At 34.5% G+C, this 72,089-nt stretch overlaps 1 protein-coding gene and 1 pseudogene across 1 annotated transcript; one reads left to right on the top strand and one right to left on the bottom strand.

Moving 5' to 3' along the window:
* Nucleotides 1-32,023: 32,023 nt before the first annotated feature.
* On the top strand, nucleotides 32,024-33,113 carry LOC120165028 (transcription factor TCP5-like). Its single transcript, XM_039174625.1, has 2 exons — nucleotides 32,024-32,926; nucleotides 33,026-33,113. The coding sequence occupies exons 1-2, from the start codon at nucleotides 32,080-32,082 to the stop codon at nucleotides 33,085-33,087; spliced, it is 909 nt and encodes a 302-aa protein (XP_039030556.1). The 5' UTR covers nucleotides 32,024-32,079; the 3' UTR covers nucleotides 33,088-33,113.
* Nucleotides 33,114-36,803: 3,690 nt separating this feature from the next.
* LOC120165041 lies at nucleotides 36,804-58,181 on the bottom strand (annotated as a pseudogene).
* Nucleotides 58,182-72,089: the final 13,908 nt, after the last annotated feature.

Genomic DNA, 72,089 nt, shown 5'->3' with positions numbered 1-72,089 from the left:
CACTTCCATAAAGCCTTTAAACTCAACTATACACTCCTAGACTAACTTACTTCACTTTAACACACTTTAACATCTCATATACTCATAGAACACTTGGAACCAAAAATCATATCCATTAATGAACATGTTTTTAATCCACTTTTAATACTTCTATTATCTTAATTATACCCTTGACAAGTAAATATGACTTCAGAATCGATTTACAAACTCTCTCCTAACAATTCACTTAAAAACTCTTAATATTTAATCCCTCATAACTTCTTCATCTTGGAGTTTCAACACACCTTAATCTCTCATTAAGCTTTCTTAATACTCCAAGAATCAAAACTAAGCTTAAAACTCAAGAAATGATCAACTTACCAAGACTCACCTTTGTAATGGAGCTCAAGACCACGATAGAGAAGAAGAGAACCCAATCTCCAAACCTTTCTTTCCTTTTTCCTCTATTTCCACGTTTTTATATCCTTCATAAAGGGATAATAAAAATATTTCCTATGAAAATACCATTTTTCCCCTTACTCCATCAAATATTTACTAAACAATCCTTTACAAATTATTTTCAATCAAGTTCCTAAACTTTTAAATTATTTTGAAATTAAACCTCAAAGTTTTAAAACTTCAATTTTAGTCACTAGCATTGATTTTGGGATGTTACATTACATCATTTTCATATTGGGAGAGAGTTTCTATTTTTTGGTTTATTTTATGATATTTTGTTATGAGTTGCTATGTTAGTGTTTTGACATTGTTTGATGTTGCAGTTGTTGATGTATGCTGATACGAAGCAGGATTGTTGAGTCAAATCTGTAGTATTTGATGACTCACCATCCAGTTAGGGAGAATCTTCTAGAATGGTCAATTGCTTTATTTGGATAATATCAAGGCTAATAAAATGATGGAATTTAAAAAAGGAATTTTCGGAAAAAGAGATTTTCTTATTAGTGGAAAGTTTGACTTTGGAAGGCTATAAATATAGTATTTTCTATGTAGTATATCATCCTTGGAAACCCTAATTTTCATAGCTGCCTTTTTTTCTTTGTTGCCGACTATGGAGGCCTATACTCCTTACGAAAAACAACACTTGGATGTGAAACATGTTGAAGCGTGAGAGTGGTGGCTGACGATCTATTGGGCATCATCTTAGCGATTTGTATAAAACTTGATAAAGAAGGATTTATTTTGTTTAAGATGATTTATTTTTGTTTTCTATTGAGATGTTAAACTTGGATCTTTATTTTAAATATATTCGATGAATTTTATGCTTATTTGATTTGTCTTAGTATCATTGATTGGTGCTACTTGTTTTTTTGGTTGTTTTTAGAGATATAAAGTACCTAGTAATGCTTCGAGAGAGGGTTACATCATGAGTAGAATCAACGTCTGTGAGAGCAACATTAAGCACAAAATAGATTTTTATTGACTATTTTGTTGTAACATTCTTAGTACGCTTATCTGGATTGCTATAAAGATATAGTCTTTCTTTGTAGGTTGATGTGAATATTTTTTAGAGAAGAACAACCTGCTAGGTTAATGCTAGACACATAAATCGTGTTGCTACAAAATTTTCAATTGCATAATTTTGTTTGACATTTCAAAATATTTTACCTAAATCGATCATTGCTTCATTTACTTGTGCTTTAATCCCTTTTATTCTATTCTTTTTTCAATTACATTGCTAGAACAATTCTCCCTACATTAACTATACATAATTTATGTTTTGTCACACAAAAATTCTATGAAGTATTATTAATCCATGTGGATGCAATACGAAGCACTAGTTGTATCCACTTTTACTACTTAATAAATGATAATTTATGATTTCACTGATTGTTGTTACATTATTCGAAGCATCAACAACTCATCTCAATGGCAATCCAAACATAAAAATCAACTTCAAACTGCTATCTACTTGTTGTTGATAATTGATGCAGTGATTTTACTTCATCAATGACTCAAAGAACAACTTAGAAAATATATTAACATGTCACCAAAGCGGCCAAATTAGAGCAGAAAATTCTGATACCAAAATAGAGTGAAAATCGAACCAATAACCGAAATTCTTACCACACAAGCGATCTAATACATCTAACGCTTTGGTACTTTCTTTCTCACACTAGAGTTGATCGAGAATGATCACAATCAACACCTAAAAACATTCAAAACACCCAAGAAAAATAGATTAGATCAATCATCGAATTTATGAAATATAGCGAAATCATGTTTATTTCCAAGAAAATGATATCTAAATAAACTCTAATTAAAAAATTGTTTTAGCATGATAATAATCATCATGTAAAAATAATAATCAAGCTAATAAAACCTTGAAAACATTTCAGAAAAATAGGCTCGTTAGTTAACTCCGAAATCACTTTAATTGAGAAAACACACAATTGAAAGTCATTGTCTATCAAGATCATATTCTTTATGGATCTTTAATTGTTGAAGCATTAAAAGAAACCAATATTTAGGAATTACCTTACTAGAAATGGAATAAAAGATAAAGAATGAAATTGAAGAAGAAACAACTCCACCAATAGTGGCAATGAGAGATTACGACAATGATGATTAAGAATGAAGGAAAATGAAATGAAGAAATAAATGAAGGATAGATCAACAATCAAAAAAGGAATGATGGCAATGGTGATGGACAAAAAATCAACCATGGAGGATAAGTGAAGAGAATTTGGCAAAGCTTCAATGGAATTTTGATGAAATGGATAAAAGGAATGAACCAAAGAAAATGATAGTGAATTTAAGCAAAACGAATTATGAATGAATCAAGATTGATGTCTAGGGGGAAAAAACCAATTCACGGTCGAGAATGGAGGGAAAAAGATTGACTTTTCCAACTTGATAGCTTCATAGATTTTGATATTTGATCCTTTGCAATTTAGTCACTAAAATTGAAAGTTTCAATTCCTTCAATTTAGTCACCTTATAAAATCATTTATAAAATAAAAAAAATACAATTAATATTTTAAAAATCATTTAAACCATTTTAGAAAATATTCATCAAACAAAATTCCTAAATTTAATATTTTTATTGAAAATTTGGAAAACTGACCCAATTATCGGCTTGAACTGTTGACCATACTTTGGGACGTTACTAGGCTTCCACTTCTAAGAAACGAAAGATGGATGGTGAGGAGAGAAAGCAACAAGTTGCTTCCAAGGAGTGGTTGTTTTAAAGCAAAGTTTGAAGAGTAAAAAGTGAAATAAAATGGAGAAACGAGTGGATAAGAGGAAGCAAAGGTCTTAAGGAGGGGCCGACATCTTCATCTCCTTGAAATTTATCTTGGAATAATAGTTTTAATAATTCCTTAAAGTAGAGTAGTTTAGTTTCTAGAATCAAGTTGTTGAATATTGATTATATTTGTCTTCTTGAGAATAGAGTATATGAAGGGAATATGGTTAGTATTTGGAATATGCATTTTACTTATTGGCAGTGTGTGCATAATTATGGTGAAGCTATCATTCGGAGGATTTGGATTCTCTAGAGGGGCTCTATCTAGTTTACTATGATTGCTTCTATTTATGGATGTGTTATTGGGTTGTGTAGTTGACAACACGTACCTTTAGTTGTCAAATAATATAGCTTTAATCTCAAAATAAAATCAAATAAAAAATAATATAGAGAGAGTAAAGGTCAATCCGTCATTTAACTTGCACGGAAATGAGGACTGGATCTTCTAGAAGACGCTAACTTGTATCCACGTCAGTAGTACTAGTACTGATGAGTTTATTCTGTCTGTAGTTTATGTTTGTAATCTGGGGGTTGATAGGAGGAGGTTCTGGAACCATCTACTTGATTTATAGTCCCAAATAAAGGACAAAGCTTAGATTGTCATGGGGTATTTTAATGTGATTCTTCACCTTGAAGAGTCTTTTGATTTTGTGGGATAGTCTTTCTAGTAGGGATAGAGTTTAAAGATTGTGTTGATTCTCTAAGAGTTATGGACCATGTTTTCTCTCTCTCTCCTTTTGGTCCAATCATCAGGATGTAAACCTCTTAAGAGAAAGCTATATTTCAGCCATAGTGTCGTAACCGTCTTTCGGTTGGTACCCGAGATTGGGCTTCGACTTGAAAAATGTGGATTGGAGTCGCCACCGACCACTTTAAAATGAATTTAGGTGGGTCGGACACCATCTTACCTGATCTGCGTTGTACCAGAAACGTGTCGGGTTCGGGAGTCGTTTACAGTCAAGGAAGGGTTAGCACCCTTGAACTGCCCTTTCGGTACCAATTAATTTGTCGATTGTCTTAATTGCGAAAATTAAAAAGTTTAAATTTAAATTTAAAAACCCGATTCAAATTACTTACCTTTGATCGATTGAGATTATTACTGAAAATGGGTCAAAAACGTTAGATAAAAAATAAATAAATAAGTCTACAGAGTAAAAAGTAAAAATAAAAATGAATCAAAGGAGAAGAAAAAAATATTTAATAAATTAAGAATAAAAAATAAAATAAAGGAAAAGGCCCAAAATAAAATAAATGTAACCTGCAAGGTAAAAAAAATAAGTTTAGAATTATAATAAATGGATAAAATAAATCAAATAAATAATAAAAAATTTAAAATAAACGAAATAAAAGGAAGGAAACCAAAATAATTGAGGGACTAAAGGGAGAGTTTGGCCAAAGTTCTAAACCATGTGGGGTTTTGCTTAATTTCATGCGTACAGGAGTTTTTTCATGCATTTGCAATTCAATTTAAAAACCAACTTCTCCTGTCAGTGCTCTTTTCTTGTTCAGTAACGTGGTTGGCAACTGCTCCATAGATCTCATCACCATACTCAAAGTAACGTGTACAACCAAGATGTATCTAATTTCCCCTTCTGGAAAGTCACGGTCCATCTGCCTCCATTAGCACAGACAAAGTCTTCCCACTTAGGCTCGATCTTATGTTTGAAACAATGAAAGTCTGCTCCCACAACCAACTTGCTCGGATGATGCATGTTATTGTAAAGGCTCCAGAGTTGTTCGATGGTTGGGAAAGTGTAATTTGGCTTGTGGGTTATCGAACCAGAAGGTCCATGAATGCTCAAGCGGGTGAGGTTGTTCGATTACATCTTCCTTCAACGACGTCGCATCATCTTCTTCTCCGGCGATCTCTTGCTCATCGGGAGGAATTGAAGTGAGGGAGAAGTGCTGGAACTGAAACACTTCAAAACCGTCGTCGGTGTCATAATCGACGCTAAATGTTGAGTCACCTCCTGATTTTCTAATCATTTTTTTATGGTTTTCTAATCATTTGTTCTTCCCTCGTTTTCCTTTTTGTCTGTGCCTCCTCCTGATTTTCGTTTCACATTTTTCTCCCCCAAAATTCTCTCCCCTTTTCCTCTGATTTTTTCCGTATATAAGGTAATGGGTGGTTGATTTAAGTTAGGTAAATCCCCAATTTTTTGGGATTTAGGCTTTGGTGATAGGTTGTTTGTAGGTGACGAAAACCACGTTCGTTGGTGCCGAGAATCACGGCCGTGGGTTGCTGTTGTGGCGAGGAGTCTGGTTCGGGTCTGTTCCAGCGAACCAGTTTAGGTCTCATCCGGGTCAGACAAAATTTCGTGTCTACAGCTGCCCCTTTTTGTACATTTTTGTGTAACAAAAATAGGGCAAAGATTAAAAGACACAAATTTCGTATGCCATGAATGTCTCATAGAGTTGAAATCTGATGCTATAACTTGTTTGTCAATTCGGTCTTAATGACTCTCTTGCCGTGAGGTTGAGTCGAACTGAAAAATTTTGAGTACGATATCCTTCATCGTGAAGTTGAAATCGAGCTCAAAGCATTGGGAAGTAGCTCCTAGATTGTCTTCTAGCCCAATATACTTTGTTGTTAAGCTGAAATTTAACCTGAATGAAACAGGTTTTTCATCGTTGTGTCACATATAACTCATTCGTCATGAAGTTGACTTCGTATTTTGGGTACGATATCATTCGTTATGAAGTTGAAATCGTAGGTGAATCGGAAAATGGCTCTTTGTTGCCAATCATAGTTAACTTCGGTCTTCTTCTCTGGCTAAAGACCTTTGTTTAAAATTCGACTGGAAAATAATTCTTTGATTCCACCTTATGGTTGATAGGCCCTCGAGCTGAATGAAATTGAACTCGAAAGGTCTTCGTTGACATATAGCTTTTCTTGACTTAAGCTATGCTGCTTGAAAATGGTTGCTTGTCACTAAGGTACGGCTAACCCAGATCTTCTTCTCGATTTGAAAACCTCGATTGCAGCCGGACAGTAGTGTGATTGAGGCGTCATCGAGCTGATTGGAATCGAACTCGACAATTTTATTGACAGATAGCCCTTTTTCCTTGAGCTATTTTGTAAGCTTGATTTGCCTCTAAGTTGAATATAATCGAACTCGAAGGTCTTTAGCAGATAGCCCTTCTCGGCTTAAGCTATGCTGCAAATGATGTGCATGGGAGCTGAGCGTAGTCGAACTCGAAGGTCTTTTGTTGGCAGACACTCCTTCTTTGAGTTGGATATCCCTCGTCGTGAAGTTGAAATCCAATCTAGAGATTGATGCTTCTTGTGTGAACGATTCCCTTCGTCATGAAGTTGAAACTGCGGGTGGCCCCTTCGTCGTTAAGCTGAGCTTGGAATTGGATATCCTTCGTCGTGAAGTTGAAATCCAAGTAAGTTGAATTGTTCCAAGTCCAATATATTCCGCCGTGAAGTTGAAATTGGCTCTGGAACTGGAAAATTGTTTATTGACAACCAGCGGTCCCTTCGTTGTGAAGTTGAACTTGTGTTGCCTGGAGTCCAATATCCTTCGTTGTGAAGTTGAAATTGGGAAATTGACAACCAGCGGTCCCTTCGTCGTGAAGTTGAACTTGCGTTGTCTGGAGTCCAATGTCCTTCGTTGTGAAGTTAAAATTGGGAAATTGTTTGTTGACAACCAGCGATCCCTTCGTCGTGAAGTTGAACTTGCGTTGTCTGGAGTCCAATGTCCTTCGTTGTGAAGTTGAAATTGGGAAATTGTTTGTTGACAACCAGCGGTCCCTTCGTCATGAAGTTGAACTTGCGCTGTCTGGAGTCCAATATCCTTCGTTATGAAGTTGAAATTGGGAAATTGTTTGTTGACAACCAGCGGTCCCTTCGTCGTGAAGTTGAACTTGCGTTGTCTGGAGTCCAATATCCTTCGTTGTGAAGTTGAAATTGGGAAATTGTTTGTTGACAACCAGCGGTCCCTTCGTCGTGAAGTTAAACTTGCGTTGTCTGGAGTCCAATATCCTTCGCTGTGAAGTTGAAATTGGGAAATTGTTTGTTGACAACCAGTGGTCCCTTCGTCGTGAAGTTGAACTTGCATTGTCTGGAGTCCAATGTCCTTCGTTGTGAAGTTGAAATTGGGAAATTCTTTGTTGACAACCAGCGGTCCCTTCATCATGAAGTTGAACTTGCGTTGTCTGGCGTCCAATATCCTTCGCTGTGAAGTTGAAATTGGGAAATTGTTTATTGACAACCAGCGGTCCCTTCGTTGTGAAGTTGAACTTACGTTGTCTGGAGTCCAATATCCTTCGTTGTGAAGTTGAAATTGGCTCTGAAATTGAGAAGTTGTTTATTGACAACCAGCGGTCCCTTCGTCGTGAAGTTGAACTTACGTTGTCTGGAGTCCAATATCCTTCGTTGTGAAGTTGAAATTGGCTCTGAAATTGAGAAGTTGTTTATTGACAACCAGCGGTCCCTTCGTCGTGAAGTTGAACTTGCATTGTCTGGAGTCCAATTTTCTTCGCTGCGAAGTTGAAATAGACTCTGAATAAAGTTGGAAAGTTGTTTGTTGACATACAACTTTTCTTGACTTAAGTTGTGCAGTAAATTTCCTTTAAATGAATGATGGCCCCTTTCGCCAAATTTTGTGAGCCAGATATCTTTCGTCGTGGAATTGAAATCTGTATTGAAACAGGAAACATACTACTCATGGTTGAGTTTGTGTCGAACTGGATTTGTTTTGATCTGGTTCTGATATCTGTAAATATGCCAAGTTGGTTGAGGTGTAGCTAAGCAACCACCATCGTTCTTTAAAGGCGCATGCAAATCGAGTATCCTTCAACCTGAAGTCGAAACTTGACTCTAAAAGCTGCAAAAAATCATATATGCTAAAATGATGAATGTGATGCACCTAAGTATGTCTAAGATGCATGCAACATGAATGAATTATGTGTTATTTCTTGGATGGAGTCTCGTGTTTTGTCTGCTAATCTGGTCCCTGGAATCGATCGTGCCCCCATTCTCTTTTCGAGCTTTGGTTTTACAGACCTTTCAAATCTGAGACTGTTCTGTTTGGAAATGTTTTATCATTTTTCTTGTTTTAGGAGGGAAAAAGATGAAAATTCTGTAAAATATTGTTCGCAATTGAATCAAAATATAAACATGAGTTCAAAGATTATCAAAGGAACAATAGCTTTTTTAATGCTTTCAGAGTTACAGCTCTTTGACAAACGTTCAAAGGGATGAGTTGGCTTTAGGTTGACCTAAGGTTTCGGCCATAAAAAAAAGTCATTTTTGTGTTATTGCAACATGCTTTGGTATTTCAATTGGGTGCGGACAAAATGACGCAACTAGCATGATCAATTACTAGACCTTTTATTTCGGTCCAATGAAATCTTCCATTTTTTCAAGCTTTGTAGGCTCCTTTAACGAAGGCAGTGCAAAAATATCGGTCTAAAAATGAAATTCTTGAGTGCTCGTGTGAAATTGACTATAACATGTGTTCTTTAATTCCCTTAGTCCATTTTACCGAAACTTTACGCTTAGATAAATTCGATTTAATTTACCATTATCTGGCTAGCTGAATCCATAAAGCCGGGGTGTTTAACCAATTGCTTTAGAGGGACAACTTATCATTATAATCATTTTTATCAAGTTAACTGAAGGGTTCATCTCATCACAAAGTCTTCGGCCTGACAAAAGCAGTGGAGCAAACACCGAATTGCCAAGTGTCCGAGCAATGTCATGGTTTGAATACAATCTATTCATAAAGCTAGGGCTTTCGAGTTTCCTCTGTAACCAATTGCCTTAGTGGAATAGCTCAGTTTTACGGATTTAATTTCTTAAGATTGTCAAGAAGAACCTGTTATAGTCTAGGTGTTTGTTGAAAGTAAAAAATTTCATCTTTAGAGTTCAATTTTCAAGCAACTGACCTAAACTAGATTCACTTACTCGACTATTCCATCTGTGAAGATCATTATCATCACTGAACGTCTTAAATAAAAAGTATAATAATGTCATATGCAAAAGGATGCCCCATGTTGTCCGCACCTTATGAAAGGAAAATGTTATATTGGTTAATTACAAGAGCAGGGTACGGTGTTTGAGTGTATATTCTGGGTAAAGTCAAATTCATTGTTTTAAATCATGTTACTTCATCAAAGATATGTAACTTTGAACCATTTCAGAGTTTCTTAATTCAGATGATATTCAAAGAATTGCAAGTTTGCAAATGTGATTCATTGTTTAACATCTTTAAAGTAACATAAATTTATTTAAAAGTCCTTACAAAAAAAATGAAAAAACAAATTCAAACAAAATGTCTCAAATGATGAAATGGTCTTCCTAACTTGGATGCCCCCAAGTTGTTGAAGTCGATCCGATTCTTGTTACGTATTTTATGTATGATTCTCTTGATTGTGGAGTAATTCTCGATAGTGCGCCCTGGGACTCCGCTATGATTTTCGCAATGAGCGTTCTCATCATACTACCTACGGTACAGGGCTACATGGATTTCTCTGGATATGGTGACACCACGTGTGCGTCAAACAACTGTTGGTAAAGCTCCTTATATATCATAGGATCAAAATGTTCTCATTTTTGATGAGACATGCGAATGTAATAAAAAAGGGGAAAATAATGCGAATTTAAAGAAAAAAATAACAAAATGCACAATATGTTTAAATGCATGATGCATGAAATGTTTGAGGCATTGATCCAAAAACATGTCTGTTATTATAAATAATCCTTATTGGGGACAAAAGTGCTTTATCTTTTAAGAGACAAAAATATCCTGACAACTTCTGAATAACCTGTCGAACCGCTCTGGCTTCTCTAGATGAACCGTGCAAATGTTGAGTTGCTTTTTGTACTGGCCCAATAAGTCTCGAACGAATACGACATTTGAGCCCTCAATTGAAGTCATTTGTTTGAATTCCAATTCCAGCTATCATTTTGCCATTGTTGTCTTTGAAGGAACTCCCAAGATCAATAACCTTCATCTTGCCCCAGCAACCTCTGCCAGTCAGTTCTTCAAAGATAGACTTGCATTGTGCTTGATGTAGACCCGGTTCATTCTGAGTCCTTTATAATGCAGCAGAGTGATATACTCTTCAATTGTGGGTACCACATCTTCTGGATTGAATGTGACACATAGTCGCCTTGTCCTATGCATTTTCATCTCTTGTATTACAACCCCTTTGTCCATTAATGCAGATTATTCATGTTTTAACAAACACGTTTTTGGTGGATCAATACCTCTTTTAAATGATGTAAATGATGAAAACAAAATAAAAGAGAGAAAAAATGAAAAAGGTTATTGAGGTGAAAATAATAAAAAACAATCATGAAAATAAAAGTCCTACCCCACATGATATCTACCCCACATGCTTATTATTCCTACCCAGACATGATCTTTATCCCGCAAGTTGATTTTGAACAAGTCCTGACCGCATAAATTTATAGTTCACATGCTTTGAACAGAAAGTAAAGCAGGAAATAATTCCGGCATCCTAGGGTTTGAAATGAGGTTTTGGGGTGGGCTCTAACTCCTTCAAAGTCTCCCAGTTTAGGTTCTAAAACACGGTACCCGAGTTCTCCTTGCTGGTGCCCCCTTGGGCTTACCAGACCCTTAGTCCTAAACCCATCACAGGCTTGTGTAGACTAAGTTAAACTCGAGAGGAAACATTCCCTTATGCCCATACGGAGAATAAATTCACACGAAGACATAAGGTATATGAATCCCGAAGGCTACTTGCTAGGCCCGCACGGTGAATAAATTCACACGAAGGCGTCGCTTTCACCCCCACTTAAATAGGGTTCGGAGCTCGGGTATAGAGCCTTAGACGAAAAATCTTTAAGGGATGAAATCATTAGAAAACGGTTAGTACAACTATTTACTTGAAAAAAATAATCCCAGATAAATAATTGGAATCGAATAAATAAATTAAAATTTAAACTTGTAATTTTTGCTAAAAAAGACAACAAAAATTAATTATGGCCTGACTCACTTACCTGTCCCCAGTGGAGTCGCCAAGCTGTCGTAACCGTCTTTCGGTTGGTACCCGAGATTGGGCTTCGACTTGAAAAATGTGGATTGGAGTCACCACCGACCACTTTAAAACGAATTTAGGTGGGTCGGACACCATCTTACCTGATCTGCGTTGTACCAGAAACGTGTCGGGTTCGGGAGTCGTTTACAGTCAAGGAAGGGTTAGCACCCTTGAACTGCCCTTTCGGTACCAATTAATTTGTCGATTGTCTTAATTGCGAAAATTAAAAAGTTTAAATTTAAATTTAAAAACCCGATTCAAATTACTTACCTTTGATCGATTGAGATTATTACTGAAAATGGGTCAAAAACGTTAGATAAAAAATAAATAAATAAGTCTACAGAGTAAAAAGTAAAAATAAAAATGAATCAAAGGAGAAGAAAAAATATTTAATAAATTAAGAATAAAAAATAAAATAAAGGAAAAGGCCCAAAATAAAATAAATGTAACCTGCAAGGTAAAAAAAATAAGTTTAGAATTATAATAAATGGATAAAATAAATCAAATAAATAATAAAAAATTTAAAATAAACGAAATAAAAGGAAGGAAACCAAAATAATTGAGGGACTAAAGGGAGAGTTTGGCCAAAGTTCTAAACCATGTGGGGTTTTGCTTAATTTCATGCGTACAGGAGTTTTTTCATGCATTTGCAATTCAATTTAAAAACCAACTTCTCCTGTCAGTGCTCTTTTCTTGTTCAGTAACATGGTTGGCAACTGGTCCACAGATCTCATCACCATACTCAAAGTAACATGTACAACCAAGATGTATCTAATTTCCCCTTCTGGAAAGTCACGGTCCATCTGCCTCCATTAGCACAGACAAAGTCTTCCCACTTAGGCTCGATCTTATGTTTGAAACAATGAAAGTCTGCTCCCACAGCCAACTTGCTCGGATGATGCATGTTATTGTAAAGGCTCCAGAGTTGTTCGATGGTTGGGAAAGTGTAATTTGGCTTGTGGGTTATCGAACCAGAAGGTCCATGAATGCTCAAGCGGGTGAGGTTGTTCGATGACATCTTCCTTCAACGACGTCGCATCATCTTCTTCTCCGGCGATCTCTTGCTCATCGGGAGGAATTAAAGTGAGGGAGAAGAGCTGGAACTGAAACACTTCAAAACCGTCGTCGGTGTCATAATCGACGCTAAATGTTGAGTCGTCGTGGCGAACCAGGAACTTGCGAGCCACCATTTTTTTCTGGTTTTCTAATCATTTGTTCTTCCCTCGTTTTCCTTTTTGTCTGTGCCTCCTCCTGATTTTCGTTTCACATTTTTCTCCCCCAAAATCCTCTCCCCTTTTCCTCTGATTTTTTCCGTATATAAGGTAATGGGTGGTTGATTTAAGTTAGGTAAATCCCCAATTTTTTGGGATTTAGGCTTTGGTGATAGGTTGTTTGTAGGTGACGAAAACCACGTTCGTTGGTGTCGAGAATCACGGCCGTGGGTTGCTGTTGTGGTGAGGAGTCTGGTTCGGGTCTGTTCCAGCGAACCAGTTCAGGTCTCATCCGGGTCAGACGAAATTTCGTGTCTACACATAGTATATTCTACTTGGTTCAGGGATTATCCTATTTTTTATGGAAGTTCTTGTTCCTAAGCCCTTCAGATTCTTTAATTTTTGAGCACATCATCCTGATTTTTTAAAGGTTGTGGAGGATTCTTAGAGGAAGCCTGAAGAGGGAGTGATCCAATCACTGTTATATTTCTCAAGCTTAAAAGGTTGAAACAACCTCTAAAATAGTTTAATCAGTTCAGGTATGGTGATATATCTAGATGGGTGCATGAGAAGGGGGTCGAGTTAGAAATATTTTAAATTTTGAATTTGAGTTTGGAGTCTAATATTTCTATACATTGAAGGAGAACGAGCTCTATGCTGAGCTTGTAGAGCTTCAAGTGGCTGTCCATTATGACTTTTTTCCCGTTAGGATTATAATAGGCCTACCTCTTTCCCTAGATGTGCTCTAAAGATTGATATTTAGAAGGCATTTGATTTTGTCCATGAGATTTTTTTTATGATTTTAAAGGCTTTAGATGTTCCCCAAAGCACTATTGGTTAGATTCAGAGTTGTGTCACCCAACCTAGATTTTCAATATCTTTGAATGGTGGGATGTTGGGGTATTTTCAAGTTGCTAAGGGGGTTTAGGCAGTAAGATCCCCTTTCTCCCTACCTGTTAGTTCTAGCCGTAAATGTGTATCTCGAATATTGGACGATGTTACTATACATAGATTATTCCAGTACCATCGTAAGTGTCATAAGATTAAGATCACGCACCTTTATTTTGCGAATGATCACCCCTTTAGACTTTTCGGGGCTTAAGTTTGATTCTACTAAAAGTGAATTATATACTACATGAGTTCTAATGATGAGCTGTAAGTTATTGTTGAAGATACTGTGTTTTGGGTTGGAAGGCTGCTAGTTCGATACCTGTGGTCTCTTTGGTCTGTAGTAACTTTTTTGTAGCGGACTGTAAGCCTATTTTAGATATGATTGAGGCTAAATTTCAGACCTGGGCTGCCAAGAACTTATCTTATGCGGAGAAGGTTCAGCTGATTCAAGCTTTCATCTTTAGTATTCAAAATTACTGTAGTAGGTTATTTCTAAAGTTGTTTTTAAAATTGAGCAGCTTTGCTCCAGTTCTTTTTGAACAATTGTGACATTGCAGCGATAGCCTGTGGATAGGAATAATCTTGATAATTTTAGTCTTTGTATTGAGTAGGGCGATATAGATTGATAGATAATTGTTTTACAATGTAAAGGGTTTGTATTAGTTGGGATGTACATTTGGTAGCAGCTTGCTGCTATTCGAATAAATACATTTGCCTTTATCAACAAACAAAAAAAATAAAAAAGAAGGAACATTGTGTTGGATTAAAATCCATAATTATGGGCACATATTTTTAAAAATAATAAAATACGACATAAATTAAGTGACCAATTATGTTATAAAATTATAAGATATTAAAAGGGTAATGGAAATAAAAGTGTAGATACTATTAAAATTGTATTTATAATTCGATGTGGGGCCGAGTTATAAGTACATATAATAATTGATTTTTAAATTAACTATATAAAGGGGTTATGGTCCCAAAAAAATAGACATTCTTGTATTTACTCTTATTCTCGTAAGAAAGATTATACTTAATGGAACTCTATTTTCTTGGAAGATCACAACTAAAGAAAGAATGATTTCAATCTATCAATTAATTTAGACAGGCTTCCGCTAATCTAGTATTTATTTGATTCTTGATGGTTTAGTATGATTAGATTTTGGCTATTTTCATATTTAATATGATTTAATTCTAAGAAATGGTATCATCGCTTTGTCATGTTGGATCATTAAGAACTATTAATTTTATTTTGATGGATTCGATTTTCTAATTCATAATCTTTGATCATGGGTTAAACTTATTTGCCGCACAAAATAATTGAATCTTATTACTACTTTTTTTCCATGATTCAAATCTCTTTGTTAATTTATAGAATCTCTTTGAATTCTGTAGTTGCATGAATTTTAAAATTGTGAATTTATGTGTCACAATTAATTTTACAATTGTGAATTTGGGTTTCTTTTTGTGAACTCAAAATTAACATCTATTATTATTTTTAATATGGTTGTTAATTATTTAGATTAAAAAAAATAGAACTCACAACTTAGGGTAATTTATGGATTTTGAGTTCCTTTAAGTTGTTTTTGTTATGGGCGCTACCTTGGTTTTGGTTCATCGTAAATTTGAGAGTATGTTGTTCGAATAAATTATCACATGCTTCGATGTGTTAATGTTATTATTTTAATCATAGTTGATACCTTTTTTTAAGAAACTTCAAAATAGTGAATTATATGAGAAAATTTTAGTATATACTTTGAAGTTTCTTTTTCAAGGTGATTCAAAATAAATTTGATTATTTTTTATTGGGTGATTTCATGATTTTCTATTACATATTTTATGCGACTTGAGAATACCATGAAATTCACGATTGAGAATATCGATTGAAAGTAATTATGGTGAATCCCATTTATGAGATTCACGTCTGATAATATTTGATTTTTATTTATTGTAGCATGTTTAGATTTAATTAGATGAATTCATGATTAAGAAATTTTAGAGAGAGTTAAAGATTTAGGTTTTTGATTTTTAATAGTGTCATTTAGACAACTTTATTATAGGTTACATCGGAAAAAATGATGTGATTAGAAAATTCAGTTGTAATTTTTTTTACTATTATAGATTATAAAATATATATTTGATATTGATATATTCGATTCAATTGATATATTCGATTCAGTTTGATTAAATATTTAATTTACTAGTATGTACTTTGACATTGACTTTTGGTTAAATATTGGTTTAAATTCGGTTTATTTTTTTGGTGATTTATAAAGTTATGAACTAAAAGTATGTTTAAGGAATTCTTCAGAAACAACCAAAGATATTTTTTATGTAACCTAATTCTGAGTTATTTCGGATGCCGTAGTGCAATCAGAAATTTCATTTTTACCCTTTGATTGTTATAGAAATATTAAATATTAATATTAATATTTATTTTGAGATGACATAATCGCATGTACAACTTTGATAATAAGCATGTGATAATTATTCAGTTTGATGTGCGAGTAATAAATCAACCCAAAGATAGATTTTTGCTTGACATGTTCTTATTATCAGTGTTTGGTTACAACACCAGATATCACTTAATATGAATATTTTATCTAAAGATATAATATTAATAGAGTATCTGATATCTTGAGATAGGGTTTAAGTGTATTCAAATTTGTTATTATTTTTGGTTATCTTTCGGTTTACTTGAAAGATAAATCTAAGAGAAAATAATTGGTTAACAATATTTATATAGTTTTATTTAGATTGTTAATGCAATATATGTATATATTCAATTCGGTTTTCAGTTTTGATTGTTGATTATTAGAATATATGTATTTTTGAAACAAATTAATTCATATTTTGGCTAAGTCTAATATTTTAGTAGATTTGTTGAAACGAAATGTTGCCAAAGTGACATCTTTTGAGTAGACTGATTTGTTTAAAATATCAAAATGATTATGTGTTTCTTGTGATTCATGTGTTTATTAATTAGCCCGACGGAAAGTTAATATTTGGTTGAATTTCAAGCGACACATGTAGTAATAACATGTGACAATTATAAGGTATTTTTTATGTGAGTGTTACATTAGTCCAAAGATTAATCTTTAGTTCGACGTAGCTTATTGTCAATGTTTGATTATTACAAAAAAGTATCGTTTACTGTTAATATTGTTGTCCAAAGACTTGATATTGATGTAGTGTTTGGTATCTTGTAATGGGATGGGAATTAACCATTATTTTAAATTTATTGTTTGCTTATGTTAGCTTGTTGTTTATTTTGTTCATCTTGTTCTTTTGCTGTCACAATTTCTATTAATATCAATTTTATTCTCATGTTTATTAGACAAATTTCAAGGAACGAGAAAATGCACTTACATAAGGTTTAGGTTCTACGAACATAGACTTTGCACTAATGAAAGAACAATTTCCACCTCTCATGGGGGATAACATCCTTAATTGGATTTTGAGAAGTGAAATTTGTTCAAATTGCATAATTCTAGTGGTCATGAAGCATAATATTTAGAAGCCTTTAGGGTTACATAAGCTGAAAAGATTACTAGGGTTAATGGTTTCCTTGACAAAACTGAGAAATGCTTTCCCAAAAACAAAAAAGGTTTAAATGACATTATTTTTACTTATTTGATATCTATAAAGTATAAGGGTCAAGGAAATGTGAGGGAGTACATTATGGATATGTTCCATATTGATTCAAGACTTAAGACACTTAAGATCGAATTATTTTTTTGAAGAATTACTTTTTCTTGTGATTTCAGTATCACTTCCTATATAGTTTAATCAACTCAAAGGAATAAATGAACTCTGAATGAGCTCATTTTTCATTGTGTACAAGAGAAAGAAAAATTGACGCATAATAAGTTTGAAAGTACTCACTTGAAAAGTGCATATAAAGATAAGTGCAAAAATAAAACAAGCATGTAGTTGTTAAGGGTCCAATTCAAAAGAGACAATAATATATTATAAAGGTTGTTCTCTTTTGTAATAAGTTAAGACATAGGAGGAGAAATTAAATTCTAAAATAGTAAGTAATGTCACATCCCAAAATAGGGCCTAAAATTCTCTTAAAATTTCTCGAGGAATAATTGAATTTTGATTTAATTCGGGGACCAAAGGGAAATTTTGATTAAATTCATATCCAAATTCAGAAAGCAACTAAATATGTAGGACCTATGGCATGATTTTGTCATTTTCTTTTTTTAGGATTTATATAACCCAAAATCAGGAAATGTTTCAAATTATTTATTTTATCTCTTTAATATTTTCCTTTTTAGAAACAAATCTTTGATTGTCATCTAGTCGCCGATCGTTGCTCCGTTTTTGACACCTCCCGCACCATCGTGTTCCTTGCGTCGTCCCAAGTCCACTGGTGTCCTTCTTATCTCTGTTGTCACTGGCATGTGAGGGGGTGAGGAATATCAAGTTTCTGACGTTTCAAAATCGAGCTATCTGTCGTTCACCGTTGGAACCGAGCTTGGTAAGTATCTCAAAAATACTTAAAAAGCAAATAGGTTTTTTTTTTTTGTAATTTTTCCGACCCTCTAGGATGTCCTACATGCCGTCCCTATGTGTGGGGAAAGTCCATTGCCTGGTGGACTGCTTGGAAATGGGCTGACCCGACCCGTGTCCAACCCGCTAACACGTGTCTGACCTGACCCGACCCGGTTTGACCTTAACCAACTGTTGACTGTTGACTTTTACCAAAAGTCAAATTTTTTTAAAATTCATATTTTATGTTTTTCGATGTCATGAGTCCGATTCCGAAGTTCATTTTGCCAAATTCTGACCTAAAAGCCCCGAACCAAGCTCGTTAACCCAAAAATGCTTAGTGTTTTTAGCATTTTTGCTTATTTATTTGAGATTTGGTTATGGAATTGATCCAAAAAAATATTCTTATTAAGGTACTCATGTTTCACCTGACCGAGGGTCAGCTAGGTTCGATGTTTCCCATCCGTCAAACCCGCTCGATTTGTATTCTACGAGAGTTACTCGTAGGTTTCCGTAAATTATTTAAATAAAGGTTGATATTATACATATTTGGATTTAGATATGGATTTTCCTATTTGTAGGATCTAGCGCTGCCGCTGATCGTGATCGACTGACTCAATAGTAGGCTTTCTTATCAGACTACTCAAACTAATATAGGTGTGTTTCCTATTGGTGCTACATTACTATTTTTAACTATCTGTCTGAACTGATTGAGATTTCTGATAATACTGAATATTTTTATAACACAATACCTAATTTTCTGGACACGATTTATCCGATATCTGATTTACTGTATATTTATGATATGATCTCTGGATTACCATATTTTCTTATTTGATTTCTAAAAAATGAATATTTTCATGTTTTAATGGAATAAATTACCATTTTCATTCGACTACATACATGTTATTTCTGTCATTGGGGGTTTTATTGGAGAGAGTATCTCAGACCTAGTCTATGACTTGTAAGACCTTACTGCTTTCTGCAGGCTCCTAGGCTTTGTGCTCAGGGTAAGTCCTTACTGCAGGCTCCTCTGTTTTGTGCACAGGATAAGACCTTACTGCAAATTCCTCTGCTTTGTGCACATGGTAAGTCCTTACTTGGTGTACAGGTGGGTGTATGGTTTTAGGGAAGCTACACATTCTGGTCATCAAATAAGGGTAGTGTTCATGTTTTTAAAACTTGTTTGATAAACCGATTTTACTGAAATATTTTATCTGTATGTTTTTATACACCGTAAGGAGCACACTGAGATTTTTAGCTAATTCCGTAAATTTTAACCTTTTAAGATAATAGAAGACTTGGCATCAGGAGGACTGACATCTCCTAATTTTGTACCATTATATATTTCCATATACCTTTATGTTATATTTTGATGACATGTGTTTTGCTACCGTCTTGATATATTTGTATTACCAATATTTTTTTTCGTAAATATTTTATACGCTTTTCTGTGATATTTTGATATGTATATGTTTTATATAGTTTTATGACATATGTATATATATATGTTTATCATATGAATATTTCTTATGGATTTTAATGTTGTTTTAAATATGAAAAAAAATCTGAATGTGATATGTGATCGCCTATATTTGGGCCTAACGTCTAGGACGGGTCTGGGGGGTTACACTTAGTGATATCAGAGCTTTCAGTTTTAAACACTCGGACTATGGATGAGTCCAAAAATCTGGATTTTCAAGATATTTTAAAAAAAACCGTTTCACCTTATTTTATGAGTTTAAATATATTTGAGGTTCCTGATGCTAGTCTAACTTAGGTTCAAATTATTTCTTTAGAGCCTTGTAGATTTACTCAATGAGTGCGACTAAAGGTTGTAGGCCAGGTCGTGGCCATGGTCGAGGGTGAATGAGTCAACCTTCTGTTACGATAGGAAATCTTATATCTCCGTGAGATCCTCATGTTTCGTATGTAGATCCGTCTATTTCTAATAATGACCCAATTACTCATGCGAGAAACCCTCCAGACACTGAGGACGGGGACACTGATATGGATGGTGACACCATTAATAGGGTTATCTTTCGTATATTCTAGATAGCTACTAGAGTAGTTCTGATTATGAGGGTCTTAATATCACTGTTGAGAATACTGAGAATTCAGTGATGGTTCAAAGTCCTGTAGGTCAGTTCATAGAGTTATATCGTATTTTTAGAGGGTGTCCTATAGAGATCTATGGGGAGATCTTTCTAGTCGACCTGATGGAGTTACCTTTGGAGAAGTTTAATTTGATTCTTGGCATGGATTGGTTAAACAAGCATCAAGTTAATCTCGATTGTGAAACCAAAAGAGTTATTCTGAAGACTCCGGATAACCAAAAGATTGTGATGATCGAGGAACGTCGTGGATTCCTGACGTATGTTGTGTCAGCATTGGTAGCTGAGAGAATGATCAAGAAGGGTTCCGAGGCGTTTCTTGCTTATATTCTAGATACTAGGAGTTCTCGATCTGACATTGAAGGCATTCGGATTGTTAAGGAATTTCTCGATATTTTTCCTGAAGAGTTGTCGGGATTACCTCAGGATAGAGAAGTTGAGTTTGTGATTGAAGTCTATTCCAGTTTCACCCCAGTCTTGATGGATCCTTACCATATGGCCCAAAAGGAGCTTAAGGAACTGAAAGTCCAACTCCATGAGTTGTTGGATAGAGGATTTATTTAACCCAATGAATCACCGTGGGGAGCCTCATTTCTCTTTGTAAAGAAGAAAGATGGGACATTGAGACTATATTGATTATAGGAAACTGAACAAGCTCGCAGTTAAAAACAAATATCCTTTGCCCAAGATCGATGATTTGTTAACCTATTTTGAGGGGCTTCTATCTTTTTGAAGATAGACTTGAGGTATGGTTATTACCAACTCAAGGTGAGAGATTCTGATGTCCCAAAGACTATTTCCCGTACTTGGTATGTGTATTATGAGTTTGTAGTGATGTCATTCAGGTTAACTAATGCCCCTGTTACTTTTATGGATGAATCGGGTATTTCAACCTTACTTGGACCAGTTTGTATTTGTGTTCATCGATGACATACTGGTGTATTCTCGAACTGAATCAGAATATGATGAGCATTTAAGGATTGTTCTGCAGACTCTAAAGGAAAATAAGTTATACACCAAGTTGAGCAAGTGTGAGTTCTGGCTCAGTGATGTGACTTTTCTTGGACATATCGTATCTGCTGAGGCTATACTGGTGGATTCGAGTAAAGCGGAGGCTATTCTGAACTGGAAGCAACCCAAGTACATCTTTGAGATCTGTAGTTTCTTGGGCTTAACTGCTTACTACCGTCGTTTCATTGAGGGGTTCTCCATTATTGCAGCTCCTCTAACGAAACTATTGAGGAAAGATGTTTCATTTGTCTGGTCTGAGGACCAATAATCTAGCTTTGAGAAACTGAAGATTGTTCTAACTCAAGCCCTAATGTTGATTCAGCCTAAGTTTGGGAAATATTTTTCTGTCTACAGTGATGCTTCTCACTCTGGATTAGGATGTGTTTTGATGCAAGATGGGAAGGTTGTCGCTTATGCGTTATGTCAGTTAAAGCCTCATGAGCGCAACTATCCCACTACGATATGAAGTTAGCTGTCATGGTTTTTGCTTTGAAGATCTGAAGACACTATCTCTACGGAGAAAAGTGTTATATCTATACCAATCATAAGAGTCTAAAGGACTATGATTGTGAGATAGAGTATGATTGTGAGATAGAGTATCATTCAGGGAAGGCTAATATGGTGGCTGACGCCTTGAGCCGTAAGGCAATATCTGATCTGAGAGCCTTGTTTGCTAGCTTGAGCTTATTTGATGACGACATTCTGTTAGTAGAGTTGCAAATTAAACCCACTTTGGCCGAGGAGATTAAGGCCAAACAGCTCCTTGATAACTCATTGCTTCCCATTATTGAACAAGTTGAGAAAGGATTATGTTCAGAGTTACTTTAGATCAGGATGGTATTTTATGCTTTCATGGTTGTTATTACGTCCATAAAGATGATGAGTTGAGACGGGTTATTCTTCAAGAGGCTCATAGTAGTCCTTATGCTATACATCCTGACGAGGACAAAATGTACAATAATCTCAAGGAGCGTTACTTTTGGACTGGTCTGAACAAGAATATTTCAAATTTTATGGCGAGGTGTCTGATTTGTCAGCAGGTTAAGGCAAAGCACCAGCATCCGTCTGGATTATTATAGTCAATTAAGATTCCTGAGTGGAAATGGGAGCATATTACGATGGACTTCGTTACAGATCTTCCTCTGACTCTTTCCAAAAAGAATTTTGTTTGGGTGATTGTTGATTGACTCACCAAGTCAACTCACTTTATCCTTGTTCAGGTTAATTATTCATTGAACAAGTTGGCTAGATTGTACATTTCTGAGATCGTTAGACTTCATGGTGTTCCGCTGTCTATCATATCTGATCGATATTTAAGGTTCACTTCTAGGTTCTAGAAGGATTTCCATGAGGCTCTTGGTACTCGTTTGAATTTCAGTACAACTTTTTATCCACAGACTGATGGTCAGTCTGAGCGAGTGATCCATGTGCTGGAGAATATGTTATGGGGTTGTGTGATTGACTTCCATGGTAGTTAGGAAGATTTCTTATCCTTAGTCGAGTTTGGTTACAATAATAGTTACGAGGCAAGTATTCGCACGGCACCGTATGAGGCTATGTATGAACGTAAATTTTGTATTGATATCTGTTGGACAGAGTTGCATGATAGAAAGACTTTGGGTTCAGAGTTAGTTCAAGAGACTGAGGATATTGTCTAATTGATCCGTGATCACCTGAGAGAGGTATTTGATAGGCAGAAATAATTTGCATATCAGTGACGGAATGATATCGAGTTTGAGGTTGGGGATCAACTTTTTCTCAAGGTACTCCGTGGAAGAAAGTGTTGAGATTTGGACGTAAGGGTAAATTGAGTTCGAGATTTATTGGGCTGTATCGTATTCTGAAGAAAGTTGAACATGTTGCTTATCAGCTTGAGTTGCCTTCCCAGCTCAGTCGCATTCATGATGGTTTTCATGTATCCATGTTGAGGTGATATTATCCAGATCCAGGTCATATTATTCATGTTGAGGAGGTAGAGTTGAGACCTGATTTGTCCTATGAGGAGGAGCCCGTTCAAATTTTAGATTGGGATGAGAGAGTTCTTCAGAATAGGCATATTCCGATAGTCAAAGTTCAATGGAGTAATAGTAGGCCCTCAAAAGCTACTTGGGAGACATTGAAGTTAATGGAGGCTCAATTTTCGCATCTATTTACATCAGGTAAATTTCGAGGATGAAATTTCTTTTAAGGGGAAGAGTTGTCACACCTTAAAATAGGGCCCAAAATTCTCTTAAAATTTTCTCGATGACTAAATTGAATTTTGATTTAATTCGGGGACCAAAGTAAAATTTTGATTAAATTCATATCCAAATTTAGAAAGCAACTAAAGATGGAGGACCTATGGCATGATTTTTCCATTTTCATTCTTAGGGCTTATATAACCCAAAATCAGGAAATGTTTCAAATTATTTATTTTCTCTCTCTTTAATATTTTCCTTTTTAGAAACAAATCTTTTATCATCGTTTAGTCACCGACCGTTGCTCTGTTTTTGACATCTCCCGCACTATCGTGTTCCTTGCGTCGTCTCGAGTCCACCGGTGTCCTTCTTATCTTCGTTGTCACCGGCGTGTGAGGGGTGAGGAATATCAAGTTTTCGACGTTTCGAAATCGAGCTCTCCGTCGTTCACCGTTGTGAACCAAGCTTGGTAAGTGTCTCAAAATCCCTTAAAAAGCAATTAGGTTTTTTTTTAGTAATTTTTTCGACCCTCTAGGATATCCCACACGTCGCCCCTGTGAGTGGGGAAAGTCCACCGCCTTGTGGACTGCTTAGAAATGGGTCGATCCGACCCGCTAATACGTGTCCGAATTGACCTGATCCAACCCGACTTGATCTGACTATTGACCGACCGTTGACTTTGACCAGAAGTTAAATTTTTTGAAAAGTTATATTTTATGTTTTTCGACGTCCTGAGTCCGATTTCGAAGTTCGTTTTGCCAAATTCTGACCCAAAAATCCTAAATCGAGCTCGTTAACCAAAAAATGCTTAGTACTTTTTAGCATTTTTTGCTTATTTATTTGAGATTTGGTTATAGAATTGATCCAAGAAGATATTTTTATGATGGTACTCGTGTTTCACCTGACTAAGGGTCAGTTAGGTTTGGTGTTTCCTGTCCGTCAGACCCTCTCGATCCGCATTCTACAAGAGGTACCCTTAGGTTTCTATAAATTATTTAAATAAAGGTTAATATTATTCATATTAGGATTCCTATATTGATTTTTCGATTTATATGATCTAGCACTGCCGCTGATTGTGATCGACAGACTCAGTAATAGGCTTTCTTATCAGACTACTCAAACTGGTATATGTGTGTTTCCTGTTGGTGTTACATTACTGTTTTCAACTATCTGCCTGAACTGTTTGAGATTTCTGATAATACTAAAATATTTTTACGACATAATACCTAATTTTCTGAACATGATTTATCTGATATCTGATTTACTGTATATTTCTGATATGATCTCTAGATTACCGTATTTTCGTATCATATTTCTGAAAAATGAATATTTTCATGTTTTAATGGAATAAATTAGTGTGTTCATTCGACTATATACATGTTATTTCTTTCATTGGGGGTTTTATTAGAGGAATTATCTCAAGCCTAGTCTATGACTTGTAAGACCTTACCGCTTTCTGTAGGCTTCTCGACTTTGTGCTCAGGGTAAGTCCTTACTGCAGGCTCCTCTGCTTTGTGCACATAATAAGATGTTACTGCAGGCTCCTCCACTTTGTGCACAGGGTAAGTCCTTACTAGGTGTACAGGTGGGTGTATGGTTCTGGGAAACTACACATTCTGGTGATCGGACGGGGTAGTGTTCATGTTTTTAAAACATGGTTGATAAACCGATTTTACTGAAATATTTTATATGTATATTTTTATACATCATAAGGAGCACACTGAGTTTTTTAGCTCATTCCGTAAATTTTAACCTTTTCAGATAATAGCAGACTTGGCATCAGGAGGACCGACTTCTCCTAATTTTGTAGCACTATATATTTCTATATACCTTTATGTTATATTTTGGTGACATATGTTTTGCTACCGTCTTGATATATCTGTATTACCATTATTTTGTTCCGTAAATGTTTTATAAGGTTTTCTACGGTATTTTGATATGTATATGTTTTAAACAGTTTTCTGACATATGTATACTTATATGTTTATCATATGAATCTTTCGTATGGATTTTAACGTTGTTTTAAATATGAAAAAAAAATTGAATGCGATATGTGATCGTCTAGATTTGGGTCTAACGTCTAGGTTGGGTCTAGGGGGTTACAAGCAACTACTTTGGTTATTCTATGTGATTTAGGGTTATATGTTTTGTAATCTCATAATTAGGAATATTTTTAAGATGAGATCTATAATATTAATTTTGAGGATGTTGAGTTTGGAGGGAGAAATAAGGTTTGAGAAATTGATTTTAAGGAGGAATTGAATTATAACTCAATTCTTATTATCACTTTTAATGATATCCATATGTTTATACATGTCGTTAATCAAGAAGTGAATCTAGAATCTCAATAAGGTTATTTTGAACAACTCTCCATTTAAGATGAGAAATCATTTTTAAAGAACAAACTCAACAACCTCATAATACAAGTGTCATTAAGAAGATCCATGAGATGAGAGAAATATTATTTAGATTATTATATTGTATTTCTCCAAGAAATGAGGATGACAGTGGAATGGTGAAGGATGATCTAATCAACTTTCGTCATGTCATAAAAGTTTTGACTCTCATAAGTGGATTAATGTAATGGAAGAAAAGTATAAGTTTTATACAAGATAATAAAGTTTAAGAACTTGTCTCATTACTTGAAGGTGCAAAATTAATTGGTTGCAAATGGATATTTAAAACCAAAATAGATGCAAAAGGTGATGTTGACAAGTATAACGTATGTCTTGTGTCTAAAGGATATACTTATGAAGAATACATTAATTTTATATAGACTTTCTCTTTGGTTTCATTGGAAGACTCTTTCAGAATAATCATGATATTGATCTTAAGTTACATAAGTGGATTTCAAAATTGTGTTTCCCAATGGTAACATCGATGAGATGGTTTATACAGTGCAATTAGAAAATTGTATCTAATGATACAAAATTAATTATATGCAAATTAGGGAAATCCATTTATGAGTTTATGTATGACTCCCGTTAATTGTATAACAAATTTAACCAAGTGATTATCTCATTTGTTTTTTAGATGAATTTGGTTGATAATTGTATATATTATAAGTTTAGTGTGAGTAAACCAAATAATACCCCTTATTGCTAAAGGAAACAAGTTTAGTCTTGATCAGTGCCCTATGAATGATTTTAAAAGTAAGAAAATGTATAAAACAAAGTTCCTTATGCTTCAAAATAAATAAAGAATTTAATGTATACTTAAGTTTATACGCATTCAGACATAGTGCATGGTTTTAGGATATTAAGCATATATTTAAGCAATTTGGGTATGGATCGTTGGATAGCAGTCAAATTGATTCATACAATACATTTAAGAACAAAATGTTAAATGCTCACATATCGGAGGTCCAGTAAGTAAAAGATTATTAGGTTTATGGAATCCGATTTATTGGAATATGGGTGCAAAATTTTGTTACATGAGTTGCTAATTATGGATTGATAAGAAAGATCACTTGAGTTGTGACAACTAAGTTGCAGTTCTTTATTCCATATATAACATAAACATCTTAAGTCTAAGCACATAGACATTATGTTTCTAGTTGTTAAAGAAAATTCAGAGTGATTGTGTATTTATAGAGCATATTGGTACAAACTCATAATTGCACACTTACTAAGGAACTATCACCCAAGGTCTTTCATGAGCACACTACTCATGTGGGTGTAATATCATTTAAGGATATTGGATTTTAGTGGGAGTTTGTATTTAATTCTTGTTTATTAAACACAATTTCAGTTATTTCAGTTTAAGGACATTTATTTTAAAATTATTTTCTGTAGAAATAAAGTTTTTTTTTGTTTATCCATACACTGATTTTGGTAAAATTTTATCACACTAATGTTTAGAGATGAGCAGTTGGAAATAGACATGTGTGGTTCACGTTGCATGTAATTTTCATGCTAGACTTCATGATTGATCCATGTCTTTTGACTGTATTTGTATATGTGACTATTGATGGGTCTAGTCATGATTGATATGACAAAGGCCGCTTTGATCCTATATGGATATAGTTGATAGACTAGATTGTTATAGAATACCTATTGTATGATAACAAGTTTTGAGCTCATAAGCTTATACATTTATCAGGAAACATATGTTGCCCAAGTGGGAGATTGTTGAATTAAAATCCATAATTATGGGCACATATTTTTAATGTATATTGTTATCATAAAATACAACATGAATTAAGTGACCAATTTTGTCATAAAGTCATATGGTATTAAAAGTGTCATGGAAATAAAAGTGTAGATACTATTAAAGTTGTATTTATAATTCGATGAGGGGCAGAGTTATAAGAACATATAATAATTGATTCTTAAATCAACTATATAAAGGGGTTATGGTCCCCAATAAATAAACAATCTCATATTTACTCTTATCTCCGTAAGAGAGTTTATACTTAAGGGAGCTCTATCTTCTTGGAAGATCACAACTAAAGAAAGACTCAAGGATTTCAATCTATCAATTAATTCAGGTACGCTTCCGCTAATCTAGTATTTATTTTATTCTTGATGGTTTAGCATGGTTAGATCCTAGTCATTTTCATATTTAATATGATTTAATTCTAACAAGTGATATCATCACCTTGTCATGTTGAATCATTAATAACTATTAATTTTATTTTGATGGATTCGATTTTCTAATTCATAATCTTTGATCATGGATTAAACTTCTTTGCCGCACAAAATAATTGAATCTTATTACTACTATTTTTTTTTCATGATTCAAAGATCTTTGTTAATTTATAGAATCTCTTTGAATTCTGTAGTTGCATGAATTTTAAAGTTGTGAATTTATGTTTCACAATTTGCGTTTCACGATTAATTTTGCAATTGTGAATTTGCGTTTCACATTGATGTTATTGTTTGCTGCAGTTGGGTAATGGTGAATGCAGATATTGGACCACGAATGCCATGTCTGTTTTTACCTCCTTCACATCCGCTGTTCTCACTAACATTTATTTATTTTATTTTTTAAATAGTTTTAACCATCAAATTTACATGTATTCAATAATTGTAAATCATCAAATCTGGTAATTCAGCTTGTAAAATCAGCAGAAAAGTGCAGTTGGCTTTCTACGCCTGCAGAGCTTTATAGCTTTTGTATTATTGATGCAGCAGCAGCGGCATGCAATTTTCATTGAGTTTGGATACCTTTTTCTTCTAGGATTTTTGGTGGACTCACATTCTTACCCAACTACAACACTCATTATTGTATCACCACAAAGGAAAGAGACGCATCACCAGAAAAGGTTAAAAATAGGATAAATAAAAACATAATAATAACACCAATTATTAATATTTAATTATATATAAACTTAATATCGAAATCCACACTACTTTATTATATGTATCATGTATGTATATATGTTTTTATTTTTCACTTAGTCGAATTTAGTAATTGTGAGTACATTAAACGACGTCACCAATAAAAAGGCAGGATATTATTTTTTAAAGATACAGGATTCGAACAATTATGTCTATATAATATGTATGTACTTTTAATAGGTTAAGAAAAATATGGATAAATATTACTTTGTCAATAGAATATTTTTTTTATTTTTTTTTGTTATTTTTTATTATAGAAATAACAATTTAAGAATAACTATGTGTTGTTGTTTATCTCTAAGGCGTATAAAAAAAACTCCTTGTGAATTTGTTTTTCCTATCCAATCTTACTAATCAATCAATGATAATTTTCTTCTTTGGTACAACCTGATACACAATTAACTCTCCAATTTTACTGCAGTAAAACTTCTGACGCGATCACGATAGTATGATCCCTAAGTAATGTGGATTTCTCTGTGATAATATCAAGCAATGATGTACCGAGGAGGTGTTGGGTACGGTTGCATCTCCTAGAAATTTTAAATCTCTTATATTTTAGATATTTTCTTTGTCTTTTATATGAATTATTTAATTTCACATCCCACCGCGTGCAGCCGGGTTTGTCGGTATTATTTGTTGTTTTTGCTATAGCAATACCCATTGGTATATTATTTGATTAATTATGTATATATTATACGTATCCGAATATTTTTCAAAATTTTCCAAATTAGAATGTTTTTGAAGGGGAATATTTTATACTCAATATGCAAATATACATCAAACTTAAATAAATTGTTTGAAATATTATGTTTCGTACCTATTTCTGATTATATATCGACCACAATTGTCAGATAGAAATAGATTAAAAGGACGAAAGCTAAGTTTTAGTTTGTAAAAGTTACTTTAGCCGGTTAGGTAATTATTTTTATTTAATTAATTAAACATGATGCATATAGGTAGCCAATTAATTAAAGCTAGCCTACCATGCATATATATGGTGCGTATTATTTGACCAATACTTTTAAACAATGAATTAGATGATTCATTAATTAAAATTTCCAATAATAAAAACGCATTCATTAAAGAAATTAAAATCTTTTTAATTGATTTAATGGTATAACCAAGTGTTTTATATACATATGTTACCTTTCTAAATCCTAATAGAAGAAAACAGTGATTAACTTATGTATTGATGAATGCATATATATATATATATATATATATTATCTTTGATAAATTCGTAATAAACTGAAGTGTTAGATTACAAAGAAGGATGTCTCCAATAACTTTTTTTTTCTATTTCAAAATTTATGCGTTTTTTTTAAAAATATATTATTTTATTTTTGAAAATTTTATATAAAATTTTTAAAATTATCAGGTTGTGACACATATCACTTAACGGGAAAAACTAACGTCGTTGACGGCCCAAGCACCTAAAGTACTAATATTTGTAACGTTTGGCACCCGCATGGAACAAAAAAATGTACGTACTTGTTTGGCACAAAAGACATAGTTTGGGAACTTATTTGGGCATTATGCCATTACACTAAAATTCAACTTAATTACCGATTAAAATGTGATTCAGTACATAAGAAATTGTAGAGTGTAAATTAAACCTTAAAGATCGGAACGATTGCATCATGGGGATCAAACACTAATCTAAACTGATCTCAACTTATGGTTTGAGGAGATTAATGGCTGTGTGAAACGCAACAGCGTGTGTCTGTCTGAAGCAGGGACCATTTTAGTCTGATAATCATAATAAAGAGGGAATTGTCCGATTAGGGTTTCATTGTTTTTGCCCCCACTTCTCTTCACCAATACTGTTAATGGCATAAAAAAGGAAACAATGATCCATTGACTTCACCTTTTAATTAATCCATTTGAGAAATAGTAAAGTATATTTGCTCATTTTAATTTGCTGTATAAATTCTATTTCAATGAAACCTTGAACACACACACACACACACATACAATGGCTACTGCAAAGCTGAGGATGTATCTGCAGTTTTCATAGGGTTCCTCAAAGTGTTAAATTTTTCCCTTGTTTCGATACAATTCGGATATAAAGTTGAGTTCAGCTTTTGAACTGGTGCAAAATCCAAGCTTACACTGATGACTGTGATTATTTTAGAGCTTCAACAACAGTTCTGCAGAAGATCACCATTATATATATACAGACACACATATACATGCATACACGCATGCATACAGTTCTTAGAGTTTCATGTTGATCATGTGTGTGTACTGTGCATTCATCTAAGTTGCATTATGCATGTATGTTTTCCTGATCTGATAGCAACAACAACAACTCCATATTCTATAAATATATTGTTTGATATAGTGATTGTTGATATATATGTATATATACACACATACATACATATTGTAATGAAGAATGAAATGATTTGCAAACTGAAATTAAATGGCGAGAAATGTGAAGAAGTGTATACATATATATATATATATATATATATTATAAATAGGTAAAGTTAATATAATTAAAAGTCCAACTTGTCTGGTGTAAGAGTCTCAGTGCAGCCATAGATGTAAGTGGTCCTTGAATTCTACTCAGCGTGTAGATGCTTTAAAGAACCCTAGCTATGTTTGGTCCCTCCTATGCAAACCTTATCTATGTACTTATCTGTCTACTCTAACCAAATACATTATCTGATAAAAAAAATTCCCCTTCCAATATGAACCCTAATTTTTAGCTCATTTCAAAGGATTAAGCATCTTCTTTTTTATGTTGGTATTTATTTATTTTCAGTTTCAACTCATCTAGCAAGCTCGGCATGCATCGCATGATAAAGCTATTTGCAGTTGCCAATAAAGCATAAGCCTTCTTTTTTTTTCTACAGAATGTACCGAATGGTCCCCAATATATATGTCTATATGTATGCATGTGTATGTATGTATGTATGAAGTTAATCGTCTACTTTGTTTGCTATTCATAACTTGAATAATGCATAATTAAACTGGTGATTGTTCCTTGTGTGGTAAGAAGCGAAGTTTTATGGAGATTTAAATCCTATTATTATATTCTTTTCGATATCGACGTATCGACGACCAGTGCGGGACGCGGATTCATCTTACCTTTCCCTTTCTCCATTACCAAGCAACATGTGTTTACAGTGAAATTTCAGCATCTTTTTCCATTCCTGCAGCTGTGATTTCCTTTTTCTAGGTTTTTATTCTTATTGTTTCAATAAGCTTTAAGTCCTTCAACTCCAAGCTCTGAGAAAATACCTGAAAGAACCTTCCACAGTATTTGATCATTGATCTTCTGCAAGTTCTGCAACATTTTTATCTGTCCATTTATGTAAGTTTATTGTGCAACAAGTTGTATTTCATTCATGTATGTAAGTATATGCATGTATATATGTATGTATGTATGTATGTATGCTTTGAGAATTATAACCTAATTTCTTGAAACATCCTTTAATTCTCATGAACAACTGTATTTTCATGCCCTTATTTGAATCTTGAAGTTATTTTTCTGTGTAATTACAGGCTAATTCATTCCTTGTTTCAGTTTAATCTATAAAATATTTTTGAGTTTGTAATGATGATGAGAGGATGATTTCAAGTTCAAGAGAAAAGGGTTGTTTTCAAGCAAAGCAAGAAGGTGAGATCAACGGCCGTGACGGAAGCAAGGTCTCGAAGGTTCCATCAAGTTCGAGGCAGTGGTCGGGGTTTCGCAATCCGAGGATCGTCCGAGTGTCGCGTTCTTTTGGCGGTAAAGATCGGCATAGCAAAGTTTGTACGATAAGGGGACTAAGAGACCGTCGGATTAGGCTTTCTGTGCCGACTGCGATTCAATTATATGATCTGCAAGATCGGCTGGGCCTTAACCAGCCTAGCAAAGTTGTGGATTGGTTGCTTGAAGCAACTAAAGATGATATTGACAAGCTCCCACCACTTCAGTTTCATCCGCCGCTGATGGCCAACAATCCATCCCAATCATCTTCTTTTGCTCCTTTTTTGGATCCAAATTCGATGTTCATGAAAGATTGGGGAGGGGAAGATGATGAAGAAGATCATCAATGCATGGGGTTTGAAGAGAAAAACATGCAGGTTGAAAGGGAAAATATGGAAGATACCAAGGGAAAATGGATCAAAGAGCAAGAAAATCAAATTTTCCCATTGACCAATCATGGCCCGGCCTTACCTGGATTGTTAAACAATGGGACATCCAATTCTTTGCCTTCAAACACTTACAATAACTATCACTGGGAGCCTTATTCAAATCTATCACTGTCCTCGTTTCAGTTCGGAAGCCACGGATTCCATCCCCATCCGGAAAATTACTTCAACGGCAACGCCTGTCCGCCGTTAAAATCGGCACATTTCGTCTCACCACAGCTATTTTTCGGCGCAACGTCGCTTTTTCCGACATATCCTTCATATGGGACAACGACTACAGGTGAGATGATAAATCATTTCACATTATTGAACTCAAAAGATCCCATGATGTGTGAGTTGTTCTTCCATTAAAAAAATTCTCATGAATGAAATGTTGCAGGTCTCAGTCAAACACAAAATGATGATCAAAGTCATGCAGGTGAGGATCATAATACTGATTAGTTTCCTCAAGGGTTTATAGATTGGTTCTAAATGCATTTTTCTTCTTCTTTATAGACAAAACTTCGAATTTTCTCTGGCAGTATGCCATTAATTTTTGTGTTTTAATCAACTTTCGTATTATATTTTGCTATACTAACGTAAAATTTATGTATTGTTTTGCTTTGTGTGGATGCTATATTCTATGTTTATAAAGTATGAACATGATACATATATGCACACATGCAATAATTTCATTCAAAACTCACTTCCATTACGGTTTTGATTTATAGTTTGACTTAAACACACATATATATAGAGATAAAATTATCTAATTACACTGTAAAAATTTTTAGTTTTACACAGATTTAATATACGAGTGAGAATAGAGAGTTGAGCTTAAATGTAGGAAATGAAAAAATTATTATTAAAAAAGTTAATCTCAACCGTCTATTTACTCTTATCAAACCGTTTTAAATCTATATAAATCTAAAATAAATTAATATTGTGTTAGTAGATTGTAACCCTATAAAAAGTAATAAGGCACTACACTTTTTGAGCTCAATTATTTGTAGTAATAAAACCATTTAATCATTAACTGTATAACAATTTGGTTGTTTCTATTTTTTTTTTCTCTAAATAAAACTTAAACTTATCTGGTTACTATCATTGTTTGATTGTTGTGCATCGTAGATTATTGTTTGTGATTAAATTAAAATCAAAATATTCATATTTTTTTCTTTTTCACTTTGTTTTCTACTAATTCTTTCAAAATCGATGAAAATTCATTCAAATATTTAACACTTTGATCCTATGATCTTTGTCAACGATCATGGCGTGATGATACACATTTCAAAATATATTGTTCATTTTCTCAAAATAAAAAATTCTCAATTTTTATAAATTTTAAACATTCAAAAAGTTCTTAAACCTTAAAAATGATATTATTCATTAAATTTAATTAAATTTTAAAGAGATTTGAAAAAGAATTAAATTGTTAAAGTGATATAAAATAATAAGATGAATTCAATGATACCTAGAATGATCACAAAAGATATTAAAGAATGACGGTTCTAGTGAGTAAGTAACAGCTAAAAATAAGAGAGAAAACCTTAAATCTTGTGAAGAAAATAAAGAGTAAAAAAAGAAAAAGAAAAATATTGTGTCATAAAAAATTAAATAAAAGTTTGAGGGTCATTTTTTTCAATTAGTAGATTTAATTTACATTTCGTCCTTATGGTATTTTCACATTAATTTAATGATCAAAGTTGTTTAATTGTTTCATCCTATATCTTAGACCCTAACTTAAAACCCTAAATACTAAATCCTAAACTCTAACTCTTAAACCATAACCCCTAAATCCTAACTTAAAGCCCTAAACAATAGTAAATACTTTAAACATTATGCAATTGATCAACTTTAAGAGTTAAATTCATACGAAAATACTATAGAAACAAAAATGATAATGGATCTACTATTGAGATAAAAATGAACCTTAAATGAAATAAAAAATATTTTTTTTAATTTTCACATAATAAAAAAAGGCTACTGCATTTTTAAAAAAAAATTCTTAAAAAAAATATGGATGGTTTAGTACCCTAATTAAAATATTTATAGTTCAATTATTAAAAATTTGAAATATATCTATAGTTTAGTGACAAATTATGTAATTTATCCACAAAATTAAAAACAAAAATATATATAAAAAAAAGGATAAATTACAAATTTCATCACTAAACTTTACTCTCTTATTTTGCTCATTGAACTTTAAAAGTTTTCAATTTTCACACAGAATTTAATACTTTAAGTGTTTTTTGGTTACTCTTTCGTTATATAGTTAACGACGGTAAAACGATGCATTTAAAAAATAATTTTTTTACCAAAAAGATGTCATTTTGCATCTATATAAAAGTCTATTTATAATTTCGTTAGTGAGAAAATGATTGATGAACAAAAAAAAAACAATACATTAAGTTCAGTGAGGAAATTGAAAAAAATTTAAAATACAGTAAGTGAAATATGAGAGAAATTAAAATTCATTTATCAAATTTGCAATTTACCCTAGCATAAAGTGGAGTGAGAAACAAAATAGAAAGAATGAAATGGAACAGTCTGAACCAGGAAATACTCACGTACGGAAGCCTTAATATACGGCTAAAAAAATGCACTATTGATTTTGTTATTATTTTAAATAATAAAACCTGTAAAAAATGACCGAAAAATTATTCTATCGGTTTTGTTATTATTATTAATTACCGATATAGGTAAACTCGGTAAAAAAATAATGTTTTCGGTAAAACGCTATCTAAAACATTATTTTTTACCAGCTACCGCGTTTATCTATATCGATAATTAAAAACGGTAGAAATAATTATGTTTTTGGTCATTTTTATCGGTTTTATTAGTTAAATAATAACAAAACTTATAGTGCATTTTTTAGCCGTGTATTAAAATTATCGCACCATAAAACTCCGTCTGAATGTTACTATAACAGGATACAAGACAAACTTCATTAAAAAGACTTTCAAATTTACGATTATTATTATTATTATTTGATTTATAGGTGGCTTCAAATGTAGTATGTATTTAATATTTACTTATAGTATTCGATTAAATATTTATAATTTGAATTTATTTTGCATTTGATCTTTTGAAATCTATTTTTTTTATCAAATATAATATTTATGATTGATTATGAAAAGGGCGGATACAAAAATTTAGAAATGAGGTCTAAAATTTTAATATCTTTTTTTCCCAACATAATGAGTATGTAAAATTTCTTAATTCGTTCTTTTTCCTCTATTATATTGAACTATATTTAATATTTAATCTAAAATAATGAGTATATAAAATAAATTTTTAAGCAGTTTGCTTTACAAATTTTTAATTATATTTTTATTAAATTATTTATTACGCTTGATATATATATATATGGTTTAATTTATGATAAAATCTAAATTTTGAATGGAAATGCAATGAAAAAGATGTGAAAGAATTCAAATTTTAGATACTTAATGATTTTTTATTTAAAAATATAAGGAGATTAATAAGTATATTAGTAACCCAAACCAAACTTAGTAAATAATATTTTTTAAAAACAATTTTAACAAATACTAGTTTATGCCCATTAATTCGCAAGGCTTCGAACTTTTAAATAATAATGATTTTTTTGGATTTTCAATATTGGGATATTTCGTACGGGCTGAATGTGTTAAATATGTCCCAACCTAAGCCCAAAACCTTTTTATTTCAATTAAAAAAACCAGAACTTGGAACAAAAGCCCCCGGCAGATGACGCCCGATTAATATATTATGATTTTTATAAGTATATTATTTTCCATATCATGCTCTTAAATCTTCTTTAAAGTTCAGAGATTTAGATCCATTCTAATTCAAAAATTAAAATGCAATTGATAACATTTAATAAAATATCACGTATATTTAACCTTACCTAAGTCCACTAATAGTATTACCAATTAGACCTTAATTTTTCTGTCGAGCTTAAATTCCTCAAACTGAAAGCGATGTAAAAAGAGTATAGGAACTGAAAGCATGATTAAACTTATCCGAATCCTGCATATTGCAGATTGAGTGTACACTGCCCTGTATTTATACGATTAACACATGTTTAGTACGAATACGCATACGCGTACAAAAATTTTGAACGGTCGAATACGCACGCATATACACTTGATTGGCAACTGTAGTTAATATTACAAGACAGCACAAAACATAGAGCATGAGGAGACAATTAGCATATAAAATTAGTTCATATACAAAGGGCTTTCATACAAATATGAATGTTGTCATAATCTGAGAGTATGATATAAACACCACTGCCTTAATTCTTATCCACGAATTATTATATTATGCTTTCATGAGAGAAAAAGAAAAGAAAAAGGTGAATGAAGAAGAATTACAAGGCATTTGCACATAGTTTACTTGGAAAACAGCTGCCGCCACCGCCTGCTCTGCTTGGCTCTTAAGCTACCTTCTTCGCCAATCACAATCTCGTTAACTAAATCTTTAAAGACCAATCTTTCAACATCGAGCACCATCCCGGAAATCTCACCATTAAAATCTGTCCAATTCTCCAATCGATTCTTTATTTCTTCCCACAATATGCTTTTCAGACCATCCTCATTTTCCTCCAGTTCACACTTTGCTTTCCTGCATTGAAGCGGCTCGATCTCAAAACACAGTACTTTTAGAAGCTGATGTGTAGTGAGGGACTGCTTTGCCAACTTGCTCAATATTATCCTAGCCTCTGGAAATGCTCCAAATAGAGCCAACTTTCCCACTAGAATTTCATTAACAGAATCAAATATAAGCTTTCGATGGAATTTCTCATGGTCCGGCTTTGAATGGGAAACATTTCTGGTTTTACTCTCTTCTTTCAATAACAGAGAGCTTGATTTGGTTTGCTCCAAAAGTAAAAATAGCTCAGGGTTGATGGGATGGCCTAATGGATGAAGCTGAAATGTTGTCAAGCCAGAACAGAGATCTTTCAGTAGAACACCAGAGGCTAATAATATTTCAGAAATATATCTGTGATCGGGATTCGTGTTTCCTTAAAGAGAGGCAATGTAATCTGTACCGGCTTCATCGTGTTCGGAGTTCAGTTTTCTAAGTTTTTGGACCAAATGCTCGATGTTCTGTAGTTTCTTGCGATTAATCTCGGATGTAAGACCAGACTCAACGTTGTTAGCCGTGCACTTGTCTGCAGGGTTCCATTGCTCATCATTGTGATCTTTGTTCAAACCTTCAGCACCATTACCTGATACAATGCATAGTCGAGAGAGATTTTAATTTCATTGATCCCTTTGTCACAATTGTTTGACTCTTTCGGGATGATGCGGTCCAGAAGGGGTATAAATGCTCAAAAAGCATTCGGAATTTCACTATATTTACAACAATAGCTATGGTGGCGACCACAATGAAATGATGACGGCTACCATACTTGTTAATCCGAGTACAATGACAACTAGTATGTGTTGCTTTTATGAATTACTTTAAAAGTTTATATTGGTATGCGAAAAAATGTTCGATAATGAAAAAAAAAATGCATTGAATGGATAAACCGAGCAGCATTTGCATCTTCATCTAATTCACAACAGTTTATATGTCCAAATCAAGTATCTTAGGAAGCAGAATTATTACCTTCATAAGTGTTTGATATCTGCTTTACTGGAGATGATTCATCATCTCTATAAATCGAGGTGTCAAGGACGGAAACCGGACTTGGATGTTCCGGAGAAACCATGGCAGGTTCTTCTATCGATTCATCCTCAACAGTACTCAATGTTGATTTCATTGTTGCGGTAGACAGCTAACTAATAGAGCAAAATCACAACTGATAATTTGAGAAAATAAAAATGAAGATAAAAGAGACACAAAATTTACGTGGAAAACCCCTAAATAATATAGGGTAAAAACCACGGGCAACGGTAGAAGAATTTCACTGTGAGAAAATAGGAATTACAACTTCTCTCGATCTACCAAGGAGAAAACAATGATAATTCTCTCTTGATAAAAGGAGAAAACAACTCTCAAGAAACTCTCTAAATTCTCTAGTATTGGAAGAAAGCTAGAATGCTTTGGGATGGTTTTGAAGCTAAATGGGTTAGGGTATTTATAGTTGAAGCTTAAGGACTAATCTTGTAAATACCCTAAAAATACAAGGACTAAATTGAGTATTTTACCCTTGTACATTTTCAACAAGAAAATCGGTGGAATTGTTTTCTAATACTTTTGTCAACTTTCGGTGCCTAATTGTTGAAATTGCATTCGGTGCATTTCCACATTTGCTGCCATTGACTTTCAACAATCTCCCACTTGAAGAGTTGATTGAAACAATCATATATTCACACCATTCTTTCTACCTTGTACCTTCATGTTGCTTATGTCTCTAACAGACCACAAGAGGATCGACACTAAGTAAATTTATCAGCGTTGATCGCCTTAATCATGAAATCTGCTATGTTGTCTTTGGTATGGATCTTCTGCATATCTACCGTTCCTTCTTCCACCTTTTCACGAATGAAATGGTACTGAACTCGTATGTTTTTTGTCCTTGAATGAAATGTTGGATTCCTTGCTAAATGCAAGGCGCTTTGACTGTCACAAAACAGAGATATATACTCTTGATTGTGCCCAAGCTCCTCCAATAGCATTTTCAACCAAATTGCTTCTTTACTGGCTTGTGTAACTGCTACATATTCTGCCTCTGTTGTGGATGTAGCAACAACTGACATTAATTTTGAAACCCAGCTTATAGCTCCACCAGCAACTTTGAACACATATCCTGTAGTAGATTTGCTTTTATCCAAATCCCCTGCATAGCCATAATCTACATACCCATTGATTAGTAAGTTTGATCCTTCATAACATAATGCAACATTTGAGGTCCCTTTGATGTATCTCAGGATCCTCTTTACTATATTCCAATGCTCTTTGCCTAGATTCGCCATGTACCGACTAACCACTCCCACTTCTTGTGCAATGTCTGGTCATGTGCATATCATAGCAAACATTAAACTTCCCATTGCCGATGCATACGGTACTCGAAACATCTCCATCCTCTCTTCTTCACTGCTAGGACTCATACTGGAGGATAATTTGAAGTTAATAGGAAGAGGGGTATAAATTGACTTATAATCTTGCATGTTGAATCTTGAAAAGATCTTCTTCAAGTAATTCTTTTGTGAAAGCCAAATCTTCCAATTGCTTCTGTCTCGGTGAATTTGCATCCCTAGAATCTTGTTTGCTGATCCCAAGTCCTTCATTTCAAATTCCCTAGCCAGTTGTGCCTTCAATTCTTCAATATGATCTTTGTTGGGTCCTGCAACCAACATGTCATCCACATACAACAATAATATAACAAAATTGTTATCACCAGATCTCTTGAAATAAGCATAAGGGTCTGCATTAAGTCTGTTGTATCCAAGGCACATAATGAAGGAATCAAATTTCTTATACCAACACCTCAGCGCCTGCTTTAGACCGTACAGAGATTTGTTTAACATGCAAACCAAGTTCTTCTTTTCGTCTTCTTCAAAACCTTCAGGCTGGAGCATGTAAATCTCTTCTTCAAGATTTCCATGAAGAAAAGTTGTTTTAACATCTAGATGCTCTAGATGTAAGTTCAATATAGAAAACATTGCCAAGACTACTCGAACTGTTGTTAGTTGAACCACAAGAGAAAAGATTTCATTAAAATCAATACCTTGTTTTTGAGCATATTCTTTGACCACCAGTTGATAACTCTGTAAAAAGACTACTTTTAAGGCCTTTTTGACTTAAGTTATTGTTTGTTTAAGGGTACATATAAGTCATTTTAGATGTATGTAGCTGCATGTAATTGCATTTGTGGTGGTTGTGTTATTTTATTTTATTAAGGTGCTATATGAGGAGGAAGGTGTGGTTTTTAGTGATGTGCAGGAAACAACAAGCAAAATAGGCGAGCTGGGAAGTAATATCGCGGTATCACACGCTGAAGCAGATTGAAATTCCTCGACATTTCTGGCGTAGAAAACGACAAAAATATACAGCTGTACGTGGACAGCTGGCTCTGCACGTGAAATGATGGTTGTAACAACCTGCTAGGGGACCACTGACACCTGGAGGATAAGGTTCATGCACAACATGTGATTCTAGGGGTATGAGGGGTATTTTGCACCCAACAATATCCCAACAACATCATCATTACCCCTAGATATTTTTATTATATATTACACCTCACAAGAGAGAGAGTGTGTGGAAGAAAGGAGACGTATATTGTAGCATAAAAATCACATTTTTATTTTCCCTTTTCCTTTCTTCTTCCTTGGGTTTTCCTCCATTGATAAAGCTTCAAGGAGTGGCGAGCTAGGCGCCGAGAGGAGCTAGCAAGCTAAGGCGATTCATGGTGGCTGAGGAGACCTCCGGTGGCGCGCGTCGAAGGCTCTTTCTCACTTCCCTTTGCTGTTATTTTTATTTATTTTATTTGTGGGTTGTTGGAACGAATATTTTATGGATTTTCTATGAATATTTCGAACCCTACCATGAACTAACTTATTTGGTGGTGGTTGGTTTAATGGATGTTTAAACTTTATTTTTAATGGTATATTTAAGTTTATTTTGGTTCTTTATTTGCTTTGCTTGTGAATGCTTCACCATCTAGGCTTGTAAGAGGCATGGAAATGTCCATTTCTTAGATGAAGGTTAGGTGTTCGGAAGAATCCTAAGCTAAAAATACTTGTAAGTATTCGGAAGAAACTCAAGATAAGATCCTCATAAGCAATGGGTTATGGTATTTTCAAGGGGCTTTGAACCGGCCTAGGAATATTATAACCTAATCCCTTAGATCTCGGAAGAGACTAGGATAGGATTTCAACGACTAAAAAGGGTGACTTTATCAATAGGTTAGGCTGTCCAACATCGTTGATATTCTGTTAGGTTCCTGTGAGAACATTTTAGGAAAGCCCTGTCGAGTAAGTGAAGTCCAGAAAACTTAAATATACTTGAGAAATAAGTTTAGCATCCTTAGATCAATCCCTACCATTCATTCCATTGAAATCTTGTCACGTGAGGATTATCTTCTTTTTATTTTATTTTCTATTTATTTACTGTTTTTTACCATTTTCCTTTGCCATGACATTTCCTTTTGTTACTCATACACATTTCATTTGCTTCAACATAATCATTTGTGAATACCATTAGCTATACTTAATTACTTTAGAATAGTGTATAAACTTTACTCAATATCCTTCCAATCCATGTGGAGATGATACTCACTCATCACTTTATTACTTGAGTGATTGTGTATACTTGCACATTATTTGCGTATATTTTATAGTACTCACAACACGCGAACAAGTTTTTGGCGCCGTTGCCGGGGATTGACAATTGATGATGTTAAGTTTAGTTGTTGCACCGTTTTATTTATTTTCGTTGTACATAGTTACTTGTTTTTGTGTTTACCTTTTTTCAGGTGTTATGTTTTCGCATGACACGTAAAAAGACCCAAAGAACCATTATTTTATATAGAACCTGAGGCTCATGTTGTTCAAAATCAAGTGAAGGATCCTGCAGTTCTAAATGCCACGACAATTCCAAATGCTAGGAATGTTGCTCGACCACAAACTATTAGAGATTACTTAGCTCCCACCTTGGATGACCTAAAACCTGCTATTATAGCTCCCAAGATTCAGGCAACCCAATTCGAGCTCAAACCGGTTATGTTCGACATGTTGGACTTGATTGGAAAGTTTGGTGGTCCTCCTCATGAGGATGCAAGGCAACATGTTCGAGAATTTTTGGAGGTCTATGACTCATTTCGACAAGAAGGTGTGCATGAAGATGTGCTGAAATTGAAGTTATTTCCATATTCTTTGAAAGATGATGCCAGGGCATGGTTCAATGGATTACCTTCCGGCTCTATAAGGTCTTGGACTGAATTGTGCAAAAAAAAAAAATTCCTACGGCATAATCCACCGAATATGAACAACCATCTTAGGAATGCCATAGCATCTTTTCACCAAGCTGATGACGAGTCAATGTATGAGTGTTGGGATCGCTACAAAGAATTGCTTCGCAAATGTACCAACCATGGATTCCACGACTGGACTCAAGTGGTGATGTTCTACAATGGAGCCAATGCACCCACGAGGATGATGCTAAATGCCTGGACAAATGGCACTTTGCTTGACAAATCACCTGAAGAGGCTTTTGGCATTCTTGATCGAATTGCTAACCATGATTACCAATTTCCCTCTTCAAGGTTTGAAACTATAAGGAAGGCATCTGGGACATTGAAGTTGGAAGCTGAAGATTCAGTGTCGGCCCAACTCTCTACCATCACCAATATGTTGAAGAATTTGCAAAATTCTAAGGAGGTGAAAGAAGTGAAGGTTGATAGCTTGGCATGTCTGTTATGCCAAGGCAATCATCATGAATGTGAATGCCTGAGCAATCAAAAGTCCATCAACTATGTGGGAAGCTTCAATGGATGGAGTCAGCATCCCAATTTCTCATGGGAAAATCAAGGAGCTTGTAATGTCAGTCATCTCGCTCAGCAGCAGTATATAGATGAGCCCCCAGCCTTTCAAACGAATATGCCATGGCATAATCAAGGGACAACATCTTCACTTAATACAAGTTCTCTAGAGGCCACTATGCAAGACTTTATGGCAACTACAAAGGCTTTATTACAAGATCACGATGCATCTATTAAGAGTCAAGAAGAATTATTACAAAGTCAAGGGGCATGGTTGCAAAGTCATAGTTTTTCTTTGAGAGCTTTGGAAATGCAAGTGGATCAAATTGCCATGGCATTACAAGAATACCAACCAGACAGATTGCCTAGTGATACTGAAATCACTAAGGCTAAAGGCAGTGAGCAATTTAGTACATTCACCTCAGGGAGTGGCACCTATATCTACAAAGATGCTAAGTTTGGGGGGAAAACACTCGAAGAACCTAGCTATGTGATTGTGCATGAAGAGTCTCAATTGCAAGAGGACTTACATTCGTTGGAGAACAAAGTTGAAGGTTCAATGAGTAAACCCAATGATGATATGCAAAATAATGCCACGGTAAAGGAAAAACCCCCACTAGCAGGAGTTGATGACCAAAGGGAATCTGCAGAATCATGCCACGACAATTTTGCATGCACTGGTGATTACTTGAAGCTTGATGAAGAAGACAAAGATGAGCATAAGGATATTTCAAAGGAGACGGGCCAGTCTAGCTTACTTATAGCTAGACCAGGTACGAAATCTGAACCTGAGGATTTCATTGAATTTACTCAAACCCAATTAGTTGCCCATTTTTCTAGGCTAGAAATTGTGAAAGAACTAAGGAATAAAATGGAGAAACAATTCCCTGATGAGAAATTATTATTTTCCACGGCATTGTCGTGGTACGCTGACATTGTCAATTTTCTCGTTAGTGGTGTTTTGCTTCCCTACTTGAATAGCCAGGGCAAGAACAGATTGATGCAGGATGATGACCCCTACTTCTTGAACGAATTTGCTGCCCAAGCAATTAAAAGATGACACGGCAACGAGGAGAAAAAAGAGAGGACTATTGCAAAGGTCCTACAAATCGGGTTCTATCGACTTACACTAAAGGTGGCGTTGTTATATATGTGGAGCATTTTGGTTTATACTGTTGCTCCAATCGAACGCGACAAAAATGCCATAAAAATTCATGATATTTTGGAGTTTGCATCCCTTGATGTAACACCCCAATTTAGGGGCTAAAATTAAGAAATTATAAAGTGGCGAATTTAATTGATATTTTGAAAGAAACATTGGGGATTAAATTGTAAAGTTTTAAAGTTGGCAGACCGTTTTATAAAGTGCAGGAAATTCAGTGGCTAAACCCATGATTTAACCATTTCTTATATATGATGAATTATAAGCTCCTCCCCGTGCGCAGGTTTCATATTTTCCAGATTTCCCTTCTCCAATAACCCAACTTCCAACTCCGATCTACTCGCCGTCCGACCTCCAAACGACGAGCCGAAACCACCATCGTGTTCGTTGTCAATCGAGGAACAAAACCCCTCAAACCTTTCGTCGTGAATCATCGCCGTTCGTCGTGAATTTCAGTCGGAAGTATCGTCGGTAATAACTCAGTTTTAGTTGGTTTTTCATAGATTCACGACAATCGGGTCATCTGTTTACGACACCTCCCGCACCATCGTGTTCGTTGCATCGTTCCGAGTTTGCCGGTGTCATCCTTGGTCTTCGTCGACGGCGGCGCGTGAGGAGGTGAAGCGGTCAAAGTTTCCGATTTGTTGAAATCGAGCTCTCCGCCGTTCAAATTTATGAACCGAGCTTTGTAAGTATCTCGAAATCGCTCAAAATAATTTTTAGAAATTTTTCCGGGATTTTAGCACTGTTCACGCGCCCCCACGCGCCGCCACTGCGCGTGGGGAAGAAAAAATGACCGGTTTTGGTGCATAGTTGGCCGGTCACAACCCGACCCGTTTACCCGACCCGACCCGTTTACCCGACCCGTTGACCCGTTGACCGTCGTTGACCACTATTGACTAAAACTTTGACTGGCTTTGACCGGGTATTAAACGACCTTTGACTTCGACCAAGTATACCTATCCTGACATTTTTCGACGTTCCAAATCCGATTCCGCTGTTCATTTTTCGAAATTATAACCCGAAGGCCTCGAAATATCCGGTCAAACCCGTTGACTTTGATTTTGACTGAAAATTCCAAATTTCTGAAAAGTCACATTTTATGCTTTCGACGTCCTGAATCCGAATCCGAAGTCCGTTTCGCCAAATTCGAACCCGGTAAGCCGTCTTTCACTGATTTATCACCCGATTTGATCCGTTTATCGCAATTAAGCTCCGTTTCTGATATAATTTATGTTGATATTATCTGAGGAATTATTTGAAGTTGAATTGAAGATCAAAGGCATTCGAATGGAATTTTTATGGTCGATCGGTATTGAACGGAAATCGAGGTAATACTTTACTACCTCTTTATGCTTTATGGAACATGTTGATATTGGTAAATTCATGAATAAGATAATGTTGGTCACTTTTGTGGAGTTGAATAATTTATTCACTCGATATGAATGTGGTAGAAATTCTGTAACTGAATACGGATCGAATGACTAAGATAAGAGATTGATAATTGTTAGAATTAAATTACAAGTTTGTGATTGGTGATAAAGAAATCAGCTCTAGATTTGTAACTTATATTTTATATCATCAAGGGTTAAATGTTAAAGATACTTGGATGAAAAATTATGAGAATACTCCGATATGGTAAAATTACGAAATTACCCTTATGTTGGAAAATGATAAGAATTGCCCATGGAAGTTGGTTAATAACTCTGAAAAGACATATTGATCCGATATAACTACTGATGTGCATAAGAAATGTTAGTTTTATTTGGAAATTATGGATAACCGGTTTTAATCCTATGAGAGTTTGTGAAGGAATCATTTCAAAATCAAAGAATGTTCGGGAAAGCAATTGATCATAGGATCTCTAAATTATAATTATTTTCGTTAAGTGCTAATATTGAAATTATTTGGTTAAGAAATTACGAAAATGCCCTTGAGAGATAAAATAGTCTGAATTGACCCTGAATGAGAGAGTACTTTGAGGATTTGTACTTAACTCAATTAAGTACGAATTTAATTGTTAAGATCCTGTCTTTGTACAGAAAAATTTATAATATTCCGTTTGTAAAATCTGAGAAGACACTTGACCCGAAAATATTCGAATAAGGAGTAAATACTTGAAGAGTAATTTATTGGAGGTATTCTGCTGACAGAATTGTTCGAAAGGACTGAAGTAAATGATAAGATTGAATTAAATAATAAGACCAGATGGAAGAAAATGATTGAAATATTCTAGAATTATAAAATGACCAAATTACCCCTGGAATGGAAATAACTCAAGAATGTCACCAAGCTCAGGAATGAATGGATATACTCAAGCTTTGAAATGAATAGAAAAAAATGTTAAGCACCAAAATGACCAAAATGCCCTTATGACCTAGAATAAGTAAATGTCTTGGATTAATTAAGAAATCCAAATAAACATGGATGTTGTGCTACCAGTAAAAGTTGTGAAACGCAACTTAAGTGATTAACCAACGTTAGTACTATATCATTACCTGAATGATATAAGTATCACTTGAATGTTTGTTCATCTTCTCAAATTTGGATCGATGATAATTCTGGAAGTACTTGGTGCAGCTCAACTCTAGAGCGCATACAGTACTAATAAGTGGGTAGTCGTTAGTCAAATCAATCACGAATACCAGAATGACTTTATTATATGAATAAATTGAAATGAAATGTAGTACAACGTGTATTTGAAATTCAGAAACGTCTGAATTATTCTGGAAAACTTTAAAGTAATCGGGATAGACTTGCTTACCAAACGAACTAAGTAACATCAATGAGTAAGGATTAAATAGGTGATTTGATGAGTTTGGAAACACTATTGAACTTACATGATGAATTGTCATTATGAGTTATGAGCCATGGATCAAGTACGTCAGTATTTCCTGATATTGTTGAAACGTGGAAATGAAATAAAGACCGTTGGAAGATTTATTCAGTGATGATTATGGGGATGATATATGGATCTGCACTATGGTATTAAAGAGTGAATACACTGGAAGGATAATGAATTGACTTGTTGACATGCATCAGTTTGAGAGTTGTGTAACTCGAGTTGTTTGATAATATGATCGATAGTCGTAGATTGTAAATGACTTGAATCTTCGATTCTATATTTCATCTAAAATCACTTCGGTCATGTTTGGAAAAAAAAACAAGTAACGCAGATGGAAAAGATTCTGAATATCTCATTTGGTTCAATTGGGCTGAAATCCTATGAATTTAAAGTATATTCCTGAATACCCCTGATTGTTTGGGTAATGGAATCACTCGCAGTAAATCTGAATTTAGAATTATTATGTATAAAGGTTCCTGAACGTTTTCCTAAAGCACACGAAAATATAGTGGGATTCTAATGTATCAACATTAAATGTCTGGCTAGATCGGTTAGTAATCGATTCTCCTCAATAGGACCTTGTTCCAGGAATTCGATCAAATTTCATAAGTTTCATGTTATCCAAAATGATAACTACAATGGCCTCTGGAAATACTGGATTCTCTAGTGTGTTCCCTACTTATTACTGAACTGTTTTATTGGTTTTAATATGTGGTACACCGAATTCATTGGTTATTGTTTTATGGATGCACCAATTTAATGTGACAATTTATGGAATATGGCTGCTATCTAATTTTTGTTTTGAAATGGTATATGATTACCATGTTTTTGGATTTATGGAATTTATGTCACGGTGCAATTGAATTTTGGAATTGAATTACGATGGAATAGCTCTGATCAAGCTAAATGGGCCTAATATGACTCTTGAGGGCCCCAAGATGTTTCATTAGGTCGGCTTTCCTTTGCTGTGTGCTTAGGGTAAGCTATATGGACTTATTGACTTGGGCTTAAGGATACAAGCTTCATAGCTTATCCTTAAGTCGGCTTTCTTTTTGCTATGTGCATAAAGTAAGCTATATGGAAAATAATTTTGGGAACTACTGATGGTGTACCAGAAAAGGGTTTAAACTATGATTTTCAAAAGTTAAACTCTTTTACGAAATTGTGAGATTTACTGGACTATGATTTGTACCTATTATGATTTTATTATACTGTTGGAACACACTAGACATCCTATTCGATCTCCTGAAAATGTCATACTTTGAAAGGTTTCTTATGAACTGAGATTCATGGCTTCTACTCGATGAACTTCTAAGGGAACCCCAAATTATTCTGCAAGCTGGTATACATATGATTCAATAAGGAAATTATATGGCTTTCCATTTATCTACATGTCATGTAGCATCATCTGGTAGTTCTGTATTACTGAGCTTTCCAAAGCTCACTCTATTACTCACCTTTTCAGGTTAAAACAATTGTACCAGTGCATCTATCGACTTCAGTAAGGGAGTTCTTCCGGTGTGGTTGCAGAGTATGGTACTTATGATTAGGGGGCATGTAATTGTATTTTGATTTATATACGAGTTTGGAAATCTGTTTTATTTTTAAATAGTGATAAATGATTTTATAAGTTTACATGTTCTGATAAAAAGTTTTAAAATTTCCGCTATTTTTACGGTGGGTCGCTCCGGTGGCCCTAATGTGACTTCCCGAATCGGATCGGGCTACCCGCATCGGTTTGGGGTGTTACACTTGAACCCTTTTTAATTTATGTTTTAGAAGTTTTATTTTGTCGTGAGTGTTTGTTTGTTTATTTTTATTTGTTTTATTTTTTTAGTTTTAATTTTAATATTATTTTTTTAGGACAAAGGGTGTTTTGAAGGATGAATATGATGAAATCTCATGAGGGAACTTCACAGGCTGCTGCAAACCAATATGCCACGACAAAGCTAGATGCAATTGATGCTCTAACAAGACGCAGTCGTGGCACCTGTTCACAAGGAGATGCTCCCACATTGGGCTTATAATCTTCTAGTCATTCTGGACAAGATCTTGCCATCATTTGAGGATGCCACGACATTTGTAAATGTCACTCAGCAAGACAATACACCCAAGCCAGAGGATGCTAACCCAGTCAGCATGGACTAGATGACGTCTGAAGTCATCTGTTGGGCGTATAGAGACCTCAACATCTAAGAACACTGAAGGCCCTAGCACACCAACTGCTGAACCTAGTTCTGATCCTGACAAAAGCCCCACATCACTGAGGAAGTGCACCAGACGCAATACTACTAGCACTGCCAACGCGACTCCACCACCATCTCAGGAAGACAAGGTACCTTGCATGGAATTGCATCGCATCACATAGCATGTAGCCTAGTTTAACTTAGTTTTTATTCAGCATTGAGGATAATGCTTCTCTCAAGTTTGGGGGAGGTAGTGTTCTTTGTAGAACATGTGCATGATAATATTAACATAATGTTATGCCATGGCATCAGTAAATGGTAGGACAGTTAGATGGAAATGTTTTGATGATACCTGATGAAGATGAACTTTTTAGGCTAGAAATTGAATGTAAATGACTATTGAGAATGATAGAACTGACTCTAGGGCTTGATGCTTTGTGAATTATTATTACATGATTTGTATGTTCTCTATACTTAATGAACTTACGGAATTTTTATGAAAGAACTCTGGTTAGCCTTGGCATTAAAATATGGTATTATGCTTAAATGATAAATCAATTAAAAAAAACTCCCTTATCTCTGAATTTTGTTTAATCGTTAATAAATGCTTCGGCATAGCTATAGAGGGACACTCCTCTTTGCCGTGGCATTGCCTGGAACTCTCTTTAATAAATGGCAGCCACGTGCATACGAGTGAATGAAAGTAGTCACGGGATGACTCTGTCTGACTAGCTTGGGGGTGGAAGGTATGCTCCCTTTCACCTAGAGTGTGGGATGGTAGGTGTGATGAGCTGACTCCCTTCGTAGCAGTGTAAAAAAAAAGTAAAAAAAATAAGAAAAAAAAAGTGTAGTAAGTGAAAAGGGAGTATAAATGTGCTTATTGAATGAGTTAATGCCGTGGCAAAACTAGGGAACTCAATTAGAAATTGCCTAAATTCGTTAAGTATAGATTAGATACAATAAATCACACACACAACACCATAAAGAATCTTGACCTTTGGAAAAGTACTTGAATTCTTGATATGTCTAGCATGTAGAAGTCGAATTTTCTGAGGGTTGAAATTCAATTTTTGTCTTGTTGTCCTACTGTTGAAATTGCCATGACATTTTGATTATGTTAATTGTTATCCATTGCTTGAGGACAAGCAATAGCTCAAGTTTGGGGGTGTGATAACTCTATAAAAAGACTACTTTTAAGGCCTTTTTGACTTAAGTTATTGTTTGTTTAAGGGTACATATAAGTCATTTTAGATGTATGTAGCTGCATGTAATTGCATTTGTGGTGGTTGTGTTATTTTATTTTATTAAGGTGCTATATGAGGAGGAAGGTGTGGTTTTTAGTGATGTGCATGAAACAACAAGCAAAATAGGCGAGCTGGGAAGTAATGTCTCGGCATTACACGCTGAAGCAGATTGAAATGCCTCGGCATTTTTGGCGCAGAAAACGACAAAAATATACAGCTGTACGTGGACAACTGGCTCTTCACGTGAAATGATGGTTGTAACAACCTGCTAGGGGACCACTGACACTTGGAGGATAAGGTTCATGCACAACATGTGATTCTAGGGGTATGAGGGGTATTTTGCACCCAACAATATCCCAACAACATCATCATTACCCCTAGATATTTTTATTATATATTACACCTCACAAGAAAGAGAGTGTGTGGAAGAAATGAGACGCATATTGTAGCATAAAAATCACATTTTTATTTTCCCTTTTCCTTTCTTCTTCCTTGGGTTTTCCTCCATTGATAAAGCTTCAAGGAGTGGCGAGCTAGGCGCCGAGAGGAGCTAGCAAGCTAAGGCGGTTCGTGGTGGCCGAGGAGACCTCCGGTGACGCGCGTCGAAGGATCTTTCTCACTTCCCTTTGCTGTTATTTTTATTTATTTTATTTGTGGGTTGTTGGAACGAATATTTTATGGATTTTTCTATGAATATTTTGAACCCTACCATGAACTAACTTATTTGGTGGTGGTTGGTTTAATGGATGTTTAAACTTTATTTTTAATGGTATATTTAAGTTTATTTTGGTTCTTTATTTGCTTTGCTTGTGAATGCTTCACCATCTAGGCTTGTAAGAGGCATGTAAATGTCCATTTCTTAGATGAAGGTTAGGTGTTCGGAAGAATCCTAAGCTAAAAATATTTGTAAGTATTCGGAAGAAACTCAAGATATGATCCTCATAAGCAATGGGTTATGGTATTTTCAAGGGGATTTGAACCGGCCTAGGAATATTATAACCTAATCCCTTAGATCTCGAAAGAGACTAGGATAGGATTTCAATGACTAAAAAGGGTGTCTTTATCAATAGGTTAGGCTTTCCAACATCGTTGAGTGAGAGCAGATGCCTTGGCATCCTATTCTGTTAGGTTCATGTGAGAACATTTTAGGAAAGCCCTGTCGAGTAAGTGAAGTCCAGAAAACTTAAATATACTTGAGAAATAAGTTTAGTATCCTTAGATCAATCCCTACCATTCATTCCATTGAAAGCTTGTCACGTGAGGATTATCTTTTTTTTATTTTATTTTCTATTTATTTACTATTTTTTACCATTTTCCTTTGCCATGACATTTCCTTTTGTTACTCATACACATTTCATTTGCTTCAACATAATCATTTGTGAATACCATTAGCTATACTTAATTACTTTAGAATAGTGCATAAACTTTACTCAATATCCTTCCAATCCATGTGGAGACGATACTCACTCATCACTTTATTACTTGAGCGATTGTGTATACTTGCACATTATTTGAATATATTTTATAGTACTCACAACACGCGAACACCAGTCTTGCACAATACCTCTCAACTTGATCGTCACCATTTCTCTTGATTTTGAAGACCCATTTGTTACCAATTGGCTTCCTTCCTTGTGGTAGTGGAACAAGGTCCCATGTATTATTTTTATGAAGGGCTTCGATTTCTTCTTGCATCGCCATCATCCATAGTGAAGCATCTGAGCTGTTTCTTACCTCCTGGTATGTTGATGACTCACCGTCATCTGTTAAAAGGCAGTATGCAATATTACCTTCTATAACATAATATGAGTGCCAATTGAGACGTCTTCTCACACGATATGATTGACTAGTTGTTGGAGCTTCAGAACTCTCTAGTTCTTGTTCATCATGTGCTGGTTCTACTTCAGAAGAATCTCCTTGTTCAAACTCATTTTCTACATGTATCTGTGTAGTCTCTGACTTTTCAGCGCTATCATTGTTTTATTTTCTTTGTAGTTTATCTTCTACAAAGATAACATCCCTGCTGATGATCACTTTGCGGGCAATGGGATCCCACAAGCGATACCCCTTTACTCCATCAGCATACCCCAAGAATTTACATTTCCTGGATTTTGGATCCAACTTTGAAATTTCTTGGGAGTTGTACACCACGTAGACAATACTTCCAAATACATGGAGGTTTGAATAATCAGCTGGTTTACCAATCCACATCTCCATTGGTGTCTTCAGCTCTATTGCAGTTGATGGAGCTTGATTCACCAAATAACAGACGGTATTGATTGTTTCTGCCCATAATGATTTTTCTAGGCATGCATCCCTCAACATTGCTCTTGTTCTTTCTAACAAGGTTCTGTTCATCCGCTCTGCCTCTCCATTTTTTTGAGGAGTGTTTGCCACTGTGAACTGTCTTTTGATGCCTTCTTTTCTGCAAAAGTCATCAAATTCTTCACTTGTGTATTCTCCTCCATTCTCTGTTCTGAAACAGTTGATCTTATTTCCAGAATCAAGTTCCACCCGCGCTTTGAAGTTTTTGAAAGTTGAAAACACATCTGACTTCTTTTTAATAGGGTACACCCAACATCTCATGGAGTAGTCATCAATAAATGAGACAAAATATTTTGCTCCGCCTAGGGATGTAACTGGTGCTTGCCATACGTTAGAGTGAACCAATTCTAGAACACTTTTGCCTCTAGAATTTGATGTGTTGAATTTCAACCGGTGCTGCTTACTTGTTATGCAATGCTCAAAAAAAATAAGTGATACTTTTGTTAAGCCTGGAAGTAACTTTTGCTCCACAAGGACTTTCATTCCTTGTTCTGACATGTGTCCAAGTTTCTGATGCCATAGCATTGTAGAATCTAAACTACATGAGGCAACAGAGGCTTCTGCTTCTAGCAAAGTCTCTCCCTTCAGCATGTACATGTTTACTGCTATCTTTTCGCCTTTCATCACCACAAGCGCTCCACGGAACACCTTCATGATTCATCTATGTGTTTCAATCTTGCTTGCATTATTATCTAACAATCCGTAGGATAATAAATTTTTCTTTAGGCCTTTCACGTGCCGCACATCTCAAACAACTTTAATTGTTCCATCATACATGTTCAACTTGATGGTTCCAACGCCAACGATCTCTAAGGCATGATCATTGCAACTATACACATATCTTCCTGAGACAGGTTCAAAATGAACCATTCTCTTCTTGAGGTCATGTGATATATTGCTCCCGAATCAATGAGCCATATATCTGCAAATCGTTTTCTACCTTCCATGGTGGTTGATGATTAACAGCATAGAACATCTCCATCATCTGAAGTGTTTATGATATTGCCTTGTGGATTAGAGTTTTTATTTAGACTCCAATAATCGTTCTTCAAGTGACCCTTATTTCCACAGTTGCAACACTTTAAATTCTTCTTTCTCCTCGACTTACCATGCTTGTGAATGCTGCTTTGGCCATGTTCTGTTGACCTCCCTCTCATTGTTGTCAACGCTTCTTCTTGTTGTAGATTTACTAGTATGTCTTCCTTCTTCTTGCGCCGATTTTCTTCTTATAGAACAGCAGCTGGAACATCATTGAAGACTAGACTGGTGACATTACTGTTTGTCAAGTTGATGATGAGTTGATCATACGAATCCGGTAGACTTTGAAGTAGAAGTTCATCACGTTCTTGTTCTCCTATGTTACAACTTAAGGATGTAAGCTGAGAAAATAAGGTGTTTAGTGTATTTAAGTGTTCCGTCACTGAAGTAAATTCTGGCATACGGATAGTGTACAATTTTCTCTTAAGTAAAATTTTATTGTGAAGCGATGTGGCCTCGTACAGTTTTGTGAGATGATCCCAGATCTCCTTAGCTGTCTTCTTCTCCTCGATGCTTGACAATACTTTATTTGCTAATGCTAGATGAAAGTTTGCCATAGCATTTCTGTCCATCTCGATCCATTTGTTGTCATCAGTGAAATCCACCGACCTTTCACTGATAGCTGCTAGACAACCGTCTTTCCTCAGGATATCCTTTATCTTCAATTTCCACAATGAGAAATTTCTCCCATTAAATTTTTTAATATCAAATTTCGTTGCCATAACTTCTATTACAGATAGCTCTCACTATTTCACTATCATGAATAGTTCTCTGAACCTTCAAAGAATGGGTAAAACCTTCTTACTTTCTTATGTTGGAGGATTCACCTTTTGGTGGCAAGCACAAAGACAATAAGTAGATATTACACACTCTAATCTGGCTCTGATACCAATTGTTGCGGAAGACGACTATCTAATAGAGCAAAATCACAACTGATAATTTGAGAAAATAAAAATAAAGATAAAAGAGACAAAATTTACGTGGAAAACCCCTAAATACTATAGGGTAAAAACCACAGGTAACGGTAGAAGAATTTCACTATGAGCAAATATGAATTACAACTTCTCTCGATCTACCAAGGAGAAAACAATGATAATTCTCTCTTGATAAAAGGAGAAAATAACTCTCAAGAAACTCTCTAAATTCTCTAGTATTGGAAGAAAGCTAGAATGTTTTGGGATGATTTTGAAGCTAAATGGGTTAGGGTATTTATAGTTGAAGCTTAATGACTAATCTTATAAATACCCTAAAAATATAAGGACTAAATTGAGTATTTTACTCTTGAACATTTTCAACAAGAAAATCGGTGGAATTGTTTTCTAATACTTTTGTCAACTTTCGGTGCCTAATTGTTGAAATTGCATTCGGTGCATTTCCCCATTTGCTGCCATTGACTTTCAACATTCATCATGTATGGTAATATAAGGTAACTGGAAAGAAAAACAATTGAATGAACTGTAAAGACTGTAAATAAAATGTCACCTTTGGCATTATGCTGGAAATTGAACACTTCGGAGCCTTCACGGATGGGCTTTGACTACCAATGATCACGATAGATCTTTCATGACTGGGTGCTTCGGCATCTAACTTTGACTCCAAGGTAATATTGATGTCTGATTGCAGAGAAATGTTGCCTCCTTGGTGACTAGAAATCCGCGATTCTGTACTTACCTGACTCCGTTGGTCACCACACTGCAGCATGTCGGGAGATTTTGGTCTATGTTTACCACCAGAGGTACCCGACTCGGACAAATGCCGGTGGTATTGTCTTCTGGGTTTGCTCGGATCAGGTGGTACATTAGGTGGACTAGATCACCTGTCCGATTCAAGCTTTTTCGGCTGCAGTACCGGCCTTGCCTGTCCAGAATTCTTTACTGAAGTTGCAGTACTTTCTTTTGGTGCAGTACTCTCTTATCAGTAGAGCTGAAAGCAGAATCGCTAAGACTGTCTCTGGCAGTACGATCTCGAGTTGCTCGACCATTTAATGAACCTTTTTTGTTATCTACAGGCCCCCACTTTGATCCTTGGGAAAACTGGAAAATTCGTCTATTGGGATTACTTCCGAAGCATGAATACCAATTTTCTCAACAAGTTTTGCAGGTTTCATGATCACAATAGGAGATTCGTATGTTCTATTAGCATCCAAATCCACTTTAGAGGAGGTGTTGATGCGAGTGTTCTGTGGACTTTTCTGGCCTCTCGGATTCTGACCAGTGCTCGTACATTTGGTTCGTAGTCTCTTTGAGTCACCAAGGTTTCCGCTTGTTCTTCTTTCTGGATCTCAAGGAGTCCCTTTGCTTGCATTGCTTCTATTATCTGTTTAAGATTTCTGAGATCCTTTCCAGATTGTTTAAACTCCAGATCTTTCAAATTGTTCTCAATCTCACTATAAACTGGGAAAGTATTTGGATTATTGACCGGAACTTTGACATGTTTCAGAGGTTGTTTCTGAGAGCCTCGACTTCCACGGACATGTTTCCGCGGTGCTGGCTCAATCGGGAACCTTGAACTAGAAATAGGTTTCATGATCAAATCAGGATTTTTCCACCGTGGTGATGCTGGGTCTTTCAATGAACTTCTTGTGGAGTTAGTTCCAGTCGGCCTGCTTGGATCACTTGCTCTTATTGAACGTAAGAAAGGATTGTTATCTTCAACCGAGCAGGTTTTACTAACACCTAACTGACCATCACCGGCTGAGGAAGAACTTGGAAACGACTCCAAGCCAATCAGCTTGGCTATAACATTAGGAGGGCGCTTCTGGGGTCCCGGTGATTGGGGCGGGTTAGTAACTCCGCCGTCCAAATTGCCACTACCATGAAAAGTTTTCATAAGATGACTTGAACCCCTCATTGACCTTTCACAACTATCCAAAGAATGTCTTGGTAGAACTTTAAGCTTTGGTGCAGATTTGAAGGTGTCTCGTGAAAGATAAATGATTAACCTCTCTTCTATCATAAGAAAATTGAGGAGCGTTATCGTCCCTTGAAATTGAGTTCCATGAACCCTTTGCTTCATGTGATGATCTTTGAAGTTCCCTAGCTTCATTTTTGTAGTACCAAGGTGCTTCCCGAAGTTTAGCAAGAACTCTAAGAGACTCCAACTTATAACGCACATTTTGCTTTCCGTTGATCCCGACACCATAAGACCTATCCACTGATTTAGGAAGCTGAAATGTCCTCGGCGAATCTCTATGCTTCACCATACTACCCGGAATTTCCTCCCTGGCTGTTGTTTGAACCAATAGTCCTCTAGCTTCTCTATACATCGACTCCTTGACCGCATCTCGGAGGCCAATGCATTGAGATCCTACATGCGGAGAAGAACTAGGTTGGTCCACGACCATTTCCTCATGAGGAGTTTCGGAGAAAGGGACCTCTTGGTGAGCCGTCTTGTTATACTCCAGCGATGAGAAGGAAGATGAACGTGATGACGAAAAAGAGGCTCTCAAAGATTCCGTCGAAGTCCTTTGTTTTTCACTCCCACTTCTGTTTATCTTCGTTTCCTGGAAATCAAAAGAATGTACGGACAGATTTCCATACAAAAATGGCATCAGCTAATCAACTTTTCCGTAACTAAAGAAGCAATTTGAGTACTCGTGCAATTTCAGAGAGTTTCTTGTGAACATAGTCACAGCCGAGGCGTCAAGATAAATCCACTCAATCTCACATGACATAAAAATGGTGCTGGGACAGGAGGGGGTGAGAAAAATGCAGACCATATTTCCGGAGACTTACCGTAGCAGTTTGTCGATGACAGGCATTATTCGAATCCCCTTCATGGATACCAGAGTTTCTTGGGAATCACCTAGAAATGCATGAAAGAAATATTTAAGAGCACAAAGAAAGAAAACAGAAAACTGGAATTGTGCTTTAGATAGAAATGGCTTCGATAAAACAATGATAGAATCACTTTACTAATTCCACATTCATGCATCATTGTCCAAAATACTTAAATAAACAATTTACAACAGACTCAAATAAAATCATAATCTCTACATAGCCACTCAAGTCCTCATCGTTGTACTCTGATACTCCCACTAAGACTCATCTGATGATATCGTCGTCCCATTGTGATCCTCGAAACCTGAACTTGTAGATGTAATAATTAAAAAGGTGAGCTATTAAGCCCAATGAATGCACCTCGGCCCTACTATATTTTACGAGTCTCATAAAGTCACCATGCCAGCCATTTATGAATTTAAGCCATTAATCAATCATTCTCATAGTCTTATCATTATCAGTCGGTTCATTATATCGGTTCATTATATCGGCTCATTATACTTACCTAAGGTCTAAAGGATACCATATCTTTTCTCCTCAAATTACCTTACCCGTCCTATCATATTCGTGATCTTAGTAACCCTAAGTTCATTATGTAGTAGGTACAATAATGATCCAATCTAGGATATTCCTCTAATCCAATGAAGTAGTTCTATCCTATTAGTCTCATCATTATGTATTGATCCGACAATTGTCTTATCCTGAATAATGTATTTAGTTTTATCATCAACACAGGTAAAAGATCATGCTTATAATCATTATTTGCAAGCACATGAATGTCATGCATATAATTATTAGCAACAAGAACATGTATATCATGCATGTAACCATTAGTAGCAAGCGCAAGTATATCATGCATATGATCATTGTTAGCAGGCACATGTATATCATACATAAAATCATTATTAGCATGTGCATGTATATCATGCATATAATCATTATTAGTAGGAGAATGTATATCATGCATATAACCATTACTAGCTTGTGCATGCATATGATCATTATTAGCAGTAGCATGTATATCATGCAATATTATCAAGGACACCCAAAGTAAACTCTAATAGGAGTCTATCTAGGTGATGCGGGCCAAAATGTTGTACTAATGCAGAATCGCTCTGCTATAGTAGACGAACTTGAAGGTCCAAATGCACTAAAGTGCTACGAACCCATAGGTCCAAACGCATTGAAATGTCAACACCGTCACGGAGTTTTTCCGTTATGGTGAATGATCTCAAGAGACAAAGATGCAACTTCTTTATCCTAGGCATGTCATTGTACCAACTACCTATAACTAGTTTACTTGGTAAATAAGAATATCAGAATGCATGCAATACACTCATCTCGGTATAATCTATAATCAATAGGAATAATTAGGATAGATGATAACTCCGTAAAAAGACCACATTTTGGGTCTTTTTACTTAAGTTATTGATAAACTAAAAGACATTGTCATAACATTTTATTTACATTTAGGACATTTATTTCATGTTTTGGAAAAGTTTTACCTCGACTAGTTTTTCTTTATAAAACTAATGCTGCTGATGAGAAGGGTTGTGTGTTAGTTGTGATGATGCAGGTGATAGGAAATGAATGAGGAGGAAATTATTTACCATGACAAATTTTGTGCGAGGGCCAATGGAAATGAATACGATGACCGTGACAAACAATTTTTGTCGCAGTAAGTTTTTCTTGAAATTCTGGATGCAGTACAAGACAAATTAGCTGACGTCGCGAGCTATCCAATGAGTCTCACGTGAACCCCTACCCCTGTTGCTAATTTAGGACCACAACCAGTTGCCTTGTTGTCACATTTTGGGCATGAAATCAAGGGTAAATGAGGGAATTTCAAGGGCATAAAAACCTAGAAATTACTCACTATAAATAGAAAATGTTGTCCATATTTTTAGGGATCCCTACAATTTCCATGTTTTGAGCTTTTAGAGGTAGCAACACCATTTTCTTTATCTTCTTACTTCTTTTCTTTTTGTGGTAACCTTCATAGCCGAGCTTTGTTGGGGCAGCGGCTAAGCCCACGAGAGAGGCTAGCCTGCTGGAGTAGTCATGGTGGTGGTCTAGGCATCACGACAACAGCCCGTTTGGTGAGTTTCCTTCTCTTTTTCTTTCCATTTTCTTATCTTTGTTGGGCTTGGTTTTAAGGATTATCTTGTTTGAACTTAGCCACACTATGAATTAATCTATTTGGTGTTGGATTTGTTATGATTGATATTTTATTTCATGTTAATGGATGATTTTTAGTATGTTTATGTTTAATGTTGTTTTGTTCACTGTTTTAACTTTATGTCGTGGCAATGTAAGAGCTTTTGAGAGATTGCCATTTGCCATAGCCTAACATGCTTAGTCATTGTAACAGCTTTCGAGAGATAGACATTTTCTAAGTGTTGATACCTAATATTGAGAAAGTTAGGTTAGATCTACGTGAACAAAGGAACTAATCTGGGATGGTGAGGTTTTAATTTGCCTTAGAGATAAAGAGAGGGTTTTAATCGACTAAAAGGGATAACACTCAATCGATAGGCTAGGTTCATAGTTTACGCCGAGAGGCATTACCGTGACAAAAGTTTATCAAGTTCCTTACTAGAGATAGCCTAAAAACACTTTATTAAATCCTATCGGGTAGCATAGGCATAGGGTACTCGGTCATCCAGGCATAGAATAATTTCTTGCCATAGTAAGTCCATCCATTTTCTCCATAGAAGCTTGATTGTTTGAGGTTGTCAGTTTATTTCCAGCATTCAAATTTTTTTTCCTTAACAACTTCTATTTATTTACTCTTGCAATTAATTTTTGCCTTAGCAATTTTTATTTGTTTACTCTTACATATTTTTCTTGCCACGACACAAAATTCATGTTCACTTCACTTCACTAAAATTTCTTGCCATAGCAAACTTTTTCCACTTGTTCATACCATCTGCCACAACATATTCTTCCTTTGTTTGTACCATTACATTTAGATGCTTAGATTTAGTTTGTGACACTTTTTTTTCTATACATCTTTTAAAGGCCCTCCAATCCCTGTGGAGATGATAATCACTCACTTTAATACCTCAAACCTCGGGTCAGTAACTAAAGTGCAAGGATTTAAAAGTTAATGGTTTAATTTTGATAAATTGAAAAGTTCAAGGATTAATTTGAGAATTTTTGTTTAAGACTTATTATGAAAGAGTGAAGAATGGAGGAGCATTATGGTCTTTTAGCAAGAAAAGAATTTAAAATTCATTTTAAATGGGTATTTAAGCATGTGGGGAATTAAAGAAAATGAAAAGAAAAGTCTAGAGACTCATCTTCATATTGTTTTCTCCACTTCCCCGTGAAGCTCCTCGTTGAGGTGAGTTAATTTTCAAGTTGGGTTTTTTTTTTCATTTTTGAGTTTGTTTTTAATCCTTGGGTGGTATAGAAACGTAAGGAAGCTTAAAGATGATTTGAAGCTAAAGGATTGAGGATTTATTGGTGATTTAGTTAGGTGGTTTTTAAGTGAAATGATGAAATTTGGTGAGTAACTTGATTCTAAAGGCATATTTGACTTGTCAAAGACCTAATTAAGGTATTTGAAGTCTTGGAAATGATTGAGAACATGTTTGAAAAAATAGTATAATTTTTAGTTTCAAGAGTTTTAAGGAAGATTTTAGATGTTAAAGGGGTTTTAATGGATATAAGTTAGTGGTAATAAGTGTAAATGATTATAAGGGCTTGAATAGAGTTAATGATAAGAGATTTAAGTGAAGTTTGGGAAAATTTCGAAGTGAAATAGGTTATTTCTGGGTAGGGATATCGGTACTGGAAGAACAATACCGATACTGTAAGGTTAAATTGAAGGAAATAGTATGAACCGGATGGACATTATCGATATTGGTTGAAGAAGTATCGATATTGATGTGAAGGTATCGATACCAAGGGTAAGGTATCGATACTGTAAGTAAAGATGAAATTCCAGAATGTCGAAATTGTATCGATACTGAATTAGGTATCGGTACCATAGAAGAGAAGTATCGGTACTATAGGAAGAGTACCGATACTATTCAATTTGAAATGTTAAATTTGGTGTTTCATTTCACTTAAGTAAAGGTTAATTGGTTAGATGTTAATTGAGCTCCGATATTCATATTGATAATGTTAATGTGTAGATTCGATTGAAAGCAAGTGTCGAACGAATTGACGTATAAGGATAAGGTGAAAGTGAAAAGGAGTTGCTTAGGGCTTAAGTGAGGCAAAGGTGAGTACATTTATTATGTACCTATATGATATAAAGATGACTTGAGATGATTCAACCTCGAATGTTTTTTATAAAAGCATGTTTTATCGTTTTTGTAATATTTTCATAAAGTTTATGAAAATTATTTTTATGAATAATTTTAGAGTATGAATTGCTCTAAAATAGATGGATGAACTTCTATATTATTTTAATAGCTATCGATGTTTCTGAATAAATGTTTAATCTGAAAAATTGATTTAAAGGCATATTGTATGTGCATTGAGAGTCATAGGTGCATTTTTACATACTTTGTGTATGATGGTTATCGATCGATTTTGTTTAATGCATATGTTGCATTTTCATATCAGTATTATATGTATTTTCAGCACTATGTGTGCGTCCATGGTATTCATAATGAGTTTATGAATTACCATTTTGGCACTATGTGTGCATCCATGGTATTCATAATGAGTTTGTGAATTACCATTTCAGAACTATGTGTGCACCCATGACATTCATAATGAGTTTGTGAATTACCATTTTGTTACCTTAGTATAGTGTTGTTATCATCACAGAACCTATGCTTATGTTTATCACTTAGGTCCAACTCATGTACCTTGCATTCTCATTCGACATACATTTAGAAAATAAATGGATACTTTGGAAAAAAAATTGATTTATAGGTATGCTGGGCATACTAAATATTGTTTCGCAGGTTATGTGAAAGAAATTTGGTCTACCAAGTAGGTTTTTATGTATTACTATTATTTATACGATTAAATTCATAGTTTGAAATTTTATGAAATGAAATGTTTTTAAGAAAATGTAAAATCAAGTATCATATAGTTATAAAGTAATCAATGTTGAGTAATATATGTTATAAGGTATGAAGAATATAATGTTTTTGTACTTAATGCTATTTTGAAAATAACATAAATGTCATTTCTTTAATATACTCATTATGACTCACTAAGTCATAAACTTAGCGAGTGATTGTTTCACACGTAGGTTCAAAGAGATTCGAGGTGTAAGCCGAGTAAGCAAGGAAAGGGCATCATACTGGTGAAGACTGTTAGATCAGAAAAATTTGAATTGTACTATAAATGTTTAAATTGTAGATGCTCTCATATATTTTGTAAATGTGTTTTCATTTTCTAATAAAAGTCAAATTTTAGTCAAATTTTCAAAGAGTCAATGTGACACCTCATAGTCATATCCGAGTTGGATAAGGGTCGAGAGTGTTACATTTATTGGTATCAGAGCCTAGGTTGAGTCAAGTTTTCAAAATAGACATATCGGTCGACTGTAAAAAAATGTTTGGTTTGTACATGCCAACGAAATAATAAGTATCTATGATTTGAAAGTGTAATGAGTATGTTGTCATTGCTAGTATGATTAAGTGATTAGATATTAATAGATGTAAGACTGAGAGATTTTCCGAAGTAAAAGGGGAAACAGAGAATAAGAAAAGTAGTATTCAACAAAGTGAATAACAGGCGCCTCAGGGAGTACTTTTCTAACGTTGGATGCGATTTTGAAGCGATTTCAACCATGTACTTCTCTGATTCCTAGGATAAATGTTGTTAAAAGAGTTAAAAAGTTTAAGAGCACCCGAGTTTAAAGAATGAGTTGAGGAAGATCTTGTTTCTGCGGATCTTTGGCTAAGTGATAAGAAAATTTTGTTGGATTATTTCCATTGTTTTGAAATGGAGAAGTTGGATGTAGTAGTATCACTGCTAAGAGGTTAAGCAAGTGTATGGTGGACTAAAGTAATAAAGAGAGTAAACATGTTTTCTAATGAGATTTTTGAAGTAATTATTATTAAGTTATTATTATAAGATTGTTACGCCTTATTAGTGGATAAGGTGGATACTCAAACTTTAATAGTTAACTTAAAACATATTTTCATTGTTTGAGAGTATCCAATTGTTTATTTGTAAGGGTTACCTGAATTACCTCTAGAAAGAGATGTAGGAAGAAAGATAAGTTATGAATTTATGGGCATATTATCGTCCATTAAGTAAAGTAGTAAAGAAGAACAAGTATCCTCTTCCGGGGATTTATAATCTTTTGATCAGTTAAAAAGGATTATTGTTGTACGAAATTTTCTTTAGGTTGGTAAAGGAATGTTTTGCCATTAGGTAAAAGACTAAATTGAAACGATAATACAATTCACTCAATTGGAAAAACAAGGATTCCAATATAGAGTGATGGTTAAATGTTTTCAGGCCATAAAGGCAATGATAAATAGCATATAAGTCGCTATCAAGGATGTATAATAATTTTGGTTGTAGATTAAATGCTTTATTGTTAAGCCCTAATAGAATATTATTGAAAGTAATGATTCAGAGAGGCTCGAAATGATTACAAGATTTTGATGATTGAAAAAGAGAGTTAAGATAAAGAAAAGATAGGAAGTAGAATCTTGATTAATGGTTTAACTTTCCAAAAGAAGATAATGGTGGAATGGTAGAAAGTCTAGTATATGTATGAATCATATTTGAGTAGAATTGTGAAAGAAACTCTCAAAGACTCCTCTCCACTAAGCAAGTTATTAGTAATTGAGGCAACATTTATTTGGATTAGTAAGAAACAAGGAAGTAAAAAGTATGTAATAATAAGATCAGTTGGAAATTGATAGTTTGGAAAAGTAAGCCTTAGGAATAAGTGCAATGTAGTAGAGGATATTTCAAAATGATTCTACTGTGGTAAATGATACAAATAAAGCAAGTGGGTTTTGTTTGAAGAAAGAGAAATTTATTTCGAAAAATGAATAAGGAATTAGGAATTTTTAGTTAATAAAAAGTTAGGTTTAAATGTAAATTATGTAAACTGGATTAGAAAATTCGTCAGAAATTGTACAAGTTGAAGTGGAAAACGTATTTTAAATGGTTAGATAAATAATTGAATTTAGTTTTGATGGATCAAGTGGAGAAATTCTGAATATAAGAAATAATAAAGAATGTGATTCTTTACAAATGAGTGTAGATTACCAAAGTTAGGAAAGTAGAATAATTTGGAAATCAGTAAGGATTTCAAGTAGTATGATGATGCTTTTCATACCATTCGAGAAGGATATTGGAGTACGAAGAAAAAGAGATGACATATGTTACAAGGAAGTTTTTAAATTAAAAAAGGAAAATTTTCTGAGTTATGAGTAAAAGTAAAACAAAGAAAAAGAATATGACTTTCTATGGATTATAAGAAAGTTATGGAAATTAATATGTTACATCCATTGGTTATTGGAAGAAGAAGATGGTACATGGAATGCAAAGGTAACATTCAAGTTTATCATAATAAAAGATGAATATATATAAGTACATGTTAAGGATAGAACAGGAAATCAAGGAAACATAAGAGTATAGGATATGATAAGGTAATTAAAGACATAAGAAATTAAAGTGAATGATTTAGAGAACCAAGTATGAAAAGGATTTTAAAGAGGTGTAGCTTATAATCTTGATATGTTGAAATTAAGATATTAAATAAATTTGGAATAAAGGTAAACAATTTTCAGTTCTCAATAGAAATGAGAAAGAGTTTCAATGGATTTCGTAACGGGGTGACCTTTGACCCTGAACAAAAAGGACACAATTTGGGTAATTGTGGAGCAGTTAACAAAGACATCGCATTTCATTTCAGTTAAAACTGATTTTTCAATAGATAAGTATACGAAACTATACGTCAAGGAGATAGTTAGACTACATGGAGTGCCAATTTTAATTGTATCTTATGAGATCTAAGGTTTACTTCAAGATTTTGAATTTTTTGAAGAAGGCCTTCGGAACTCGATTTAATTTTGCACTATTTCCATCCGTAGATTGATGGTTAGTCCGATCAAATTATTTAGATTTTAAAAGTTATGTTAAGGAGTGGGTGATCGAGTTTAAAGTATATGGAGAGCATGGTATGCTAAGTTGACTAATAGTAAATGTGGATTTTCTAAGGATGTATTCCTTAGCCATGTAGACTCAATTAAGATGATAAAGATATAGTAGACAATTATATTTCCTCTGACCAAGTTGTTGAGGATAGGCATGTTACTTATTGGATCTATTAAGTGCCAAGAAAATGGTGGAAATGCGTATCATAATTATAGGATGTGTGTGTGTGTGTTTGCACAAGAAGAAAAGTTGGAGTTACGCTGTAAGCAATAAGAGAAGTATGAAAGAAATTAATTGATTCACGATCTTGAGTTAGCAATAATTGGGGATACTTTGTTGATAGAAAACCATTAATTATTCAGTGAATGATGTGATATCCATAATAATCTCAAAAGTCAAAAGTATATGTTGACTCGAAGGAGTGAAAAGACAGGAAATGGATTAATTTCTTGAAAAATGAGGACATATTTATCAACTGCAACCATGAAAGGTTAAGGTAGTGGCTGATACGACAAAACCGAAAGATATTTCTACTTTTTGAGTTTTCAATAAGTGATTTTTTTTAAAGTAAGACGATGTTTTGATTTTATTAAAGCATTTTGTTACTAGATTGAATAAAGGATTTTTAAAAGAAAAGATGTAAAGAGTTATCATTGAGTTTGTTTTAAATGGTTGTCATGTCAACAAGTTAAAGTAAAGTATTAAGATCACTCAATATGAAGACTCATATAGATAAAAGTGTCGGACACCATTAAGATGGTTAAAATTGAAATATCGAGACTTAATAGGGACAAATCCGATCCAAGAAGTTGAAGATAAAGTGAAGATTATTCAACATAATCTTATGATAGCTGCTAATGGACAAAAGTCCTACGCGGATTTAAAGAGAAAGTAAATTGAATTTCAAGTAGGTGATAAAGTGTTTCTCAAAGTCTCAACTTGGAAGATGATTCTTCATTATGGACGCAAAAAAAAGTCCAGTCCTAAATTCATTGAACTTTATGAGATCAAAAAAAGAATTGGACTAGTAGCCTATCTGTTAGCATTGCCACCAGAAATGTAAAAGATTCATAAGGTCTTTCATGTTTCGAGACTCAGGAGATATTGATTAGATCATTATTATATTATAGCACTTGAATGGATAAAAGTTCAATCTGACTTGATCTAGAAAGAACCTAAATTCAGTTAGTTAAAGTTTTTGAAGAAATCATATAAAGGAAGAAGGGAAGCATAAGGAGGACATAAGGAGACTACTTCCTCATCTCTTTGTGCAATGAAAATTCGAGGATGAATTTTCTTAAGGGGGAAAAATTATAATACCCCAAACCTCAGGTCAAAAACTAAAGTGTAAGGATTTAAAATTAATGGTTTAATTTTGATAAATTGAAAAGTTCAAGGATTAATTTGAGAATTTTTGCTTATGACGTATCATCAAAGAGTGAAGAATGGAGGGCCATTATGGTCTTTTAGCATGAAAAAATTTAAAATTCATTTTAAATGGATATTTAAGAATGTGCGGAATTAAAGAAAAGGAAAAGAAAAGTCTAGAGACTCATCTTAATCTTCTCTTCCCCTCTTCCTAATGAAGCTCCTTGCTAAGGTGAGTTAATTCTCAAGTTGGGTTTTCTTTCATTTTTGAGTTGGTTTTTAATCCTTGGGTGGTATAGAAACGTAAGTAAGCTTAAAGATATTTAGAAGTTAAAGGATTGAGGATTTATTGGTGAATTAGTAAGGCGGGTTTTTAAGTGAAATGATGAAATTTGGTGAGTAACTTGATTCTAAAGGCATATTTGACTTGTCAAAGGCCTAATTAAGGTATTTGAAGTCTTAGAAATGATTGAGAATATGTTTGAAAAATTAGTATGATTGTTAGTTTCAAGAGTTCAAAGGAACATTTTAGATGTTAAAGGGGTTTTATTGGATATAAGTTAGTGGTAATAAGTGTAAATGAGTTTAAGGGCTTGAATAGAGTTAATGATAAGAGATTTAAGTGAAGTTTGGGTAAATTTCGAAGTGAAATGGTTGATTTCTGGGTAAGGGTGTCGGTACTGGAAGAACAATACTGATACTATAAGGATAAATTGAAGGAAATAGTATGAACCGGATGGACATTATCGATATTGGTTGAAGAAGTATCAATATTGATGTGAAGGTATCAATACCAAGGGTAAGGTATCGATACTGTAAGTAAAGATGAAATTCCAGAATGTCGAAATTGTATCGATACTGAAGTAGGTATCAGTACCATAGAAGAGAAGTATGGATACTACAGGAAGAGTACCGATATTATTCAGTCTGGAAAATTAAATTTGGTTTTTCATTTTGCTTAAGTAAAGGTTAATTGGTTAGATGTTAATTGAGCTCCGATATTCATATTGATCATGTTAATGTGTAGATTCGATTGAAAGCAAGTGCTAAACGAATTGACGTATAAGGATTAAGTGAGTCAAAGATGAGTGCATTTATTATGTACTTATATGATATGTGGATGACTTGCGATGAGTCAACCTCGAATGTTTTTATAAAAGCATGTTTTATCGTATTTTGAAATATTTTCATAAGGTTTATAAAAATGATTTTACGAATAATTTTAGAGTGTGAAATGCTCTAAAATAGATGGATAAACTTTTATATTGTTTTAACAACTATTGATGTTTCTGAATAAATGTTTAATATGCGAAATTGATTTAAAAGCCTATTGTATGTGCATTGAGAGTAATAGGTGCATTTTGACATACTTTGTGTATAATGTTTATCGATCGATTTTTTTAATGCATATGTTGCATTTTCGTATCAGTACTATGTGTACTTTCGGCACTATGTGTGCATCCGTGGTATTCATAATGAGTTTGTGAATTACAATTTCGACACTATGTGCACATCCATTGTATTCATAAGGAGTTTTTGAATTACCATTTCGGCACTATGTGTGCACCCATAGTATTCATTATGAGTTTGTGAATTTCCATTTTGTTACCTTAGTATAGTGTTGTTTTCATCACAAAACCTATGCTTTCGTTTAGCACTTAGGTGCAACTCATGTACCTTGTATTCTCATTCGACATACATTGGGAAAATAAATGTATAATTTGGAAAAATATTGATTTATAGGTATGTTGGGCATACTAAAATAGATGGATGAACTTTTATATTGTTTTAACAACTATTGATGTTTCTGAATAAATGTTTAATATGCGAAATTGATTTAAAAGCCTATTGTATGTGCATTGAGAGTAATAGGTGCATTTTGACATACTTTGTGTATAATGGTTATCGATCGATTTTTTTAATGCATATGTTGCATTTTCGTATCAGTACTATGTGTACTTTTGGCACTATGTGTGCATCCGTGGTATTCATAATGAGTTTGTGAATTACCATTTCGACACTATGTGCACATCCATTGTATTCATAATGAGTTTTTGAATTACCATTTCGGCACTATGTGTGCACCCATGGTATTCATTATGAGTTTGTGAATTTCCATTTTGTTACCTTGGTATAGTGTTGTTGTCATCACAAAACCTATGCTTTCGTTTAGCACTTAGGTGCAACTCATGTACCTTGTATTCTCATTCGACATATATTGGGAAAATAAATGTATACTTTGGAAAAATATTGATTTATAGGTATGTTGGGCATACTAAATATTGTTTCACAGGTTATGTGAAAGAAATTTGGTTTACCAAGTTAGTTTTATGTATTACTATTATTTATATGATTAAATTCGTAGTTTGATATTTTATGATATGAAATACATTTAAGGAAATGTAAAATCAAGTATCAAATAGTTATAAAGTAATCAATGTTGAGTAATATATGTTATAAGTTATGAAGAATATAGTGTTTTTGTACTTAATGTTATTTTGAAAATAACGTAAATGTTATTTCTTTAATATATTCATTATGTCTCACTAAGTCATAGACTTAGCGTGTGATTGTTTCACACGTAGGTTCAAAGAGATTCGATGTGTAAGCCAAGTAAGCAAGGAAAGGGCAACATACTGGTTCAGACTGTCAGATCAGAAAAGTTTGAATTGTATGTGTTTTTGTTATGGTAAATTTGGTTGGCATGTACTATAAATTTTTAAATTGTAGATGCTCTTATATATTTTGTAAATGTGTTTTCATTTTTCCAATAAAAGTCAAATTTTTAAAAGGTCAAAGAGTTGAAAAATCAAGTGACACCTCAGAGTCATATCCGAGTCGGGTACGGGTCGAGGGTGTTACACTCAGTACTGTATTACTTGCATTTATTATGTATACTTGCATAGATTTGTGTGCCATAACACACACATTTATACGCGATCATGTTTTTGGCACCGTTGTAGGGGATTGTCAATTTTTGTTTTTATAGTATTATTTTAATTCTTTATTTTTTAGTATGAATTTATTTGTTATTTTTGTTTACCCTTTTCAGGTGTTGAGTTGTTGCATAACTTGTAGAAGAACCAATAAACCATTATCTCATTTGCAACCTGAAAATCGAGCAACTCTTCTTTCAAGAAAGAGGTGTTCAAAATGATCAAAGAATTATATATAAAGCTCAAAATAAAGTGGAGGACCTGGAAAATTAAATTTTACGGAAAATCAAAATGTAAGGAATGCTACAATACCACGAACTATTATAGATCATTTAGTTCCCACCTTGGACGACCTAAAACATGGTATTATAGCTCCTGAAATTCAGTTAACCAACTTCGAGCTCAAACCGGTCATGTCGCCATGTTGAACTTGATAGGGCAATTTAGTGGTTTACCTCATGAGGATGCAAGGTAACATGTTCGAGCATTTTTTAGGTTTGTGACTCCTTTCAACAACAAGTAGTGCATGAAGATGTACTGAAATTGAAGTTATTTCCATACTCTTTGAAAGATCGTGCTAGGGGATGGCTTAATGGAGTACCTTCCGGCTCGATAAAATCATGAGTAGACTTGTGCTAAAAAAATTGATTTGGAATAATCCACCCAATATGAACAACCATCTTAAGAATGCCATAGCATCTTTTTTTCAAGCTAATGACGAGTCTATGTGTGAGTGTTGGGATGGATACAAGGGACTCCTACGCAAGTGGACCAACAATGGATTTCACGATTGGAGGCAAGTTGTTATGTTCTACCATGGTATAAATGCTATAACAAGGTCGATGCTAGATGTTGGGAAAAACGATACTTTATTGGACAAGTCACCTAAAGAAGCATTTTATATCCTTGATAACATATCAAACAATGACTATCAATTCTCTTCTTCAAGGCTAAGAACAGGGAGAAAAGCTCAAGGAAATTTGGGTTGGATTCCGAGGACTCTATTTCAACTCAACTATTAACCATTAATAATATGTTGAAAAATCTTCAATGTTCTAGCGAAGTGAAGGAAGTCAAGGTGGCAAGTTCTGCATGTATTTTATGCCATGGCAATCATAATGTGAACGAATACCCTGACAACCACGAGTATTCCAACCGCATGGGAAACTTCAATAGAGGTAAAAACAACCCTCATTCGAAAACTTACAATCGAGGATAGCTTCAGCATCCAAATTTTTCTTTGGGGAATCAATGAGCCAACAATGCCAATAACTCGAATCAACAACAAAATTTGGTTGAACCCCAGGTTTTCAAAAAATATGTCTTGGAAAAATATTTACAAAGGTTTAGCATCTTCTTCAAATGCTAATTCCCTTAAAGCTTCTCTAGAAGAATTTATGGCCTCGACAAAAGATTTTATGACTTCAACTAAGGCCTTGTTGCATGAACATTCTTCAACAATTAAAAGCCAATGCATATTGTTGCAAAGTCAGGCAACTTTATTGTAAAGTCATAGCCCATCTATGATAGCGTTGGAGAACCAAGTGAGCCAAATCGCCAAGCATTACATGCTCGCCCACAAGGAAGCCTCCCTGTGATACTAAGGTCACTAAGACTCACAGAAATGAGTAATAAAGTGTGCTTACACTGAGGAGTGGTACCCAAAGAAGACAAGTATGGGGGAAAGAAGCAAGAAATTTTTCAATGTGGCATTGTACTAGAAGAATCTAAAGGTCAAGTTGAACTTGTTGTACAAGAAGAACTGCTTATGGAGAAAGACAAGGATGAGGGTTCAACTAGTTTCTCTACTAATGGAGAAAAATTTATTGCCAAGGCAAAAGTTTCTCCCCCACCTACAGCAGATGAAGTCAGACCCCCAACCAGCCTTCCCTCAAAGGTTGAAGACGCATAACAAAGAGATCCTATTCCACTACGATTCAACTTCACGTGGAGATCACTTTAAAAGAGAGAGGACTACTGCAAATGTCCTACATTTAAGATGTGAAAGACACAAAATGCAGGGTAAAATATTTTGAAGGTGAAATTGTTTTATGTGTGGGACATTTTGGTCTA

This window comes from Hibiscus syriacus, unplaced genomic scaffold (assembly GCF_006381635.1).
Source record: "Hibiscus syriacus cultivar Baekdansim isolate YM2019G1 unplaced genomic scaffold, ASM638163v2 tig00111566_pilon, whole genome shotgun sequence".
Lineage (NCBI taxonomy): Eukaryota > Viridiplantae > Streptophyta > Magnoliopsida > Malvales > Malvaceae > Hibiscus > Hibiscus syriacus.
The sequence above is the reverse complement of the archived record's forward strand: the minus strand, read 5'-3'. Positions and strand labels throughout refer to the sequence as shown.

Bases quoted from the DNA above. Each gene is read 5' to 3' on its own strand.
- LOC120165028 (XM_039174625.1), top strand. From the start codon at position 32,080: ATGATTTCAAGTTCAAGAGAAAAGGGTTGTTTTCAAGCAAAGCAAGAA. The intron at 32,927-33,025 runs GTGAGATGATAA...GAAATGTTGCAG, and splicing joins ATATGGGACAACGACTACAG to GTCTCAGTCAAACACAAAAT.